General features: G+C 35.1%; 1 protein-coding gene and 1 pseudogene across 1 annotated transcript; both read right to left on the bottom strand.

The window, feature by feature from the left end:
• Nucleotides 1-18,744: 18,744 nt before the first annotated feature.
• Nucleotides 18,745-19,858, bottom strand: LOC149532098 (uncharacterized; annotated as a pseudogene).
• A 507-nt stretch (nt 19,859-20,365) lies between these two features.
• Nucleotides 20,366-47,524, bottom strand: LOC149532097 (uncharacterized). The gene is made up of 4 exons (XM_089808434.1): nt 47,329-47,524; nt 46,895-47,192; nt 39,688-40,173; nt 20,366-20,492 (listed from the first exon to the last, which is right to left on the bottom strand). The coding sequence occupies exons 1-4, from the start codon at nt 47,522-47,524 to the stop codon at nt 20,366-20,368; spliced, it is 1,107 nt and encodes a 368-aa protein (XP_089664560.1).
• Nucleotides 47,525-72,089: the final 24,565 nt, after the last annotated feature.

The following is a 72,089-nucleotide window of genomic DNA, read 5'->3' as shown; positions in this document are numbered from 1 at the left end:
GATGCAAGTCAAGAAAGATAGAATATAAGAAGAGGTATAAAGAGGAGTTAAAAAAGATCAATGAAAGAATCCATAATCATTTTCATAAGCAATATTTCAAATGTGGAAAAGAATTTTAAGTGTAGTAGGTTGGAGCATTCAAAGTTTGGGTGTAGGAGCTTCTAGTAGGTTGGAACATGGAAAGAGTGGGAGTAGGAGCTTCCAGTAGGTCACATCCCATGAAGTGCAGGAGTTGGAGCTTCTAGTGAGGAAGTACTCATAAATAAAAGGGTTGGAACCTCTATAGGCTGGAGCCTACAAATCATTGTAGAAGAATATATCATATATAAAATTTTTTTTCCGTCATTTCCTCTTGCATTAGATTTCCATGTAAAATCTTTGTGTTCTTGTGTTCATGTACATAACTGTTTATTTCAGCATTTGATGTTATTTTTTTTTATAAAAATTTCAATTGGAAAAATTATTATTATATTGAATCATTCCCCACCCCCTCTCAGTATAATCATGTCCTCTTCACTAAAATATCCTAATCAAATCTATTTTCAAAATTTTAAATATTTTTTGAAAGTAAATAAAGCCATTTCTTGACATTCTTATTGGTTTGTAAGGACTTAAAGTTTCCAAAAAATTTAACCAATACAATTTTGTATTATTTTAAAATTAACTTTGAAATCATCAAGTTGCATGTACCAAACACAATGAAGTAGTCATGATAATTTTAATGTTCTCCAAAGATAAGATACATTCCAACTAACTCACCACAAGACTCAAAATGAAGGCTATTGACTAAAAATATGCAATGTCCAATCTTAAAAATATTTTTACAAAGCTCATACTTAAATAGATAGGTTTGGAAAATGGAGTATGATCTTCTGACAATGGTCTTATTTCTAGTGCAAAAAGATAAACATTTATTTTTACGACAGGGTTTTCAAATTCACAACATGTGAGTGGCAGGGTTGAGTTGGTACCTACCCTGGCATATTGTTATATAATTATGATTTTTAAATAGGTTATTAGTTTGATAAGTACTTTAAGTACACTTCATTATGGAAAGAACATATTTGAAGTGCAAGGAGGGATATGGAGCAATCTTTTAAAATCCCAAAGGATGAGATTTTCCAACTTTTGACGGCCTATTATTCTATTGGAAATGATTGTAATGATCATAAGAAAAGTTGTTGGAATAATTTATGGAACTGATAAAGAATGTCTTCAATCATTGTTTTGTCATTGATGTCAAACTTGCTACTTGCAAGCATGACAATTGCTTTAGTGATCCAAATAATATTAATTAGTTGATTGCCAAGGTGGAGGCAATCAATAAGATGTAACTAGAACATCTAGAGAAAGGTTGAAGTTATGATGTTGTAATGAAGTACAAGGATCAGTCAAGCCATTAATGAAACAGTGTATTGGATCACATAATAAAAGATACAAAGAAGTATTGGATGACATATACAAAGAATGAGCACACTGAAACATATCAAAGGTTTTAGCTAAGTCTTTTGTAAAGCTCAAACTAAGTTCATTAGAGAGAAGGAGCTGAGAAAGCTAGTAAGAGCCGAGCAAATTCCTAGTTAAAGTGTCGAGCAAGTTCAGGTACCAAGCAGAATCAAGTGCCGAGAAAAACTAAGTGCCAAGCAGAATCAAGTGCCAAGCAAAACTAAGTGCCAAGCAGAACCAAGTGCCGAGTAGGTATAGGTGCCGAGTAACATAGAGGTGCTGAGCACCAGTAACTCAATAATGCCGAGTAACATAGAGGTATCGAGCACTAGTAACTCAATAATGCTGAGTTGTTGCATTATTTTGAAAATCAAAGATTCGTCAAATCTAAGCCGACAAAGTTGTTATCTAGAAATATGTGAATTAAAAGGAAGATAAGAATGATGAGTTGGTGGCACAAAACACCATGTAGAATGTTTTTTTTTAAAGATACAACTGGCAAATTTTCTAGAAGAGAACAAGATATAGGGTAGATACATTGTATCCTACCTAATCCATTTTGAAACCCTAAAATTGGAAAGGAAAAATTTAGCAAAAAAAGGAAAATCAGACTTCTATATAAGAAGACATAAGTTAATAATTAAAGTGTGGAAAAAGAAGGAGATAGTGTGAGAGAGAGCCGTGGTCAAGCATAAAAGCATGAAGTGCTATAGAATGTGCTAAGGAGAAGAAAGCACAAGAACTCTGCTTAAATAGATGACCACAAGAATGATTACATTGGCAGAATGAGTAATAAGACTCAAGGAGACGAAGCTTGAGAGGGAAACAAGCAGTCAGAGCTGAAGTGATTGAAGCCAAGCATAAGGATTGAACTGAAAGAGTGATTTGAAATCTGCAAAGTATGTTGTAAGTTATGTCAGATTAAAAGACCATTATCATTACTTTCTAGCAATTGTAACAATAAGATAAATCCTATGGACTTAGGTTGGTTTAACAACCATTAGATAAATCCTTTAACAGGGTGACATTCCTATCGAATGTTCTAAAGACCTTTAACCAGGCCCATTCCTAACAGTTTGGTGAAATCCTCTAACAAGGTCACATTTAACAGTGTGTTGTAAGCCTTTAATAGGGTAGGCTTTTAATAGGGCATCACTTCAGAAGAGTGAGAATCAAGTAGCATGTTACTGGTCATTTTTCCCAAATTGGGTTTCCACGTAAATCATTGTGTTATGTGTTGATCTTGAATGTTTTATCTTTGCATGTTGATTTACAGTAATTTGCTTATATGACTGATTTAAGTTTGAACAGATGAAAAGGGTATGGATTCATTAAAAAGGTATTAATAGGGCATTTTGGACCTTGAATAACTGATTCACCCCCCCTCTCAGTTATTGTAAAAGAATTCTAACAATTGGTATCAGAGCCGACTGCTGATTCAGTTTAAAGGGACTACTAGCAGAAAAGATCAAAATGCCAAAGAGAGAAGTTCCCAAGCTCAAAAAAGACAACTTTGTTGCATGGAAAAGTTTGATGAAGCTACATCTTGGATCTATAGGAGATTATGCTCAAAATTTAATTGTCACTAAACATGTAGATCCAACAGGTGTTCCTACTGCCGAAGACATGAAAAACAAGCAAGAACACAACCAGACAATGCTGGAAATTGCCTCTGCACTCGGCTATGCTGAATTTGATGATATCAAAGGATGTGACACTGCATTCAAAATGTGGAAAGCCCTATTAGACATCTATGGAGGGGATCAAAATGTACAAAGAGCAAAAAGAGAAAGTCTCAGAGAAAAATTTGATGACATGAAAATTGAAGAAAATGAGAATGCTGCTCAGTATGGTGCAAGAATAAAGGAAGTGGTAAGTGCAATAAGATGCTTGAATGGCCAATTGGATGAAGATACTATTAATATTAAGTTCGTAAGAACCTTGCTTCCTATCTATGCTATTAGAGTATCAGCAATACAAGAGCTAAGATGTATACCAGGAAATAATCTAAGCTTCAAAGGTATAATAGGTAGACTCACTGCATTTGAGTTATCTAACTTTGACAACTACAAACCTGAGAATGTTGAATCTACTTTTAAGGCCAAGTTATCACTAAAAGATGTCGAACAGGTGAAATCAAGGAAAGGAAGAAAAATGAAGTATGTATCTAGTGATAGTAGCACTGATGAGGAAGATGTGGAACAATTGGAAGCATTTCTTGCTAGAAGATTTCACAGGGGCAAAGGAAAATTCAAAGGTAAGATGCCTATCATTTGTTTCAATTGCAATGAAGTAGGTCATATTACTGCAAGATGTCCACAGAAAAAGGATTCCAAGGAAGGCAAAAAATACAAGAACAGAAGAGATGATGACAAGAGAGATTACAAAGAAAAAGGTAAGAAGTGTTATATTGTTGAAGAAAATTCTGATGACAATGATGATGAAGTTGTTTATGTAGCCATGAAGGACCAATCTAATGAAGAAGAAGCCACAACACTGGTGACATGTATAAACAAGAATGACAAATGGATCATAGACAGTGGATGCTCACATCACATGACAAGAGACAAAAGTAAGTTTGTTAACTTTACTCAGTATGATGGAAATAGTGTTAGATTTGGTAATGATGCTCCATGTCAAATCAAAGGAAAAGGTTCCATTAAGCTCACAGAACAAATTTCATGTGACAATGCATACTATGTTGAAGGATTAAACTACAATTTACTGAGTGTCTCACAATTAGGCAATGTAGGTTGCAAAGTGGAATTTGAAAAAAAAATTGCAAAAATCTATGACAATGATGGTAAACTGATAGGAAAAGGAGAACAAATAAAGAGTAATTTATTTTACCTTGATATGGATGATGTTTCTTGTCTACTTGAAAAATTTGATGACGAATGGTTATGGCATAGAAGATTATGTCATGTCAACTTTGACAATCTAGTCAACATCAGTAGAATGAAGAAAGTCAGAGGTCTACCAAAATTAAAGAAGCCTGATAATATCATGTGCAAACAATGTTAGCTAGGAAAGATGACAAAATCAAGTTTCAAAAGCAAAAACTATACATCTAAAGAGATACTTGAGTTAGTTCACACTGACTTATGTGGTCCAATGGAAATACAAAGCTATAGAGGAGATAAATACATAATGTTATTTATTGATGACTATTCCAGGATGATGACTATTATGTTCTTAAAACAAAAATTTGATGCTTTTCAAATGTTTAAGTGGTATGTGGCTAGAGTTGAAAAGGAAACTAGAAAAAGCTTGAAATGCCTAAGATTAGATAGAGGTGGTGAATTTACATCAAATGAATTCGAGATATTCTATAATGACAATGGAATCAAAAGACAAACATCAGCTCCTAGAACTCCCCCATAGAATGGAATTACTGAGAGAAGAAACAGAGCTGTAATTGACTGTGCCAGAACATTAATGATGGAAAAGAATGTTGCTCTAAAATATTGGAGAGAAGCTGTAAGCGTAGCTGTTCATACACTGAATCGAGTACAAGTTAAGAAAGGTACAAAGACAACACGTTTTGAATTATGGTATGGTTATTCACCAAATGTAAAACATTTCAAAGTGTTTGTTTGTAAATGTTTTATCCTTAAAGATGTTAGAAATGGAAAATTTGGTGCAAAAAGTGATGAAGGTATATTTCTTGGTTACTCTACTAGAAGTAAGGCATATAAGTGTTTGAATATTAACACTAACAAAATTGTGGAAAGTGCAAATGTAAATTTTGATGAGCACACAAAAGTCCAAGCTGAAATACCAAAGAAAATGGAAGAATATAGAACCTTTGTATATTCTTATGAAGGAATGACTTCTGATGAGGATGATGTCAATCAAATTGAAAATCAACAACAAGTGTCAGTTTCAGCCGATTCACAACTAGTGAATGCCGAGTTGCATTCAGAAGTCAAGTTACAAAATTAAAAAAATGCACAATCTGATTCTGAAGACAGAATACATGATGAAGAAAAACCTGACAATGAAGTACATAGTGATCCTGAATTCGAAAGATCAAACATGGAAACAAGGATAGAGCCAAGATTATCCAAATATGTGAAAAGACATCACCCTGCTGAACAGATAATTGGTGACAAAGATGCAAGACCAATGACAAGGAACAAACTAAGACATGAATCATGTCTGATTAGCCAATCTGAACCCAAGACATTACATGGTGCATTACAAGATGATGACTGGCATAAAGCTATGAAAGAAGAAATTGATCAAATAAGAAAAAATAAAACCTAGAGTTTGGTTCCTAGACCAAATGATAAAAATTTGATTAGCACCAAATGGGTATTCAGAAACAAAATAAATGAAAATGGTGAGATTACCAGAAACAAAGCCAGATTAGTATGCAAGGGTTATGCTCAAGAAGAAGGAATAGACTATGGAGAAACATTCGCTCCTGTTGCTAGAATGGAAGGAGTAAGAACTTTACTTGCATATGCTGCCTACAAAGACTTTAAAGTCTATCAGATGGATGTAAACTTTTCTTTCTTAAATGGTATACTAGAAGAAGAAGTCTACATTGAACAACCAGAAGGATTTGTTGATGAAAACAACAGGGATATGGTGTGTAAGTTACACAAAGCACTCTATGGTTTGAAACAAGCACCTAGAGCATGGTATGAGAGACTTCACAAGTATCTAGTGCAAATTGGATTTGAAAGAACCGATGATAACAACAAAATGTACATCAAAGCTAAAGAAGGTAAAGACATTATTGTATCTAAAATTTTTGTGGATGACATAATATTTGGTGGTAAGGAAGTACTTTGCAAAGGCTTTGCTGACAAAATGAAACATGAATTTGAGATGTCTATGTTTGGAGAAATCAAATTTTTTGTTGGATTGCAAGTACATCAACTCAAACATGGAATATTTATTACACAATCAAAATACATCAAAGAAATTCTTAAAAAATTTGGATTGGAGGAATCCAAACCAGTCAGCACACCAATGGCCACAAGAAATAAGCTATCCAAAAATGATGAGTCAGCTAAAGTCAATCAAACAATGTACAGATCAATGATTGGAAAACTACAATATGTTGTACATAGTAGACCAGCCATAGCATTAGCAGTTGGAATAGTGGCTAGGTTCTCTGCTAATTCTAAAGAAATTCATCTCATAGTAGTAAAAAGAATAATGAGATATCTCAAAGGGACTGATGACTTTGGTCTATACTACAAAAAGAATGGAAAATTTTAACTTAATGCATATACAGATGCAGACTGGGGAGGAAACATTAATGACAGAAAAAGCACAAGTGGAGGTGCATTATTTCTAGGCAAAAGGCTGGTTACCTGGACTAGCAAGAAACAAACATGTATATCCTAGTCCATTGCAGAATCAGAATATGTGGCAGTTGCAGTCAATTGTACAAACATTGTATGTCTCACACATCTATTGAATGGAATGACAGAAGAAGTAATGAAACCGGTGATATTGTATTGTGATAATACAAGTGCTATAAACATATCCAAAAATCCAGTAATGCATGCAAAAACCAAGCATATTGCAATCAAGTATCATTATGTCAGAGAATTGGTAGAAGACAAACAAGTGAAGTTGGAATACATTCACACAAAGGAACAAACTACAGATATCTTCACCAAACCATTGCCCAAGGATGCCTATGAATATCTTAGAGGCAAGTTAGGGGTTATGCCCCTAACTCAAGCAGTTTAAGGCAACAAGGAAGCTACCTTGCATCAACAAGAATAAATCATTGAAATATTAACAGGTTGGTGCAAAGGATGACAACAGGAACAGAAACTCCAAATCAGTCATAAGCATGGTGACAGAGGGAGAAAAACATCAAGAAGCCAAAGCTTATATTTTGCATGATAAAGATGCTACATCTTTGGCATTTATGTCAAAGAGGGAGAAACATACAGAAAAATGATCAATGCAAAGAAAGAGGGAGATATATGCAATCAGTAGTGAAAATGTAGCAAGCCAATACAATCTTGGTTTGGTTTGCCATCAATGTCAAAGAGGGAGATTGTTGAAAATGATTGAAATGACCATAAGAAAAGTTGTTGGAATAATTTATGGAATTGGTAAAGAATGTCCTCAATAATTGTTTTGTCATTGATGTCAAACTTGCTACTTGCAGGGATGACAATTGCTTTAGTGATCCAAATACTATCAATTAGTTGATTGTCAAGGTGGAGGCAATCAATAAGATGTAACTAGAACATCTAGAGAAAGGTTGAAGTTATGATGTTGTAATGAAGTACAAGGATCAGTCAAGCCATTAATGAAATAGTGTATTGGATGACATACTAAAAGATACAAAGAAGTATTGGATGACATATACAAAGAATGAGCACACTGAAACATATCAAAGGTTTTAGCTAAGTCTTTTGTAAAGCTCAAACTAAGTTCATTAGAGAGAAGGAGCCGAGCAAGCTAGTAAGAGCCGAGCAAATTCCTAGTTAAAGTGCCGAGCAAGTTTAGGTGCCGAGCATAATCAAGTGCCATGCAAAACTAAGTGCCGAGCAAAATCAAGTGCCAAGCAAAACTAAGTGCCGAGTAGAACCAAGTGCTACATAGGTATAGGTGCCGAGTAACACAGAGGTGCCGAGCACCAGTAACTCAATAATGTTGAGTAACATAGATGTACCGAGCACCAGTAACTCAATAATATTGAGTTGCTGCATTATTTTGAAAATCAAAGATTCATCAGATCTAAGCCGACAAAGTTATTATCTAGAAATCTATGAATTAAAAGGAAGATAAGAATGATGAGTTGGTGGCATAGAACACCATGTAGAACATTTTTTTTTTTAAGATACAACTGGCAAAGTTTCTAGAAGAGAACAAGATATAGGGTAGATACATTGTATCCTACCTAATCCATTTTGAAACCCTAAAATTGGAAAGGAAAAATTGAGCAGCAAAAGGCAAACCAGACTTCTATATAAGAAGACATAAGTTAATAATTAAAGTGTAGAAAAAAAAGGAGATAGTGTGAGAGAGAGTCGTGGTCAAGCATAAAAGCATGAAGTGCTGTAGAATGTGCTAAGGAGAAGAAAGCACAGGAAGTCTGCTTAAATAGACGACCACAAGAATGATTGCATTGGCAGAATGAGTAATAAGACTCAAGGAGACGAAGCTTGAGAGGGAAACAAGCAGTCAGAGCTGAAGTGATTGAAGCCAAGCATAAGGATTGAACTGAAAGAGTGATCTGAAATCTGCAAAGTATGTTGTAAGTTATGTTAGATCAAAAGAACATTATCGTTACTTTCTAGCAATTGTAACAATAAGATAAATCCTATGGACTTAGGTTGGTTTAACAGCCATTAGATAAATCCTTTAACAGGGTGACATTCCTAGTGAATGTTCTAAAGACCTTTAACTGGGCCCATTCCTAACAGTTTGGTGAAATCCTCTAACAAGGTCACATTTAACAGTGTGTTGTAAGCCTTTAACAGGGCAGGCTTTTAACAGGGCATCACTTCAGAAGAGTGAGAATCAAGTACCATGTTACTGGTGGTTTTTCCCAAATTGGGTTTCCACGTAAATCATTGTGTTATGTGTTGATCTTGAATGTTTTATCTTTGCATGTTGATTTACAGTAATTTGCTTATATGATTGATTTAAGTTTGAACAGATGAAAAGGGTATGGATTCATTAAAAAGGTATTAATAGGGCATTTTGGACCTTGAATAACTGATTCACCCCCCATCTCAATTATTCTAAAAGAATTCTAACATTATTCCTCGTTTATTAGATGGCTACATAAGGGGAATGAAGTGGAAAGAGGGGAATATAATATATTCCTCTTAAACCCATGATATAACCTTGTGTTACCATAATATTATGGCCTTAAATATTATAGTGATTAGCTTTCACTTGAGAAAAAGTGATTTTATTTATTTTCTTACCATTTCGTCTAGTTTCTCTGAAGGTTAAGTGGTTGTGCTTGGTGTTGACATAGCCATGGAGAGTAACACTACACATATTAAGCCACCAAGAATTGAGGACTCCATTTGGAAGGAAAAAGTCACTTGGAATTGTCCTCGAGAAGGGGGTTTGATTCTATTTATAGAGTACATTGAGGGCCACAACAAAAGGGTCTCAATTTAATTTGTCAATTGTTGGAAGGACCAATGGGTGACTATTAATAGTGTATCATTTGAAGTTAGTGAGGAGTTCATTATGAATGCCATGAGGATAACCATGGATGGGAATAATTAGAGGAAATTGGCTAGGATTGTAGATGAAACAAGTTAGAGATAGTTATTTTGATCAGGTGAGGAAATTGAATATTTCTAAGGTGGGTTTGCTCGTCGAAAACTTCCAGAGCCTTGGGACACAGTCTTCTATGCTATCACAAGGTAGGTTACTCTTAAAGATATGTTTAAGGTCATGTATTATTATCACCTTCTGATCCTCAATCACTTTAGAAATAGGGAAATTATATCTTTTCCTTACCTATTGTTACACTCTATTGAAGATAGGTGTGGAATGTGCATAAGGAAAGAGATGAGGGTAACAGATATACCATTTACCACCAAGCTCTTATATTTTGTCTCTATAAATTTCAATGGGCCTTTAACCCTTAGGTGTAAAATTTTCCCCCTCCCCTCTTAAAAATTATACTACTCCCTAAGCTTCTTCCCATTCTAGCCATACCTAGGATCAAAATGGTTCGTGCTCCACCCCTAAGGACATTAAGACTAAGGTCTTGGATGTGGATAGTGTTGTAGCTATGGGTATCAAGAAAATCCTTAGAACTAGTAAGAATCCCTCTACCTCTGTGAGTCAAGAGACACCTATTAGATTAGTTTCTACTAATAATATTGAGAAGAAGAGCTTCCATAAACCTTAAAGGAAGGTGACTAGGAGAAATTATGGGGAATTGAAGGATAAGGATATGACCAGTGAAGACAAGGTTCAGGATATCCTTGGTAGTTAAGACATCCCTATACCTTCCTGTGTCTTAGAAAATTTCAAAACTAAAGCTAATATCCATGAGTCTAAGGAGGGGGATAAAATTGGTGATCAGGGGATTCTCACCTCCCCTATTTGAAATTTGAACATTGATACTCAAAATCTAGAGAATGCTAAGAATGATGGGACTTAACAAAAGAATCCTATGGGAGGAGATAATCAAAAGGGTGATAGTTCCTTTCCTCATAAAACTTTTGATGGTCATCCACTGATGTGGGACACTTTATCTAGGATGGGGAAAACCATCACTACTTTAATCAAGAAGAATGAGGACTTGGAGGACAAGTTTGATAGGATGGAAAATTTCTTTGTTCGTGTCGTACATTCAATGACCACTACCCTCCATCTTATACAAATTGTTAAGGGGAACATTAGCAATGCTAAAGACATGGAGACTACTTTTTTTCTCTATGGCTTCTTGGTAGATGACTAGTTCTGACTTCTAATGGAGATTTCAGATACAGATAAGAAGTCAACTTAGCTCTTGGTTCCTTGTTTTTTTGTGTTTTTATGTTAATAAATTTCTATATATCCTATGGGGCTCCTTATGTTAAAACTTGTTGGACTTGGCCTAGGCCCAGATGGTTTATTTTGGCTTGGTCTATATGTAATTATGGTATTATGACAACTAGATACTCCAATAGCTCTAGATATAGAAATAATTTAGTTTAGGGGTTTTCGATATTAAGGAAAGGGGTAGAATAATATGATGGTAATGACTTATACTAGATCTTCAGCTGAATTTTTGTTTGTCTTTGGGTCAGTGCCTATTTTGACTACTTTTAATATTAAATAACTAATCAAATAGTGTATGTACCAAATGTTCAAATTTTGGCTAGTTAAGACTAGGGGCTATCAAGTACGTTAACTCAACTACTTAACAACTTTATGGAAAAAAATATTAATGTAGCCTTGGAAATATAAAAGAAACTAATATGCTTAAGTGGAACCAGGCATAGAGAAAATATTGATTTATTCTAACTCTTTTGAACAAAGGTATTATTTTATGTATAAAAAATCAAATTGGACCTCCAAAGGGAGATAGCATGGAAATAGCCTTCATTTGAAGAATTTTCTTGGAACAAAGGTTTAAAAAGAACCTTCATTCAAAAGTGATCACTGATATTAGTTTACGCACCTTCAATTTTTGTTCATCAACAATAGTGTAGACCTTCACTATTGTAGGTTCACCAATATGTTTTTAGTATGTTTGTATTGGCTTGGATCTTATCACTTCAATTTGATGCTTGTGTTCCTTCACCTTGGCTTGTTCCTTTTATTTTATAGATGCAATGTTGAAAGATGAGAGAAGTTCCTTTTTCAGAAGGTGAATACATTGGATACATATCTTAGACATCTTTTTGTTGTGTGAAGGAATGTTGAGCATTTATGTGATTTATGCATGGCTACAATATTGTATCTTGGTACACACTTTAAGTCTTATTGTATGTTGCAAAAAGAACATCCAAACATGTGTTACTCTCTAGTTCTGCCATAAGCTATAATTATACGTACTTGATATTTGCAATCATTATTATATAAGATTGTATGCATTATTTTTCCCATAACATTAATATGAAATGGTTTTATCAATATGATATTTATAAGTATCTAATAAAATATAATAAGACGATGATATTATATCCCTATATTTAATCTTTTTAGTTGAAGATACTAGAAAAAGGTGCTCCAACCATTCATTAATAATGTTCATGTTATTATCTAGTTTTTATGTACTCTATAATAGTATTCTATTTGCCTTTTGTGAGAGAGTTAGCATCATATTTGGACCCAATGATTGGATTTTTCCATTTAAGTGTTATATTAACTATTTGACCATGCATTGATATTTTGTAATGTGTGTAAGGTCATTTAAACATCACACACTAAGAAAGAAATTAAGTTTGGAAAAATAAGTCAACTTTAACTTTTAACACTTTGAGCTTAATAATCAAAACTTAGTATGTGATGTTTAAGCCATCCCATTGTAAATGAATCTATCTATATATATGATAAACTCTTAAATTAGTTTTAACCCATTTCCATTTATGTGAAAATATAGGAACCACTCTCCCAATAAACTTAGAAAGTCTATCTGGGAGCAAATAGGTCTTGATCTGCACAAAGTCTATCTCGAAGCATATCATTCTAAAAGCTTAGGAGCAATTATAAATAAAGGGAATATCAAATTCATACCTAAAGCTGGTGATCTTGAGGACATATGCAATTGGAGGCACATTACCCTTCTGAATGTGTCTTATAAGATCATTGCGAAGGTGCTCTCTCTCAAAGTCAGGCACATGTTGCCTTTAATTGTGTGCCCTCAGCAAACTGGCTTCATCAAGTTTAGATATATTCTTGACAACATCACTGCTATTTGGGAAGGTATGGAATGGGCTCACAAGTCCAAGCAGCAAGCTATCTTTTTAAAGATAGATTTTGCTAAAGCCTATGATAGAATTGAATGGCCCTTTATCTTGGCTATGCTTCAAGCTCTAGGTTTTGGTCCCAATTTCCTTCAGTCCATGGAGATGCTCTTTGGTGATGCTAATGCCTGCATTACCATCAATAATTTGTAATCTAAGGCTTTTGGAATTTTTTGTTCAATCAGGCAAGGTTTCCCTTTAGCTCCAGTGCTTTATGTCCTTGCTACTGAAGGTTTTGGCTATTTGCTAGCTAATTTTGTGTCTTCAGGGCTAGTTCGTGGCATCTCCTTGCTTAGATCTTCCTCCCAGTTAGTCAATGGTCATTTTGCTGATGATTCCTTTCTTACTCTTCTTGAGGATGAAGAAAACATCCAAAATGCTTTAAATTGTTTGGACACCTTTTGTCAAGCCTCTGGCTCTACCATTCAATGGCATAAAATGCTCTGCTACTGGCAGTCATTCTTGCCAGCTCCACCTTCGATCAGCCAGTTTCAATGGAAATGGGTTTCTCATGGGGAAATCTTTCGCTTTCTTGGCATTCCCTTTTGTTGTGGTCTCCACAACACACGCCCCATTCCTAGCTAGGAATGGGGACCCCTTACTTTTTTCGACTCTCGGACTCATAATTCACGAGTCGGGAGAAGAAGAGTTTTTTTTATACCTTAGGATTTTAGAGTTGAGTTCAAAAATCACAAAAAAATAAAAATTGAAAAATACAAAAAAATCAAAAATTGAAAAAAACACAAAAAAATCAAAAATTGAAAAAAAAAAACAAAAAAATTAAAAAAAAAAAATCAAACGCGCCGCTGAGGGCGCACATGCCACCAAGGGCCGCGTGCCCCAAGGGCGCACGCGAGCCACCAAGGGAACGAGCGTGCCCCAAAGGCCAGATGCGCGCCTCTAATGGTAGCGCACATGCAACACTAAAGGCTTCACGTGCGCCGCCAAGGGCCGTGCGCGCACGCCTCTAAGGTCGGGTGCGCGCGCCCCCCTGAAGGTAGTGCACGTGCCGCCAAGGAGGGCATGCGCGCACACCTCTTAAGGCAGCGCACGCCACCAAGGGGAGTGCGTGCGTGCCCAAAGGGCCACGCATCTCAAGTGTACACGTGCCACCAAGGTAGAGCACACACGGCACAAAAGGGCAGCACCGCGCATGCCACCAAAGGCTCGTGTGCGTTCGGGTCACCGTGCTCCCAAGGGCTTTGTGTGCTTGTCAAGCTATTTTTTCACCTTCAGTTTTGTCTGAATAGCCATAAAAGGGGTTTAAAATATATCATTTAAGTATAAGTTGACGTAAAATTAAGATATATTTTAATATATGTGATGAATCTTTTGAGATAGGTTTCAGACCTCCTGGAGATAAGGTAAAGATTCTTGGAAATTTCAGGGCTTCAGAAATCCAGACTTAGCCAAATTTCAAGGCTTCAGGAATCCAGACTTAGCCAAATTTCAAGGCTTCAGAATTTCAAACTTAGCCAGATTTCAGGATTCACCTCCAGTTTTGTTTGAATGGCTAGTGTGTCTTTACTATGCATTGTTAACTCTACGGACTAATGTTTGCTTCTTTTGTAGGTAAAAATAGCATTCTCAACTTGTCTAGATCATAACTTTTGACTCAGGCCTCAGAATTCAGAACCGCTTACACCGTTGGAAAGAAGAATTGAAGATCTAATTTCAAATCCATAAAACAATGAGCCTTTATCTGCCTAGTTTTAGGGACCGAAAAAGGTTTCGACTTGAAATTTTGAGCAAAAGACCTCCGAAAAGGTCATTTAAAAATGCTTAAAAAATTTGTGAAAAAATATGAAAAGTTGCAAACATTTGATCGTCTTGGATAATCTGGATCACATGGTTTCTCGCCAAGAAGGATTGGATAGGTGGAGAGAAGACAAAGGTCAAAGATATAGAGGTTGGACACATAAAGAAAATTAGGTTCCTCATCTTATGCAACTTTTTGGGACAAGATTCAATGCAGGTGCCTTGAGATTTTCGATTGAAGAAGCAGAGGGAGTGCAAGTTTATGAAATTAATTGGCTATAAAGAGGGTGTAAATCATCAGAAAGGGGCATGGAGCGTATACAAAAAGTGATCTAAAACCTCATTTGAGAAAAACCCAGAAACTATTTTCAAAATTGAGAACTTTGATTTTTTGGCGAATTGAGCTCCACAGGTCCGTAGCTCCACAGATCCGCAGGTCCGCAATTTAGAGGTGCACCGACAGTTGACTGCCAGTTCCAAAAATAGCACTTTCCATGCATTGGAAATGAATTTTGATGGCAAGTTAACTCCGACATACATCAAGTGAAGGGCCAGCTTCTATTTTTGGTGTCTCCATGCACTTCTACTTCAACTGATGGCTTCCTCCTACTTTCTCTCTCATGCTTTCATTGTTTTTGACATGTAAAGGGCTCATGCATCCAATTAATGAATAACATATGGATGGAGTCCCTCTAAGCACCAGTTAGATTATTAGTTTGTATATATTTAGTTTGTTTTAATGTTTTAAAAGCATTTTATTACATCAAGATATCTCTCACTCTCAACACAAATTGAGGAGATGATTTCTTATAAATACCCCATTGTAAAATGTAAAAAAGGCCGCCGTTATTATGCAATAAAATTATGCTTTTGGTGCTAGCATTTGGAGTGTAGTTATTCTTGCCTAAATGTGTCATTGTTTTGTGGATTTATTCATGAGATTGTGATTGAGCCAAAGGTTTATTGTGTTGTTTCTGGTTGTGCGATCTTTTAGTTATGATGTTTGCTATAGATATATGAATTCTGTTGACATAACGAGCTTGAGAAGAGATCACCCGATTGTGTCTGCATAGCTTTTTGTCTCGCATGAGCGCACTTTTCATGGCCTTGTGATTTGATAAAGAGTGAAACATCATTCGATTTGTTAAAGATTCTCACCGACGATTGCATCAATGGATTCTAGGAAGCACTGCTCCTGTTTTCATTAGTTTCCTACCGATTTTTTCAAAGGTTTAACTCGTAGCGTGTTGTGTTCTGTAGCTTATGTCTATTTAGGAATTTCAATTTCAAGTTATTTGATTTCATATTATTTGTTTTTAGTTTAGTTATTTGCTTTGTTAACCCCCCTGTTAGAATAGGACCTCATAGTAGTTGCATTGTTAGAGTTGCATTCATTAAAAAATAGGAAATACAAAAAATATTGTTCTTTTGGTGTGATATTTTTGAGACAGCAAACAGATTTTACTTGATTCCAAGGTAAAAGAGTTTTTGGAACTAGCAAAGGCCTCCTCGTGAACATTCACATTTATCTTCTATTGAGTGGATTTTGGTACATCGCAAGACAAACACTGAACCTTGGAGTGAGTTCTTAAAAAGATCTATTTTTCAAGAGAGGAATTACACTATGGATTCCTGCCGTTGACCTCGTGCAAAATGAATGCCCAACACCTTTGCCTTCCAGGCTTCTCCTGTGGAGCTTTGGAATGCTGTGCTTGCCAAGATTAACAAAAAGCTCGAATATAGGATCACCAAGCCGCTTTCTCTTGCTGGTAAATTTTAGATTTGTTCAAAGATTCTGGCAGCCACTCATGTGTACTATTCTTCCTATTGGGCTCCCTCCAAAGCTTCTTATCTTAAGCTGGAACATTTGCTCCGAGACTTTCTTTGGGCTTCTGGTTTTGATCATCATGGTTTTCATAAAGTTGCTTGGGATTTTTGTTGTCTCCCAAGAGAGTTTGGTGGTCTTGGCCTGCTCTCCACTCAGAAATAGGGCCTTGCTCTTTGTGCTAAATGGATTTTCTGAGCTATTTCTGGAGATGAAGCCTAGAAGATTCTGGTTCGACATTGCATTTCTTCCGGCTTCCCTATTAATAGGCCTGTGTGGAAGGGGATTGGTTTTCAAACCCCTCTCATCATGCATGAACCTATGGCCATATAGGGCTCATTTATTATTAAGAGCATTTGAAAAGCCTAGGAAGCTATTAAGCCTTGGCTTTGTTGGGCTGGAGATGAGTTTCACAATGGGCTTTACTTGAATCAACATAACATTTGGTGGTCTCCCCTATTTTCCGTTTAGGGTACTCCTCTCGCCAAGACTCAAGGAGTCAATGCTTTGCATTTTTTTAAACATGGCATCCAAACTCCTAAGGATCTGTTCTCAAGAGTCACCATGAGTTTCAGGTCATGGGAAGATTTGCAAGTCCAATACTGCCTTGTCTATACAGATTGATCAAATTTTGACCTCCTGCTATCTTCCATCCCTGTGCACTTAGTTCATAAAGTGGAGATTCAGACTGTCCATCCTTGGTGGCATGATTGGAAGTGGTATCTTGCCACTCCATTTTCCAATTACAAGCCCAATATGGGGTACAGATGGCTTTCACCCCATCTTTCAATGGTGGACATGCTTAACCAACATTGGCATTTGTAATCTTTGCTTTCTCAATCAAACAAATGTTTTGACACCATTTGGAGTGCTATTATAGCACCCAAGATTGCCCACTTTGCTTGGTGCCTTGCCTTCCAAGATCTTCCTCTAGGGCCTCAGCTCAAGCACATTGGGGTTCCTGGTCCCAGATTCCCTTTTTGTGGTCAACCAACATCCTTTTTGCATATATTCTAGTTTTATAAGCGTGCTCAAAATTATTGGCACTAGATTCATGATTTTTTCAAGCCTTTTAGGCCCGAACCATTTTCATAGCACATGATCCTGCTGGGTAATTTCCCTAGAATTCTTTGGAAGTTCACCCAGAATTGGCATACCTTCAGGATGGAAATTTTGTTTTCTCTGTGGGAAGATAGAAATGTCGTTTTGTTCACTCACAATTTTTTGGATGTTAACATTGCTATGTACAGTAAGGCATGCATTTGTAACAATGTTATTATGTAGATCAAGGTGCAAGCTAACAAAGTTTCCCTAGAAGTTTCTCACCTGCAGGAGTTGTTAAATCATTGGGGCAATGCTCCCTACACTATTGCTAGAGTGCCTCTTGATGCTTCAGTTGATGTCTCGATGCCTTGTGGCTACCGTTCTCGGTGCCAGTCCTCAGGCTGCCACTCACACACGCCACGCTCCCAAGATTCTTGCCACTGTTCTCCCAGTGATGGTGATAGCGGATGGAGGCATCGCTCTACTTCCCCACCCTTTGGGGGATCTGGCTGGTCCACGGCTCCTCATGGTCCTCGGCAGGTGCATTCTAGAAAGTATCCTCGCCTGGCCTTGGCGATTTCTCCTCCGCAGCTCGAGGTTAAAGATGTGGAGACTGCCACTGATCTTGTTGCTGTTGATGATGGCTGGTCTATTCCCAGCCCGCCCCACAATCCCATTGATGCATGGTGTTTTCTTGACAAAGATGATCCTCCTCCCTCGGCTGGCACTACTTTGGCAGCTTGAGGATGCTTATTATGTTTTTTTTTGATGAATAGTTGCTGTTTCCGGCTGAGGCCATGTTTTTAAATCTGGCTTTGGCCGTGTGAACTCTTTCGTGGGGTGATCTTGTATCCCCCGGCCCCTTTTTTGTGAATTGTATTCTTAGTATATTTTTATTAATAGAAAAAGACTATTCATAAAAAAAAAAAACTTAGAAAATTTATAAAACCTCGATAGTATAATTATTCTAGATAAAACCTCAATAGTATAATTATTCTAGATTTATGAATGAAAAAATGAGGCCAAACGATTTCCATACTGTACGATCATTCAAAGCAACTTAGATGTCAAAATATGGCATCCACTGTATCGTAAACTTAGAAAGAATTGTTATAAATAAACGTAGTTGGTGTAGATACTAGTGGAATGGAACACGAGACCTATCATATCAGTTAAAACTGGAGATGTCGTTGAGAGTTTTATTTAGCTGCCAGAGTACTAGCTAGAAATTATTATTTGTTGATGATGAAGAGATCTCTATCTACGGCAAACCATGTTGCGGCCAGTGGGTCTCCCTGCACAGTTGAGGTTGACGATGGAGAAACGGTTGATGTCTTTATCGTTGTTGTTACTGGGCGAGCCAAATCAGGCAACTTTGCAGTCGGTGGCGAAGAGATCGGTGGTGGCGTAGTCGGCCTCGCCTCCCACCATGTGCATGGCGGCTCCCAAGTTCATGGGGCTCCTGTACTCCTCTCCCTACGTCTGCCCAAGCACGTCGCTCACTTTGGGGCTCAATGAGTAGAACTTGAAGCTCAGCTCTAGATGCGCGAAGCAGTCCTCCGACTCCGCCGTGATTCCGTACTTATGGAATCAAGACTCCTCGAGAGTGATGGGCACCACGCACGCTGTGATCGTGAACTTGTTCTCCACTTGGACGGTCACGACGTTAGCCTTGTCAGATCGGACGATAGTGATGAGGTTGGAGGCTGAAGAGAGGGGGAGAGTGGCAGTGGCTCCCTCCTCGGTGGGAAGCTGGATGGAGTTGCCATCCAAGGCAATGGAGAGCTGGTCGAGGGAATCATCCCAGGAAGGGGAGGAGACTCTGTTGGCTCCGAGGAAGAGCTTGCATTTCTTGTTGTTGTTGCTACTGCCGAAGAGGACTCTGATGGACTGCACCCACGTGAAGTCTCTTCTCATTCCGTCGCCTCTCTTCCTGATGAAGTGAGTGTTGATGTGGAGCTCCGAGTCAGACACGAGACAGAAGTTGGAGTCTCTCTTGCCGTGGAAGTAGAACATGATGCCGTCCCCCCTGATGAATCGAGGGTCCTGGCACACCCCTCCGGTCTTGTTGCAAACTGCAACATAATATCAAGGTCCATCCAATGTTAATAGTTAGGGTTTTATCATTTCAGCCACACAATCCCTACAAATATAAGTGAAATAATCGATACTTAGGGAAAACAGGCTTGCAAGTCTGGCAGTCCATCATGCAAGTATCCTGAAACTCGTATGGGCAGTATTGGTGGCCAGGGCAGGTCTTCTTGTAGATCTTGTCATGGCACTTCGCCTTCTTCGGTTTCTTTGCAAGCGCATTGTTTGCACTCAGCAGTGCAACCATGTAAAGTGCAGCAATTACCATCTTAGGCGCCATCGAATATAATTATGATTTGCTTATATTCGAGCCTCTCCGCTTCAATGAAAATTATCATCAAATCGTATGCTTTTGTAGTGTGCACATAAGCTATTCCATCCAGTTGCTTCGTATGGGGATGATAATCACCACAATCTATGCAGCTTCGATGCAATGGATGGCTTTATCTTAGATGGTACTACTTGTATTATTATGGTTTAATATATGCTTAATACTTAGGAGGCAATTTTCGAATTACTTCGAGATGCAGCCTGGGCGACTTCCAAATCGTGCAACGTGCAATCTAAAGCTCAAATGCTTTTAACATATATCCCTTTTCAACTTGGTTAAATGCATCTAACTCATTATTTTATAATTCATCCCTTCACAGCTCTTATTATTTGCAAACTCGTATGGTGGAAACTTAATTCTCGAGTTATGTGACTGTACTTTTATAATTCACGGATTACGATCCATACACTTCACTGTCGTGCTAGTTTTATTTCTCTACTTTGAATCTTTAAATTATTACTCTCTTAACCCTCGACAATATTTCCGTTTCCCCTCCATCTCCACGAATTCAGACTCAAAGGCCGAGTTTGTGGTTTTTTTAAGGTTCCCAACCTGTCCACTGAATTCAATGCCACCATCTAGGCTGACACCAACTTATATCATCAAACAATAGTTTCTTAGGCCCATTCTTCTTTAGAATGGGCATTATTGTTTAGGTTTGTAATGAATCACAAATTAGGGTTTATTCAATGAATGTCATACCTTTCTCTTTCTTTCTTGGGATCATAGGCCATCATAGAATGAGAGTTTACTATTTGATCTACAATGCTTCTTTCGTAGGTGAAGATCAATTGTAGTATACATCATAATTAATATTTTTATCGAGTTTTAGGATTATATGACATTCTTAAAGAATAACAGAAGGAACAATCTAATGAAGAAGGTGATGTTGCTTGCATTGAAGATGAGGATATTTCAAATAATGGAAAAATCATTACTAATTATCCTATTAATCATAATTTGGACCTCTATTTCTAGAGGTTGGTAGTATCAGAGGATGGAGCAACTTCTATCATCTCAAGTCAAATTCTTAGTTTGAGATGGTGCTCTGCATGAGAAGCATTTTTGGTGTGTTTTTTTTCTTGTTTTTTGATCCTCACAAATTTAAACAATACATATTGTGTGCAACCTAATTTTAGAGATAGGTTTGGGACTTGATATTTTTCTCAATATGGATTACTGTCAAGTGAGCTTTAGAGTACATGATTGAGAATTATACCCTTTCGTGGTCATGAGATATGGTAGAGCTTTGTCACATCTCTTAGGTATCATTGTTGAATTATTCAATCCTTTTGTGTTCAAGAATGAGAGGGTAAAAACATAGCTCAAAACTACACCTTTCCAAGAGTCACAAGACAACTTAATGGAACCTTGCTTGGTTCAAGGTTTGCTTTCGTAGAAATATTTTCTCAAAATATGTATTCAACATGTTTTTCTTTGCAAATGTGAAGGGCGGGGGGAAGGGGGTGAGGTTCCTAAAGTAAGATGCTATGATGTCTTTAGGATTAATAGATTATGGGGGCAGGGGGCAGGGGGAATGTTAATAAAATACATTATTACTGAACTATCAGTTATGAAATTGTGTAGTTTCCAAACTGGAAACATGTTCAATTTAATGTACCCATATTCACAAAATAATACATCAAATTTCTACTATTCTACAAAAAGGGGAGTGAATCCATTGTAATCAAATATAATTAAAACCAAATCTATAAATATGATCTCCAAAAGTTAAACAAATGATGCACAACAAAAAGATACCATACACCATAACACAATGATTTATCAAATATAGAAACCTTGTTAAAAGGGAAAACCATTATGAGGATGTCACCCACAATATACTTTACTAATATATAAGTTCCTTGTGAAAGGAAGTGACCCTTTTAGGATTCAAATAACTGCATTTGGTACAATAGTCTTTATTATGAGACCTTTTAACCCTTGTTAGAAGGTTCAAACCCTATTAGTGGCTGAAATAAAATAAGTACATCCACTATATAAATACTCTAGTAAGTGTGAAAGAAAATCTTTAAGGATGACATATCCAAAATCAAGATCTGACTGATCTGCAACTTACTTTCCAAAGTAGTTTCTTTGAAGATCATTATAATCAAACAAAATCATCTCTCTCTTCTCTAATAATCTAGCATAGAAGATCACATCAACATCAACTAATCTAAAATACATGCATACTCAACTAATGAAAACATCTTTATAGTATACTCTTTAGAAATGATTAATTAGGTCAGCATATTAGAGCTTTCCCAATGCATATTTAATTACACAAGTCTATGCTAGGGCATACATGCCTTCATAAGTATTATTACACTCATTACAATAAGGTTTCCACATATTACAATAAAGATATTACATTTTAGAATAATGAATTACACATTTCCTCAACATAGTTGGCTACTAGTAAAATATAACACATTCTAATCATTAGCGACCTTGTTAGAATAATCCAAACACTTCTCAATCACAAATGTATGCACATGAACATTGTTTTTTCTTAAAAAAACCTCTTTTCTTTAAAGAATGGACTATATGTTAGAAACAATAGTCCACCAAGATAACTGAGGGCAGGGGGTATTATCTTCTTTAAACAAACTTAACCATTCAACCAAAGTAAACAACAATCATAATAAGATGACATAGACAATTACACCAGATATGTTAACTAGGGAAAATCCCAATGGGAATGATGCCCACAGGATGATGTACTAATATAAATATTCCTTGCTAGAGGATGGACTTTGTTAGGAGTTTATTACAATATTTAGTACATAGAGTCCCTATTAAGAGACTTTGAATCCCTACATACGATTAACTTTTCTTTGACAAGTACGCTTGCTAATCTTGTCAGGCATTGATTTCAAAATGTTAGTATCAATATCAATCAAATATTTTGGTCTTCTAAAATGAATTCCAGAAGGTGTTATAATCTCTTCCATTCCCTCAATATTTTGAACATGAACATAAGGTTGAGTGTATTGCGTACCTTGAACTAAAGATGATGTACCTTGATAATAAGATGCAAAAGATAGAATATCACCTACTTGATGTATTGATGTTGTGCCTTCAACATGACATGATGGAGTGTGTATATCATTGGATCTACAAATCAGTGTCTCTTCAACATGAGAGGATGATATGACTTCAACATTGGAAGATGGTGTAGCAGAAAATATGACTCCAACATTGGAAGATGGTGTAGCGGACAATATGACTCCAACATTGGAAGATGGTGTAGCAGACAATATGACTCCAACATTGGAAGATGGTGTAGCGGACAATATGACTCCAACATTGGAAGATGGTGTTGGAAATGATTGAAAAGATCATACATAAAACGTAATGGAAATAGTAAAGAATGTTTTCAATCATTGTTTTGTCATTGATGTCAAACTTGCTACTTGCAGGAATGAAAATTGCTTTAGTGATCCAAATACTATCAATTGGTTGATTGACAAGGAGGAGGCAATCAATAAGATGTAACTAGAACACCTAGAGAAAGGTTGAAGTTATGATGTTGTAATGAAGTATAAGGATCGGCTAAGCCATTGATGAAAAAGTGTATTGATGACATACTCTAAGACACAGAGAATGGGCACATTGAAACATATCAAAGATGTAAGATTTTAGCTAAGTCATTTGTGAAGCCTAACTAAGTCTATTAGAGAGGGAGCCGAGCAAGCTAGTCAGTGCCGAATAGATTCCTAGTTGAAGCCGAGCAAGTTCAACCTAAGTAAGTGCTGAGTGATCTTCAAGTGTCGAGCAGATACAAGTGCCGAGTCAAGAAACAAGTGCCGAGCAAATACAAGTGCCGAGTCAAGAAACAAGTGCCGAGCAAATACAAGTGCCGAGTAGGATACAAGTACCGAGTAACATACAGGTGCCGAGCATCAGTAAACCAATAATTCTGAGTTGCTGCATTATTTCAAAGATCCAAGATTTGCCAAATCTGAGTCGACAAGGTTGTTATCTAGAATTCTATGAATTAAATAGAAGATAACAGTGATGAGCTGGTGGCACGAAACATCATGTAAAACATTTTTGGAGAATACAATTGGACTTTAGACGAAGTTTCTAGATAAGAGCAAGATATGGGGTAGATACATTGTACCCTACCTAATCCACCTGAAACCCTAAAATTGGAGAGGAAGAATCAAGCAGGAAAGGGACTCCAGATTTCTATTTAAGGAGTCATAAGGTCACAAAGAAAAGTGTGAGAGGAGGTCAAGCATGAAAACATAAAGTGTTGAAGGAGGTGCTAAGGAGTAAGAGAGCACAGTTACTCTGCTTCAACAAATGACCACAGATATGGTTGCATTGGTATGATGAGTAAGAAGACTCAAGGAGATGAAGCTTGAGATGACAAGCTGTCAAAGCTGAAGTGATGAAAAGCCAAGCAAAAGGACTGAATTGAAGTGTGATAAGAAATCTGCAAAATATGTTGTAAGTTGTATCAGATCAGAAAGCCATTATTGTTACTCTCTAGCAATTGTAATAGATAGTTTAAATCCTATGAACTTAGGTTGGTTTAATAGTCATGTTATAAATCCTTTAACAGGGTGACATTCCAAGTGAATGTTCTAAAGTCCTTTGACCAGGTCCATTCCTAACAGTATGGTGAAATCCTCTAACAAGGTCACATTTAACAATGTGTTGTAAGCCTTTAGTAGGGCAGGCTTTTAACAGGGCATCACTTTAGAAGAGTGAGAATTAAGTAGCATGTTACTAGTGGTTTTTTCCAAATTGGATTTCCATGTAAATCACCGTGTCATGTGTTGATCTTGCATGTTTTATTCCTGCATATTGATTTACTGTAATTTGCTAATATGATTGATTTAAGTTTGAATGGATGAAAAGTTTATGGGCTCACTATAATTTGAGAAAAAGTATTATTAAGGCATTTAGACCTTGAATAACTGATTCACCCTCCCCCCCAAGTTATTCTAAAGAATTCTAACAGATGGTGTAGCTTCACAATTCAATTGTCTTCTTGAGTGTAACAGTCTCATTTGTTCTCTTTGTCTTTCCAATTTTTCCTCTTTGTTTCTTTGTACCGGTGGTTCTTGATCCTCTTGGAAAGTCAATTCTTCATTATTTCTTTGCAATTTTCTTTTCTCATTTAGTAATTTCATTTTATCTCTTTTAATTGTCAAATCTCTCTCTCTCTCTCTCTCTCTCTCTCTTCATTTGTTTGAATTTTTGGTTTCTTCCTTGGCATGATGATGATTTCTACATGTCAAATTATTCAAACATCTGAATTACTTAAAATGTGTAAATTACAAATTATTCAAATACATATAAAAATTATAATTATTTGAATGAATACACAATATATATCAAACAACTTGTTAAATTTTTAACCATTTCAAAATAACATTTCATTCAAACATACAAATTTCAATGAATTCACTATATATTAAACAACATGTCAAATTATAATCAAATTTGTATCTATATATCAACAAACAATATTTAAAATAGATTGCACTAAACTTTTCTATACAAGGAATATTCAAAAAGTCTTCAAATCACGTATCCAATGATTGAATTTGGTGTTTGCTAACTTTCAAAAGTGTTGAAATAGTGTTTGCTATGTTGAAACCCATGATTTCTATTAGAATAACAGAGTGCATAATAGACCAAAAGCAGAGAATGGATGAAATGGGCCCCAAAAGTTGCTTTTTGTCCATTTTTAGGTGATTTCACATAGTGCGTACGCACTATGTGGAAACACATCACTCTCAATCTTCCCTACTCTCAATCTTCCCTACTCTCTATCCTCCCTACTCTCTCTCCCATCCCCTACCCTCTCTTATCCCCCCACTCTCTTCTCTCCGATCCCCTACTCTCTATATCTGTCACACACACTCCCATCCCCCCATCTCTTTCCCTCTCCCTCTCCTACTGCCTACTATCTCTCTCTCTCTCTCATTCTCTCTCTCCCTCTCTACTCTCTCTCTCCCATCCCTTACTCTCACTCTCTCTCTCCCATCCCCTACTCTCTCTCAAACTTTCCCATCCCCTAATGTCACTCTCTCTCTCCCATCCCATACGAGCTCTCTCTGCCACCATCTACTCACTCTCACACACTCTCTCCCATCCCCTACTCTGTCTCTCTTACACACATGCTCCCATCCTCCCCCTCTCTCCCTCTTCCACCGCCTACTTTCTCTCCCCCATCCCCTACTCTCTCTCTCCTCTCCCATCCCCTAATCTCACACTCTCATACTCTCTCCCATCCCCTACTTTGTCTCTCTTACACACATTCCCATTCCCCCCCTCTCTCTCCCTCTTCCACTGCCTACTTTCTCTCCCCCATCACCGTACTCTCTCTCTACCACCCCCTACTCTCTATCACACTCTCACACCCTCTCCCATCACCTACTCTCTCTCTTTCAAAGACACACACACTCTTATCCCCCCACTCTCTTCTCTCTCATCCCCCTATCTCTCTCCCTCTCCTCTCCCACTCCCTCTCCTACTACATACTATCTCTCTCTCTCTCTCTCAAGTTCTCTCTCTCCCTCTCTACTCTCTCTCTATCTCCCATCATGTATGAGCTCTCTCTGCCACCACCTACTCACTCTCACACTCTCCCCCATCCCCTACTCTGTCTCTCTTACACACACACACTCCCATCCCCCCTCTCTCTCTCTGTCTCCCTTTTCCTCTCCCACCACCTACTTTCTCTCCCCCATCCCCTACTCTCTCTCTCTCCTCTCCCATCCCCTACTCTCTCTCTCTCCTCTCCCATCCCCTACTCTCTCAAACTCTCACACTCTCTCCCATCCCCTACTCTATCTGTCTTACACACACTCCCATCCCCACTCTCTCTCTCCCTCTCCCATTTCCTACTTTCTCTCCCCCATCGTTGTACTCTCTCTTTGCCACCCCCTACTCTCTCTCACACTCTCACACTCTCTCCCATCACCTACTCTCTCACACACTCTCACACTCTCTCTCCCATCCCCTACTCTATCTCTTTCATAGACACACACACTCTTATTCCCCTCACTCTTCTTCTCTCCCATCCCCTACTCTCTGCATCTATCACACACACTCCCATCCCCCCTATCTCTCTCCCTCTCCCTCTCCCACTCCCTCTCCTACTGCGTACTATCTCTCTCTCAAGTTCTCTCTCTTCCTCTCTACTCTCTCTCTCTCTCTCTCTCTCTCTCTCCCATCCTATACGAGCTCTCTTTGCCACCACCTACTCTCTCTCACACTCTCACACTCTCTCCCATCCCCTACTCTATCTCTCTTACACATGCACTCCCATCCCCCCCCTCTCTCTCCTCTCCCATACCCTACTCTCTAGATTTGTCACACACACTCCCATCCCCCCTCTTTCTCCCTCTCCCACTCCCTCTTGCACTGCCTAAGTTATCTCTCTTTCTCTCTCAAGTACTCTCTCTCCCTCTCTACTTTCTCTCTCCCATCCCCTACTCTCACTCTCTCTCTTCCATCCCCTACTCTCTCCCATCCCCTAATCTCTCTCTCTTGCCCCCATCCTATATGAGCTCTCTCTACCACTTCCTACTCTCTCTCAAATTCTCACACTCTCTCCCATCCCCTACTTTATCTCTCTTATAAATAAATACACATTCCCATTCCCTCTCTCTCTCTCTCTCACACAGTCCCTCTCCTACTGCCTACTTCTCCCATCCCCTACTCTATCTCTCTTACGCATCTTACACACTTCCATTCCACCTCTCTCTCCCTCCCACTCCCTCTCCCACCGCCTACTCTCTCTCTCTCTCTCTCTCACACACACACACACACACACACACACACTCTCCCTCTATCTCCCATCCCCATGCCATTGCCTACTCTCTCTATCTCTCTCTCCCCTCTCTCATTCCCCACTCTCTCTCTTTCACACACACACACACCTATCCCCCCTCTCTCCTCTCCCATCCCTTACTTTTTCTATCACTTTCTCTCCCTCTCCCACTCCCTCTCCCATTGCCTACTCTCTCTCTCTCTCTCTCTCTCTCTCTCTCTCTCTCTCTCTCTCTCTCTCTCTCCCTGCCTCCCTCCCTCCCTCCCTCCCTCTCTACTCTCTCTGTCTCTACTACCCCATACTCTTTGTTACATTCTCACACTCTCTCCTATCCCCTACTCTCTCTCTTTCTCTCTTACACACATTTCTATCCCCACTCTCTCTCTCCCTCTCCCATCGCCTACCCTCTCTTCCATCCCCTACTCTCTCTCGAGTTACTTTGTCTTCCCCCTCTCAAATTCCATACTCTCTCTTTCACACACATGCACTCCCATCCTCCTCTCTCTTGCTCTTCCTCTCCCACTTTGTCTCCCATTGCCTACTCTCTCTATCTCTTTGTCTCTCTCTCACACACACATAGCCATTCCCCTACCCCACTACCCCCCCACTCAGCTCTCTTTTGGTCTTGGTTTGCAATTTCGGCCTCAATAGTGCGTGCGCCCTATAGTGGGCATGCACTACTAAGAATTCAATGCTTCCAATAGCGCATGCACGCTATAGGGCGCATGCGCTAGTAAAAGCTTTGCATTAAGCCCAAGCCTAAGGCTTGGTTTTTCCTTGGAGATCCAACCCAAAGGTTTGGAGTTTATAAACAGGTCTGAGATGTGTTTTCCAACAAACATACCAAAAATGATTGATTTTCTTGTATGCTCCCCTTCAAGATTCCTCGTGGTTGGGTATCGATAAGATCAGGTTACATAGCATTATAGGTCTCTATGTTAGCTATCTAACCATATAATTTATTTTTAATTTGAACTATTTCAAGCCTTTCATGTATAATTTCTTTTGAATATATGTTCATTTTTTGTCAAAAACTACCATGTACTAATTGGGCTATAGATTTTAGCTCGTTCATCAAAATATGCAAACCTTAGTTTTTTAGAAACTAGACTCCATTCTACACACTTTGAAAAAAAAAGTTTTGATTTTAGATTAGTTTTCAATTATTTCTAGGGGGAGCACATAGATATTTCACGTTTTTGGGATGTGTCTAGTTAAAAAATTCATTAAAAAAAATACATGTTATAAAATTACCCAAAAAATCTGGGATAAACTACATAGTGTTAAGTAACTTTTGACCAGAGTGATTAAAGAATTTCATAAAAAAAGTTAAAATTTTAGTGGGGCCACACTTTGTACTATGTTATATTTTTTTGGAATAAATAGTACCACTTTTTGTGGTCCCCTTTTTTGAGGACCTAAAACTAAACCATTTTGAAAAAATTAGTAGTTTAGAAACTAGATTCAAAGGACTACAACTTTTGTTTTTGTCATATCTTAAAATTTTGAGTGTAACTATCTTCAAATTCTTGTTGAAGTTCAAAATTTGCAGATTTCAGGAAAAAGGTGTCCACTTATACCCCCCTTTTGGCACCACAACTTGGTGCACTTACCCACTAATGGCTTCAACTTCTAATGTAGGATAAGGAGACTTGGATTTTATCATGCAACTTGCCATGGATTTGAGAGTCCTAATCCTCAGTGCTGCAACATCTATCTTGTGCAAACTAAATGCTGGTGGATTCTGAAGATCAATTCCCTCATGTTTGCAAAAGTTTTGAAGTCTTTTGTCTGCATATCTATTCTCATTGTCCCCCCATAAAACCTTGATGGCTTTCCTGGATTTGTGTTGAACATGAGTCTTAAAGTCTTGAAGCTTATGAACCACTTCATTCTTGTGATGAAGGAAGTAGAGCCAAGTGAATCATGAAAAGTCATCAACAAAAGTAAGGATGCAGCGGCCTTGGCTGATTGAAGTCATTGCAGAGGGTCCTGCTAAAACCATGTGAGCTAACTAGAGAAAAACTAGTGCTCTAGAAGACTTGCCTTTATCATACTTCTCCTCAAGATGCATATCCATGGAACATGATGAAAAATATCCCTTAGAAAAGTTGATGTTAGGTAGACCTTGGACCATGTGTTTAAACAAAAGTTGCTGAAGATGGCGGAAGGTGAGATGACCAAACCGCTCATGCCATAGGTTGATTTGTAAATTAGAGTGAGTCAACAAGGCTTGTAAAGGAGACTTAGGCACAAAGTGAGAGAAGGAATATATCCTCTTATCATCATTGAATTTCCTCACTGCAACCAATGAATCATCTTTAAGACTTCGGACCATCACTAAATCTGGAAGGAAATCAACTTTGTGACTATCTCCAAGGTGAGTGATTTGGTAAACTAATAGGAGATTAGAGCTAAGGTTTGGAATGTAGAGAACATCTTTGAATTCCCTATTTTCCATTTCCACATGTCCTTTCCCTTCAACTTCCATTTTGGTATCATCTCCCATGAAGATGTGTGGTACCTGTGACTACTTCAATGAAGAAAAGTCTCCCTTTGAAGAACCCATATGATAGGAGGTACCTGAGTCAAGTATCCATTTCGAATAAAAACTTGAATTTTCCATAAGTGCTTGCCATTTTCCGTTTGAAGAGGTTGGAGTTGAATCCTTGGAAGTACCTAGCACTTGAATCTTGTTTTTCCTAAGTAGGGTTTCCAACTCATCAATTCTTTTAGTTTTGCAATGATGCTCAAAATGATTTGGCTTTTTGCAATATGGACAAAATAGTTTGTCCTTCTTTACATTACTTCCCTTCTTGTTGGAAGAAGAATTGCCTTGCTGTGAGGAGGATTGTTGTATCTCAGATTGTGATTTCTACTTCCACTGCTTCTTCTTGTTGTTGCTAGAACTTTTCCTTCCTTGACTTGATTGGTGCTCATCACAAGCCACCAAGACTTTGGTCTTTAATGTCTTGAGAAGTCCTAAATCCATCAAGTGAGATTGTTCAATAATCAAAATCTTTGCAAATGCATCAAATGAAGGCTTCTAGTAAGTATTTCCCATGGTCAACCTATGGGTATTGAACTCAAAACAAAGGAAGCATACTTTGAAGGTAGTCTCTTTAGGATGTGATGAATCAACTTGCCATCCTTCATGAGATTTCCACAATCATTAAGAAGTGCCCTATACTCATTGGATTTGTTGATGTAATCTTGAATTTTGTCAAAGTTCTTTGGATCCAAGAGAAGTAGATCATCCTCAATCTGAAATCCCTTTTGCTCATCCACCTTATCATACAATGATTCAAGTTTGTCCCATGTAGGTTTGGATTCTATACAACTGGCAATGTGAAAGAAGAGATCTCTATGTACACAACTCCTGATAATTCCTAAAGTCTATTGGCCTTATTTTTTCCATTCAATGAGTTCTTTAGCATTAGTAGGTTTGGTAATTGTACCATCAACATAAAGACTATTTTCCATTAATTTACTCCATGAAATATCTTTCCATGTAGAATAATTGCGTGAAGTTAGAGGTGGACATTTAAATGAACCCATGATACAAAAAATTTAAAAAAAAACAAAAGAGAGACATAAGAACACATTAAACACCCTCCCTTTCACTCAATCAAAAGACCCCCCCAAAAAAGATGCTTTTGACACTTTATAAGTAGTGCATGTACAATGGGCCACTTGCCAAAATGAACAAAGTGGACTTTCTAAATTTTCTTTTACAACTACCTTTTGAGGCCCAAATCTATCACTAAGCATTATAGCTCAGATGTATAACAATTCTAAAAAGTAATCAAAGCTTTACAATGCAAAAAAAATCCTAGTTCTAAAAATGAGATTTTTGTCCACACAACCCTAGAATCTGACTACAAATGTAGAAAGTAGATGAAAAATAATGCACTTTCAAAAAAATAGAACCTGAAAAAGTGACTAGATGTGTCCATATGGAGTGTTTAAAGTTGCAAAATGCAAGATTATGCAGGTATAGTCACCAAAAAATCCAATTTCTAAAAAATCCTTACACCAAAATTAGAAAAGAATATGACCACTAGAAAGTTTAAGAAATTCTACCCAATTTCAAAAAAAAATTGCACTTGAATCAGAGTCCAGATGTCCAAATTATGGGCTCACAAAGTCAGGCTACCAAAGAAAAAAGCAATTTGGAGAGGGGTCTGGAAAAAAAATTGCATGCTTAAATTTGATGGTCAAATGGTCATTGCAATAGATCAAAATTGGCTGGGAATGACGGTTAAATGACCGTCATTTTTCCCCCATAAATGATGACATCAACAGAAAATCAGTGCTTGAGCTGACATGGTAGGGTGACTATGCTGTCCATATTGTATGGATGTGACATGTGTCCTATATGGTAGCTAACAAGGACTATACAACCTTGATGATAGGATGACATGTGGCAGGTGACATTTCATAACACGTGGCACAGGCTAACATGGCAGCTTGCCTGCATGTCAGTCTGCATGACAGGGTTGGTTCCATGTGTGTAGTCTTCATAGGCACCTACATGGAAAAAGCTGACTGTACTACTTAAGTTATAGACGTGTTGATGACTATGCACAGGAAATTCTATGGCTAACAGCTATTGCTAAAGGAGTATTGCTACTTGTCTACACTGGCTATGTGTTATGTGCTGCCAAAATATCCACTACCTATCGGAATAAGTGAAACCCTCACCAAAAATTCATTGTAGCATGCATGGGGGAGGCCAAAGTATTAAATGTGCTAGATTTTGAAATGTGATGGCTAGATTTATGGTTGGAAGGTAGAGTTGTGATCACTAGTGGATAGACTTTAGTCGGTTAGAAAACAACAACTCGCTAAGAGTTTAAAAAATGGTCACCGACTTTGTTGGGATTAATCTCACATTGCTGTGGTGAGGGTCTGTGCTATGTTTTAAAAGAAAACACTTGCAACTATTTGATAAAAACAACCACCAGTTGAGTGTGTGGGGCTTTGGCCAGTCTAGTGGACTTGGACGCTGGTGAAGTTGAGCAGTTATCGGATTATTTAGTGCGATGGCAAAAAATGTATAATAGTCCACTATAAAAAATGCTATCCATACTAATGGAATATTTTCTACAACAAAACAAAATATACCAATGCGTAGGGCCAGGATCTGGTAGCTTGGTTTTGCAAAAAAAATTTCTCTGCTGGCAAAATAAATAAAATTGCAGAGAATAAATTATAGACCCAAATTAATTAAATTGATCTGCAAATGACCATACTCGAATTGCAAATCAGGGCCTCTGAGTGCCAATTTGCAATTTTTTTCCTCACGATCAAATTTGAGCTAAGGTAGCCAAATTTATAGTTGATCTTCACCAAATCAGTGTTCTAGATGCAATGACAAGGTCAGATCTGGCTCTAGACAATCCCAATTTCTATAGTACTTTGGATTCGGGCCAAGGTGCTAAAGTAACAATGGTCTCGAATGGCTATGTGATGAGAAAATCTCCAAGCTCTGATACCATGTAAGAATTTTTGTTAGGGTGGAATTGACCCAAGAACTAAGAACTCAAACACAAACACAAGCACAACTATAGACTAGAAAGAGAGAGTATGATCAAAATGAAGATATATTCATTCAATATGCCATGTAAAAGTACACTAGGAGTGCCTGAATATAAAGGCCTCTAAGATACATCTAGAATGCCTCAGAATCAGCTACATGATAAGTCATACAACCAGGCACATGTCCACCAGATATGGGTTATCCTTCATTAAGCACAGATGTAAGTGCGATGATGAGAGGATAAGCCTACAAGGGTGTAGCATGCAAATCAGTGTTGTAGACAACATGTGCTAAAAGTTAGTGCGAATAACTGTATTGTCAACATGAAAACTCAGTGAATGATGCAAACTCCAATGTTGTAGAGACCGTGTGTTGAAATAGAGTTGTGTACTTCTATGTTGTCAACATGACAACTCAAAAAGGTACACAAACTCCTAAGTATCTCACAAAATAAAATAATAAAATAATGCATTAACCTAAGTAAAATTAAGTAAGCGTAAATAATAAATATGTATTTACACCAACAGAAATGCTTTTAGATGTTTTCATACTCTACTTTTTTCACATCACCACTTTTCGGCACACCATGATCCTACACATACCCATGTATAAATGACTTAATTATGGAATAAATTTTACTTTTTACTTGTTGTTGATGTTGACTTTTTGATTTGATCTCTTGTAATTAATGTGATTTTATTATATTTCATGATTGAGTAAAATGTGGTCTCAACACATTTACATGGTATTATTGGTTTTTTCCAAACATTGAGTTAAAAAAATTGGATTACATAGGGAATGATATAAACAAAATATATACCTATTTTCTAAATTCCTCATTAAACTCAAAAATATAAATTCATCTACAAAACAAGTAATCGTTGTTCCAAGAATTTTTTGTTTGTTTGATGACATCGATGCCTTGTGTCTATCTTGAGAACAAGATATTGTTCTTCCAAGATATTTTAGTCTATTTCATAATGTCTGATTCCTGAGGCCATTTCAAAAACAAGAGAGTGTTCTTTCAATATATATAGCTCATTTCGTAATGTTGTTATCAAGAAAAATCCAATGCTCCTGCAAAAAGATATGACAATATTCCTAAGGAGATTTTGACTCTCAAGTGATAAGTTATTGCAACTTCTTTATTCGCAACTTATAAAAACTCCACATTGAGTATTGTCATAAAGGGAACCAATTCAACTCCTTCAAAGGAAAACATTAGCTATAGAGTTGGAACTGTTAGAGAATATTTTAGTATGGATATTGTTGGCCAACACAAAATAAATTAGGGAGGGGAAACATGTGCAATGTCCCCATTATTAGAGTTAGTTCGAGACAAGTAATTCCTACAAAATAATGGTTAGAATCAAAACAATGACAAAACTAACTACATTATTCTATCCTCTAAGTTAACCCCAATCTTAAGGATGTCTCCAAGTTGGGCTTCCTAGCTCATAGCTACCTCGTCGTCTTCCCAAAAGTGCATCCCTTAAGATTATTTTTGGGCAGGAATCCTCTATCCATAGCTACTCACATATGCATATGTTGAAAATATCAAAATATTTTAGCACATAAATTATTGGCTAGACAGACAATGGAGATGTTAATATCTCCATGCTCCATGCTTCAATATTGATTCTCGAACATGACAGACAATGGAGATCTTAATATCTCACATGCTCCATGCTTTGAGTCTCATTAATATCCATGGTGCTAACCCCATAGGTTAACACAATATTATCTACAACTATGATTCATTAATATAAATAAATTCATAAATATAATTAAACAAATATAATCCATAAACATACCTTTCTTACTTTCTTCTTTTCTTGGTCCATGTGGCTCTATCTTTAGTTAGCCCTTCAATGAATTATTCCTTTTAGAATTATCTCAACTCTATATTTACTTTCTAGAATTCTTCCTTATCTAATTATAAGGAAAGGAAAAAATATACTTTTTTGTTTCTCCTTTTCCAAGAGTCACAACCTTTCATAATACAAATCCTTTGAAAAGTCACAACACTTCATAGTTATAATCCTTTTGAAAAGTGACAACACTTTATAACTAAAATCCTTTCGAAAAGTCCCAATACTTTATAATCAAAATATTTTTGAAGTCACAACTATTTATAATTATGACCCTTTCAAAAGTTTTCCTCCTTTCAATATTATTGATACCTTTTGAGAAAGTCACTTCTTTATTTTTTTCATATTACTTTCCTCTTTGAACTCCTCCCTTCTTCTCTTCTTTTATCTTCTCTCTAGAATAAACTCTCCTCTCTTTAATATCTTAATTTTAAGGCGTCATCTCTATTTGTTAAACATCTCTTGACTTTTCATTAGATTTAGTTAATTTATATTATTCCATCTTGTACTATTTATTTACTTACTTATTTTTGTTTATTATTATTTATTATCAAATTTTATTTAGAAAGTTAAGAGACCTTCTACAATACTGTCTCTTATATTTAATTTTAATTCTTTATTTACTCATTAAAATTTTATTAATTTTTAATTATTTAAAATATCATACTAAATATTATTTTGTTAATAATATACATCAAATAATTATTATTTCCTAGTTTTATATTTTAGTATTAGTTTTAATATAACTTTAAATTATTATTATTTATTTAATAACATGTATTATCTAACATTATTAAAATTCTATCTTAAAATGGGGAAATGAAAATATGTAACCTATTTGATGGAAAATGCGACTTTGATACTTCATATCCTCTCCATAGAACTAGAGATTTCTCCTTTGTAGATGAGGCATTTGACTACAAAGGCAATAGTTGTATGTTTCAACTATTTCCCCTTGAAATTATTGAATGTAATATGATGGAAATACATAATTAGAGGAAATGTGAAAAAATTAGTGTACAATGTGTATTTTATTATTACTAGGTGTTGTAGTTTGAATGGATTTCGATAGACTCCTCTTCATTTTTTTCATTTTATATTTGGATTTTATTTTTTGGTTAATCATTATTTTGCACATATAATTTCTCTGGGTTTATAATTAATTTGCACATTTTGGGTTTATCTATGATCTAGTGGATATTTTTTGTGAAAATTGAAGTGTCTCATTTCTCTCCAGAATCTGTACCATCAGAAAGATCATGACGTCCTGATTCCAATGCAACTTGAATGGACAAAAATAGAGTTCAAATGTAGAATTTATGCTCAGTCAAAGTTTTGGTCAATAGATAGACTAGAGGGCTAGATAAGAGGTGAAATCAAACGATCTCAAAAGTGGTCAATAATGGATTTCAAATTAAAGATCTCATCACAAGCTTTCCAACAGTGTTAGTTTCGTCAGAAATAGAGCTCGTATGAAGAAGTTATGACAATTTGAATTTTTGGAAGCAAAATGTAATAGTGATGATGTCGGCATGCACAGTCACCATTTTGATCCAATCTAAGAATGAGACGTGGCATAAGTAGACAAATTAATTTGGGTTTGAAAAATTATTGTTATGGGTTTTGAACCCATAACCTCCCATTTCTTATTTTTCCTCTTTGCGACTAGACCACGTAGAGTCCTTAACAAACATTTAAGAAACATTCTATTTAAAGTTATTCAAGCTGCCAATTGTGCTTTAAGAGGCCACCGACAAGGGTTGAACCTGTAACCGACAACCGGATAAAACAATTTGTGGCCGTTGTGCCACACTATGGCTTTAATACTAATGGGGTATAATATCTATTTAACTTTAACAAACATTCGAGCCATTCTTTAAAAAGGGTTTTGTTATATGGTTATAACTTTTTATCCCTAAATATTGATAAAAATCTAAAATTATAAAGGCCAAAGGGGTTATTCGAAGGGGGTATTTTGTTTCAAGCCCTATTATTGTAATAATTGGTTTTGGCCTATTTTAGGCAGATTTGATGTATAAAAGGGGGTGTGAGGTGAGAGTGGGAAGGGAGTTTTTCTTTAGGTGATGAAGTATTGAAACAAGTGATACAAAAGAGAGTTCTTGTAAGGATATATATATATATATATATATATATATATATATATATATATATTTGAGCCATTCTTGTATGTCGAAGTTTTGTTGCTACTGAAGTGCTCGAAGGAATGGTCTTGGTGCTTTGTACTTGATTTGGAGATTAATCAGATCGGTCATACTCTATTGGAGCCGACCTAGAGACGTAGTCATGTTTGTGATGAACTCCATAATCAAATTTTGTTTGCACTGTCTACCTTCTCTCTCTCAATTCTATTTATTTCACCTTAAGTTTTGAGTTTGATGCTTAAGTTCATTTATGTAAAAATATATTAGGACTTCCACTAATTTGATTTTATTTAAGCATTCAATATTGCAATTTAGTCTAGATCCATTCATCAGATCAATCTAGAATTTAAATATAGGATTTTCTATGGGCTTCTCTTGGTATTTTTTAAATTTTAAATATGGGGTTTCTCTTTCTTTTTTAATAATGTATTAAATAAATAAATGTACTAGTCACTATGGTTACAAGTCTTTCAAATATAAGTTTTTTTTGATGTCTTAAATAGTAGCCAAAAGAAGGGGGCTGATCTCATAGTACAAAAGACTAGAGAACAACCAGTAGTTACCCCTACTATCTAACTAATACCTTTTTTGGATATCAAAATCATGTTAATGATTATCAACATAACAAGGCACTTTTTAATATCGGTATCAACCAAAGTACCCCTAACATACATACGATACCAAAATGTAACCCAACAACATAAATTACAAGTGCTGATGTTAAAACATTTAATATCTACTATAACAAAAAATGCCACAAAGGGCATGAAGTTCACAGTTAACCATAACATAAAAAAAACTAAAAGAAAGAAAGGGATAGGGGATAGTTCCCCTCTTTGTCCTCCATGTTCTCCCCCTTCTTCTCATCAGGATCCTCCATGGACGGTTTCTTCACCTCCTCCTTGACGAATTTTTCTAGTAGAGTCTTAAGCCAATAGTCCATCAGAAAGCTGTAGAGGGAGCAAGTGGTCTCACTCTCTTTTCCCACACATTTCTCCTCCTTGTTAACCTATAGAAAGTACCAACATTTTGTATTCTCATATAAGTTATTTTTAATGCATGGACGCTTTGTATTCTCATATTTCATCTGTTTATATATGCTTGAGGCTATTGTCCATATTTTTCATTTTGTTGGTATCATTATGGTAGACTAGTTCTCACAATCTTCTTAGTATTATGATAGATTGCTACAATTATCACATACCATCTTTTTGAATGTTTGAATGAAGATAAATTGTTGCTGAAATTTCAGTGTTCAAGTGTGAAAGCTTAACTAATTGTAACTTGTGTAAGGAAGATATCAATATATAGCCAATATGACAAAAACTAAGGGAATTGGTGGAATTGCAATCAATGGATTTCAACACCATAACTTTACTAATATACGTGTTCTCTTAAACCATGCATGATTTCTTGTTTTTAGTCAATCTATTTATTAATGCTTGGTATTTTAGTTTGTATGGTTCATTTTACATGTATGACTATATCACTACACTTACTCTAGATTTGTATGTTAGTATTACTCGATAGAAAGACTTGCTTTAGCATATTGTACACTACATTACTTTACATTGTGATCTATTTTATGTTCATATACATTTCTACTTTTATAATTTACAATACTTAAATAAGTTTCAAAAGTGATTCTTATATATATATATATATATACTTAGATTATTTTTTAACCCACTTCACCTTATCTAGGCGTACAGAGGCGTATATATATATATATATATATATATATATATATATATATATATATATATATATATATATATATATATATATATATATATATATATATATATATATACACTTAGATTAGAGGCGTACAACCTAAGTTGGCCTAGTGGTGGAGAACTTGTACTCTTGAAAGAGAGGTCACAAGTTTAAATCCCACTGAGGGGTAGGGTATGTACGCCTCGTTTGTAGCGCCAAGCGCCTCTCAAAAAAGAGTATGAGGTAGTCCCATATCACTGTCACCATATGTAAACCCAAAAACTATTGCATAGTGTCGTGGACTATAAAACCACCTTTCCTTACCTTTCCTTTCCTTTCTATGGAAATATGGGATCCACCATCCAATAACCTTAGAAAGTCCATAAAAACTGTCTAGTTTAATTATTCTAGATTCATAAATGAAAAAGTGAGGCCAAACGATTTCCAGACTGTAGGATCCTCAAAGTAACTTATCTGTGGAAATATGGTATCTACCTTACAGTAAACCTAGAAAGAATTGTTATCAATGAACGTAGCTTGCATAAATAGTAATGGAATGGAACTCAGGAGCTATCAGATTGATTATTAAAGCTGGAGATGGTATCAAGAGTTTTATTTAGTGGCCATAATACATGAGAAATTATTATTTGTTGATGATGAGGAGATCTCTACTTGTGGCAAACCATGCCGCGACCTCGGGTCTCCCTGTGCAGTTGAGGTCGACGATGGAGAAATCGTTGATGTCTCTATTGTTGTTGTTGTTGGGCGAGCTGAATCGGGTGACTTTGCAGTCGGTGGCAGAGTCGGCCTCGCCTCCCACCACGGGCATGGCGGCTCCCAAGTTGATAGGGCTCCTGTACTCCTCTCCGTATGTCTTCCCGAGCACACCATTCACTTTGGGGCTGAGTGAGTAGAACTTGAAGCTTAGCTCCAGATGCACGAAGCAGTCCTCTGACTCCGCCATGATTCCATACTTGTGGACTCGAGACTCATTGGGAGTGATGGGCACCGCGCACGCTATGATCGTGAACTTGTTCCCCACTTGGATGGTTATGGTGTTAGCCTTGTCAGATCGGATGATAGTGATGAGGTTGGAGGGTGAAGAGAGGGCGAGAGTGGCAGTGGCTCCCTCCTCTCTGGGAAGCTGGATGGAGTTGCCATCCAAAGAGGGCACTGGCTAAATAGCCACAAAAATGCACCCGGCTATTAGCCAATGTCGTGACTTACTCTATCTCCATCTACGTTTGTCAGCCCCTCTCTATCTCTGTGCATGGATATGAGGTCACGGGTACATACGGGTACTTGCATGCAACGATGGAGATGGATTTGTTTTGGGTTGTCATAGCTTACACGGTCTTTACATGCACCGTCAGTGGATTAATACTCTCGCGTGCCTACACCGTGACAGTTTAAATAGAGATAATAGTGTGAGGTAGTTTGTACCAAGACCTTGGTTGGGTGAAGTTTATTAGAGTGGGAGTTCCTGAGCGTGTAAACAGATCGCTGAAGTTGAGGCAGTTTGCACTAGTACCTTGGGAGGACATGCAGATTAATCGATTGATGCAGAGATGGAAGATTGAACTTGTTGAGGCATGATTGTGGAGAGCTGGTGGATTGAAAATCCATTGTCCTAGACTTGTGATGTGGTTCTTGATTGTTCATGTGAGGTGGAAGGTTACGATCTGACTTGCAAACAGTTTGGTGGTCATAAGGAGCATGGGAAGGATTTGTTGCAGAGGGTTTATGAAGATCTTGGGAGATGGCTCCAAGAGGATTGGACCCTAAGATGATTGCAAAAATCCATGATATAGTGGAGAGGAATTTTTCTAAGATGTTTTCTCGGTTGGATGCTAGATTGGCTGATCAAGCTAAGAAGGTCAAGGTGGAAGAGGATGGTTTTGCTGATCAGTTTGTGGAGCCTGATGCAGAACCTGTAGAGAAAATAGAGGTTGTTGCTAAGGATATTCCTAACCTTGCTGATGTTGGGATGGAGATTAGTTTTTATGATCAGTTGGTTGAGTCTGACATGGAGACTACAGAGCATTTGGTTGTGGATGATGTAGTTGATGTTGGTGGTGACTTGTATGTTGTAGAGCACTTGGTCGTGGATGATCTGGTTGTTGTTGGAGGTGAGTTATGTATTGCAGAGCATCTTGCTGTGAGCAATGAGGTTACTGGTGTTGAGAGTTTGGCATGTGTTGATGGAGATCTACATGTGGCTATTGATGTGAGCTTTGTTGCTACGGGTGTGGATTCACTAGTTGTTGATGTAGATGAGAGTTTTCTGTTGAAGCATTATGTTCAGTTTGTTCTTGGGAGTGAGCATGCTGATTGAATGGTTGAGATTCTAGTGTTTGATAGAGTGATGCAGATGTGGAAGATTTGTATGTTGGTTTTGTTGTTCCTGTTGAGGTGGAAACCTTTGGTGAAGATGAAGATGGTTGTAGACCTTTCTTTTTGGCGTCAAAGTGTGGGACACACTTTTCTATCTATCGGGGGAGTCTGATGCAGGAGCATCTTGCATGGAAAAATTATTGAAAAAAAAATCTAGAGAGAGAAAGTGATGAAAATTAGAGGAGAAATAATAAAATAAAAATAAAAAGGAGAAAAGAAAGGAAAAGGGGATTTCTATTTTCGAGGTGCATAGGTGGCATAGTAGAAAAAATAAAAAATAAATGGTTGTCATTCCATTTATCGAGGTGTGTGGGAAGAATTCTAGAAAGTTATGAATATTGTAGAAGGTTATGGAAGTTGTAGAAGGTTGTGGATATTGTGTAGGTGGAATTCTAGAAGGTTGTGGATAAGTCATGCATTGGGTGGTAAGTGCCTATTTAAGCAAGGCTTATGAGAATTTCTAATCAAGCTCAAGAAGTGGAAGCTTGAGAAGGAGAAGCTCGAGAAAAAGAAGCTTAGGAAGTAGAAGCTTTGGAAGGTGAAAGCTTCAAAGTGTGAAAGCTAGAAGGTGTGAAGGCTTCAAGGTGTGAAAGAGAAGGAGGAAGTGAAGAGTGAGTTTTCCTGAGTTTGTGAACAGAGCGCCGAATGTGAGGCAGCTTATAGCAGGATTGTGGTGGACTTGTGAGTGTGTAGATAGAGTGCCGAATGTGAGGCAGTTTATGCTTGGATCTTGGATAAAGTTGGAGAAGAGCTAGTGACTGCGGTTTAGAAACAAGGAGGTTGCTTGGTGGCTTGCGAGCACAAGTTGAGATCTTGGAGGTTTCTACCAGAGTGTGGATCTGGACTACCTTAGGTTTGAATTGGATCTTGAGAGATCTTGCAAAAAGGTTATTGTAATTGCTAAGGATTTTCAAGTTTAATAAAATTTCTTGGGAAGAATTTTATCTCTCTTTGTCTTCATATTGTTGCATTCTTGGTTATGAGTTGGTAGGGTGGTGTGGCCCTTCATCAGTGGTATCAGAGTAGCCCTTCATCAGTGGTATCAGAGTAGGAGTTCTTGAGTGTACAAGAAGATCATCAAAGTGTGAGGTAGTTTGTACCAAGACCTTGGTTGGGTGAAGTTTATTAGAGTGGGAGTTCCTGAGCATGTAAACAGATCGCCAAAGTTGAGGCAGTTTGCACTAGTACCTTGGGAGGACATGCAGATTAATCGATTGATGCAAAGATGGAAGATTAGACTTGTTGAGGAATGATTGTGGAGAGCTGGTGGATTGCAAATCCATTGTCCTAGACTTGTGATGTGGTTCTTGATTGTTCATGCAAGGTGGAAGGTTGCGATCTGACTTGCAAACAATTTGGTGGTCGTAAGGAGCATGGGAAGGATTTGTTGTAGAGGGTTTATGAAGATCTTGGGAGATGGCTCCAAGAGGATTGGACCCTAAAATGATTGCAAAAATCCATGATATAGTGGAGAGGAATTTTTCTAAGATGTTTGCTCGGTTGGATGCTAGATTGGCTGATCAAGCTAAGAAGGTCAAGGTGGAAGAGGATGGTTTTGCTGATCAGTTTGTGGAGCCTGATGTAGAACCTGTAGAGAAAATAGAGGTTGTTGCTGAGGATATTCCTAACCTTGCTGATGTTGGGATGGAGATTGGTTTTTATGATCAGTTGGTTGAGTTTGACATGGAGACTACAGAGCATTTGGTTGTGGATGATCTAGTTGATGTTGGTGGTGACTTGTATGTTGCAGAGCACTTGGTCATGGATGATCTGGTTGTTGTTGGAGGTGAGTTATGTATTGTAGAGCATCTTGTTGTGAGAAATGAGATTACTGGTGTTGAGAGTTTGGCATGTGTTGATGGAGATCTACATGTGGCTATTGATGTGAGCTTTGTTGCTATGGGTGTGGATTCACTAGTTGCTGATGTAGATGAGAGTTTTCTATTGAAGCATTATGTTCAGTTTGTTCTTGGGAGTGAGCATGCTGATTGAATGGTTGAGATTCTAGTGTTTGATAGAGTGATGCAGATGTGGAAGATTTCTATGTTGGTTTTGTTGTTCCTGTTGAGGTGGAAACCTTTGGTGAAGATGAAGATGGTTGTAGACCTTTCTTTTTGGCGTCAAAGTGTGGGACACACTTTTTTATCTACCGGGGGAGTCTGATGCAGGAGCATCTTGCATGGGAAAATTATTGAAAAAAAATTGAAAAAAAAAATCTAGAGAGAGAAAGTGATGAAAATTAGAGGAGAAATAATAAAATAAAAATAAAAAGGAGAAAAGAAAGGAAAATGGGATTTCTATTTTCGAGGTGCATAGGTGGCATAATAGAAAAAATAAAAAATAAATGGTTGTCATTCCATTTATCGAGGTGTGTGGGAAGAATTATAGAAAGTTATGAATATTGTAGAAGGTTATGGAAGTTGTAGAAGGTTGTGGATATTGTGTAGGTGGAATTCTAGAAGGTTGTGGATAAGTCATGCATTGGGTGGTAAGTGCCTATTTAAGCAAGGCATATGAGCATTTCTAATCAAGCTCGAGAAGTGGAAGCTCGAGAAGGACAAGCTCGAGATGAAGAAGCTCAGGAAGTAGAAGCTTTGGAAGGTGAAAGCTAGAAGGTGTGAAGGCTTCAAGGTGTGAAAGAGAAGGAGGAAGTGAAGAGTGATTTTTCTTGAGTCTGTGGACAGAGTGCCGAATGTGAGGCAGTTTACAGTAGGATTGTGGTGGACTTGTGAGTGTGTAGACAGAGCGCTGAATGTGAGGTAGTTTACGCTTGGATCTTGGATAAAGTTGGAGAAGAGCTAGTGACTGCGGTTTAGAAACAAGGAGATTTCTTGGTGGCTTGTGAGCACAAGTTGAGATCTCAGAGGTTTCTACCAGAGTGTGGATCTGGACTAGCTTGGGTTTGGATTGGATCTTGAGAGATCTTGCAGAAAGGTTATTGTAATTGCTAAGGATTTTCAAGTTTAATAAAATTTCTTGGGAAGCATTTTATCTCTCTTTGTCTTCATATTGTTGCATTCTTGTTTATGAGTTGGTAGGGTGGTGTGGCCCTTCATCAGTTACATTCTAGATAATGTCCCAACATATTAGATAACATCAATCTCCAATGTTAAACTTATATCCAACCCCTTTAGTTTGACCATAACTATCTTTTGCTTGATAAAGTCATGAAATGCCCAATATAACAATTAAAAAATTCTTTGAAATCACTTTCAAAATCACTAATGTCATCATGAAGTTATACCACAATGAATACATTATTCCTACCCACTAATGATTCCTAATCCCCTTACTTGAATAATCATCCACTTCCTTGGCAATTTCATGAATTTGGGTTCCCTATTTTATTCTCCAAGAAAACAAATAAACCTTTATGACATCTTCTTAATACTTTGACTTTCCATCTACACATGCTCGATAAAGCCATCAAATTCCTAATATAACAATTTAAAAATTCTTTGAACTCATTTTCAAAACTACTAATGCCATCATGAAGTTGTACTACATTGAATACATTATTCCTACCCACTAATGATTCTTAATCCCCCTACTTGAATAATCATCCACTTCCTTTGCAATTTCATGAATTTGGGTTCCCTATTTTGTTCTCCAAGAAAGAAAATAAACCTTTATGACATCTTCTTAATACTTTGACTTTCCATCTACACTTCTTCCCAAGCCTACCACTCTCCTCTATATTAACATTCTTTTTCCCTTCCCAAACTTCATAAACATGATGGTACCACTAAAATTACACCAATTTGAATGTAAGTATGCCAATTTGAATCAATGCTTAATGCAATGAGCATGGAAAATCACATTCCAAATCCAACCTTTATGTTTCCTTTATGGCTTTCATTCTTCACATCCACTTAGATGCTCAATCAACTTCTTATTATAACATATCCACTCTCCTTATCAACAACATATATCAATAAAGAAAGCTAAAACTATTTTTAAAATGTGATAGATATAACATTTAGTAAACTTCTAAAAACAATTATCAAAATAAAAAAGAATATTACAAATAAAATAAAATAAATCATATACATAAGGCAAATTCAAATTAATTATATACATTAGACAAATAATTTTAAAGTGAAATAAAAGAAAATATATAAGACTAAAATAAATAATTAAGTAAAATAAAATATGATATTTTTCAATTGCTTTAAACCTAAAACAAAAATTAAAATAGTAACTACTAGTTGAAAGTATTGTTTTAAATATTTATAACACTATAAATTTTATTAACTTATAGATTAATTTAAGATTTTGAAACAATATTAAAGCTTTAATTTATGACATTCATAATATTTTTTATTTATAATAAATTTAATCAAAATAACTAAAATCAATATATTTATTTATTCTATGCAAGAACATAATGCTTAATATCTTATGTCTTATGAAATTTAGATGTGCTTATTTTTAAATTTTTAATAAAACATGAGTTTCAATTTTATTATTGTCATTTGTTTAGATGACACTTAATATGATTATTGAATTTGTAATTTTTAAGTTCAAAAGAAAAATTCTTGATTTGAATATTTTATTAATCAATTTTTATTTAATATTTTATATATATCTACATTTACAATAATAAAATAAATAATAATATAATTTTTATTTTAAATATTTAAGTTAAACATTATTTTATAATAGTTTTTTATATTTTCACTTCAAACTATGTTTTTATATTGCTTTGTAAAACTTGATTTTAAAATTATTACGACTTAATTAAAGAAATTGAAACCACATAATATTTACTTTTGAAATTTTAAATTTTTTAGAACTTAGATAAAATTTAAATGAATACTTATTGTTCAAGTGATCTCTATTTCAAATTTTAAAAGGAGAAAAAAAATGGCTTTCACACAATAAACATTCACCTTCCTAATAGACCAGAAATGTATATGTTATAGTTCAAACTCACTCTCTTTCCTTATCTTGCAAAACAACAGTTTGAAATCTCAACAAGCACGCATATATTGCTTTTGGTTTTTGCAAAACAACAGTTTGAAATCTCAACAAGCACGCATATATTGCTTTTGGTTTTATAAATTATTAATGTTCTTTGTATCTTCACAAGTATAATTTTATGTTTCTTCAAAATTATTTTATTATAAAATTTTATGCTAGAGTCGAAACTTCTCATATTTTTGCTTATAGCATATTCAGTTTTATTATGGCAAGCTATACAAAGATTTTGTATAAGAAAATTCGATTTAAACTATTATCTCTATTTAAACTGTCACAGTGCAGGCACACGGGACTCTTAATCCACTGACGGTGCATGTAAAGACCGTGCGAGCTGTGACAACCCAAAACAAATCCATCCCCATCGCTGCGTGCAGGTAACCGTACGTATCCGCGACCTCATATCCGTGCACGGAGATAGAGAGGGGCTGACAGACGTAGACGGAGACAGAGTAAGTCACGGCACTGGCTGATAGCCGGGTGCATTTTCGTGGCTATTTAGCCAGTGCCAAGGGGATGGAGAGCTGGTCGAGGGAATCGTCCCAGGAAGAGGAGGACACTCTGTTGGCTCCGAGGAAGAGCTTGCGTTTGTTGTTGTTGTTGCTGCCACCGAAGAGGACTCCGATGGACTGCACCCACGTGAAGTCTCTTTCCATTCCGTCGCCTCTCTTCCCGATGAAGTGAGCGTTGATGTGGAGCTCCGAGTCGGACACGAGACAGAAGTTGGAGTCTCTCTTGCCGTGGAAGTAGAACATGATGCCATCCCCCACGATGAACCGAGGGTCCTGGCACACCCCTCCGGGCTTGTTGCATGCTGCACACCACACACACACCCAAATTTATTATATCAATCTCCACTTTCCACTATAAACTATAAAAACAAACAAATGAGAATTATGATAATGCAGGATTAGACATGACAGATATATAAGATAGGGCTAGCTACTTACGGCAAACAGCCTTGCAACTCTTGCAGTCCATGACGCAGCCATAGGCACAGTCGTCGGGACAGTAGTGGGCGTATCCATAGCAGGTCTTCCTGTACGCCCACTCATTACATGAAACTCTCTTGTTTCCCTTTCCCTGTGCAACCATGCCGTTTGCACTCACCATGACCACCACCACACAAAGTGCAGCGATCGACATCTTCGCAACCAGTTCCACTCAATTACTATTGTGATACGAGTCTTTGCGGCTGCGCTTCCCTCAAATGAATCGGACCATCCTCTGCTTTTATGGCCACTCCATTCCATTGCTTCTTCATCACGGGGCCGCCATCCCTGCAATATTCCACGCTTCTTCTGTGAAAAATCAAACTATTGCAGTCACTGATTATTAATCTCCTATCACAAATGATTATTAAACTGCTAAAAATAAATTCCCAGCTAATATCGAAAAATAACACAACTGCAACTTCACTTAAAATATGGAAAGAAATGCGCAACACAATGAACACAATATTTTCGGACAAATTGTCCCTGGAAAAACCCCTAAGGGAAAACCAGTTCTACAGATGAGAAATTATATTAAACTTTAGCAAATCAAGAGATACAAAATTCCTTGCCTCACACTGGCAGAACTCCGACAACCTCCTAATTTCTCCCGCTGATATTTCTCACTTCTATCCCTGCACTAACACTGCGCCCTTGCTAACACTGCAAGACTATTTGCTAACATTGCAAACTGCTTCACAAAAGCTTCTCTCTTTTCACTGTGCCCTTGCTAACACTGCAAGACTGTTTGCTAACACTGCAAACTGCTTCACAAAAGCTTCTCTCTTTTCACTGTGCCCTTGCTAACACTGCAAGACTGTTTGCTAACACTGCAAACAGCTTCAGCAAAGCTTCTCTCTATGCCCTTGCTAACACTGCAAGACTATTTGCTAACACTGCAAACTGCTTCACCAAAGCTCTTGCTAACACTGCAAGACTGTTTGCTAACACTGCAAACTGCTTCACCAAAGCTTCTTCACTATGCCCTTGTTAACACTGCAAGACTGTTTGCTAACACTGCAAATTGCTTCACCAAAGCTTCCCACTGTGCCCTTGCTAACACTGCAAGACTGTTTGCTAACACTGCAAACTGCTTCACCAAAGCTTCTCACTGTGCCCTTGCTAACACTGCAAGACTGTTTGTGTAGTGCCTGCCCCTAGTTCACATTCTATTATCATTGTCAAATTCTTTTAAGCTAATTTTATGCATTGATTAGTTTTAGAGATACTAGATTTATATTATTATGATATTATTTCATGACTTTGATTACAAATGCATCGGTTATTATTGCTTAGTTGATTTCATTCATGTGTTGTTAATGGTATTTTGATGATCCTAGTTAGTAAATGTGGTTTCTTTCATAAAAATGTTAACATGATGTCTTTAATGATGATTATGTTGTATTGATAGAGATGCATTATTATATGTACTCATTTGATGTTAGACTTGTGATTTTTACGATACTTACCCCATACTTGCATGTGTATGGTGTGTGTGTTTATTTTATCTTTCTGTCTGACGTGTTTGATGTGGTTAAGGGAGGGAGTCGTAGTCACTTGCTAGTCGGGATCTACACTATGAACCACTCCCCGCCATTGTCTGTTTAGTTTAGATATATTATATACATGTACATGCTTGTCTTTTATGCAGGATGTAGGTACCGGGCATCGACTTCCCTGAATTGCCAGGATGAGCGTGCCCTATTACAAATGCTCAAATGGTGAGAATGGGAAGATAATGATCAAGTCCAATCCTAGCCATAAGCCTATAATACTTGTCTTGCAAGGAGGACTCGTAACAGACTGTCTACCCTTTTTAAAACCCGTGAGTATTTTTGTGTGTATGTTGTTTTGTGAGTGTTTGATGTATTTTCTATTAATTAAGTCTAATTAATAGATTAAATTAATAATTTAATTTAATGAAAAATTATTATGATATTATGAATATTTAATTATATTTAATTAATTGAGAAATTAATTAAATATAAAGAATTAAATTGAAGATAAAAGATTTAAGATTAAATTTAGAATGTAATAATATTTATTAATTTAATAATAATATATTTAGAGTTCATTTTTAAATAAATGCTAAATATTATTGTTATTTAAGTTAATAAATATTTATCAAATTAAAACATTCAAAAATATATTAAAAAGGAAAAAAGATATTAATTTATGGAAAAGATTTAAGTTTGCATGAATGAGTTTTAAATATAAGAGATTAATTTAAAAGATAAAAACATGTGAACTTGAATAAAAGTATTTTAATAAAGTACGCATGAGATTAAAATTATAAATTAACTTTAAAAGCATAGTCAAAGTGGAAAGTTAAATAAAGTAATTTAACAATTCACTTAAAGTGCATGAAGGATTAATAAAAGAATATCTTAATTAAAAAGAAAATTAATTGTGCATGAATGAATGAATTAAATAAGAGAGAATTAAATATTGGAGATAAAAGTTAAAGTTTAAATTTAGAACGTGATTATATTTATTTAATTTAATAATAATATATTTAGAGTGCATTTTTAAATAAATGCTAAATATTATTGTTATTTAAGTTAATAAATATTTTATCAATTAAGTTTCTAAAAATGAAATTAAAAGTGAAAAGATATTTAATTATCATAAAGATTATAGTTCGCATGAATTATGCATGAGTTAAAAATAAAATTAATTAAAAGATAAAAATGTGAACTTGAATAAAGATATTTTAATAATGTGCACATGAGATTTAAAAAGTTATAAATTTATTAAAGTAAAGTGGAAAGTTAAATAAAGTAATTTAACAATTCACTTAACGTGCATGAAAGGAATGATAAAATAATAATTTTAATTAAAAGGGAAATTAATTGTGCATGAATGAATTAATTAAATAAAGTAATTATTATTTTAGAGTTGTGGGGACAGAAGCCCTAAAAGGTAATTAGATTCTATATTAGAGGGTTTTGGGTCATTATTGCACACACAGGTTTTCGGGGAACACACTTTTGGAAAGGGGAGCAAAGAAATCTTTGGAAGCTTGGAAGGGTTCGGATTAGCAAGGGTTTCACCAGATTGTTAGCATCAGATCAAGGTAGGGTTTGTGAACCATTCTAGAAACACTTTCGGATCTTTGTCTTCTTCGTGCTTGTTGGAAATTGCTTTCTCAAATTTTATTGAATGAATCTTGCTACCTTTCTTCTAAATCTTTTGCGATTTGATTTCTTCTGGGAATCGGGATTGAAAAACTATTTAGAAAACCTTGTTTTACTTCTGAAAGCAATTTAGTATTAAATTGAAATTTGGGTTTTGAATTAAAATGGAATTAAGAAATTTAAATTTGGAAGGGGTTTGTTTTTGGAAATGAAAATCTTAGGATTGAAAATTCGAAGCGTTCAATTTATTTTTCCTATCAGATTAATATCGTAAATGTTATTAAAATATGTATATATTAAAATAATATTGTTATGAAGTTCGTTGAGAAAAATATTATAAAATAAAGAATATAGAATTATAATACAATTCTTAAAATTTTCATATATAATAATTTATCTAAATTTATTAGAAGGGTTGTTCTTCTAATAAACAAAATTATTGAAATTTGACTTAGTTAAAAAAAAAAAAAAAAAAAAAAAAAAAAAGAAGAAAAAAAAAAAAAATAATAATAATAATAATAAAATTAAATAAATAATTTTTTTTTTTTTAAAAAAATTAATTTAAAAAAAAAAAAGAAATTAAAAAAAAAAAGAAAAAAAAAAGAAAAAAACGAATTTTTTTTATAACCCCTGCCGGCGCCGTACGCTGCTGACGCAGGCTACGACAGCAGTGGTATGGTTAATAATATTTACTATTTAACCATTTGAATTATTAATGGAATTGAGAAATATTTGTATTTAGTAATCGAATAATTTAATAAATGATTAATATTACTTCTAAGTCTTGATATGTTATTATATGAACAAGAATGAGTTTAATTGCAAGGGTTAATTATGAAGGTTAACTGAAAAACTTACTTACTTGAAAACATGTATTAAACTGGAAATTTAAAACCTTAATTCAAACAAATACACGGGTGTATTGTATGAGTAATATTGAGAATCGTATACACTTGAACATACATTGAAACGCAAATTGAAACTTATATTGAAAACGAAAATTGAAACCTTACATTAATTCAACAATATATTATCAATCAAATCCAACTGTGAGACTATGATGTTTTCTATATACTGTCTATATTTCTTTTTGGATTTTGGTGTTGTTTAGATGTCGACCAGTCTAGGATGTACACCAGAGGTTTTGTGAGATTTCTTGGCTACTATTATGTGGCTAGATGTTATGATGATTCTTGTGATTCAAATTGGAGTTTATACTTATGAGATTTGTTTTGTGAGCATTTATGTATATTTGGATTTAGTTTGATCCATCTTGTTATCAGGTTGCCTGTTAAGGAACCAAGTTTGATCTTTATGGGTGTTGTGGTATGGGACACAACTATGTTTTTATGTGCTTAGGAGAGGTTGTCTAGGTATGTGACTTGGGAGTGGCTTGCATAGGGGTCCGGGACCCAAAGTGGTCAGTACCAGGGTAACCTAATGCAAGTTATGTAATAAGTGATAACCTAGTAATTAAAATTTATGGTGGGGAAAACACACTAAAAAGATAAGTTAGAGATTTTTGATTTACCCATGCCTTGAGTGCTTGTATAGACTAAGGATGGGAATGAGATGAGTGCCTCGTCTTCTTGAGAGGGCTTTCTAGTTTCCATATGTGTGATGTTGAGGGTCTGGGGTTCATAGTAACCAGTCCAGGGTAACTCAACGCTTGAGGGTCCGGGGTCTCTTAAGAGATCAGTCCAGGGTAACTCAAGCAGCCATGTGATGACACTCCCTAGTATGTAGCCTAAGTCTCCTCTGTAGTTTTTGTGTATCTCTGGTGGTGTACTTATTGTTAGATGTGGTGTACTTATTGTTAGATGTGGTGTACTTATTGTTGGTGGTGTATCTATTGTTGGATGTGTTTATTGTGGTTACTTACTTTCATTGATGATGATTGGTGTTTCATTATGTTGTACTTTGACATGTGGTTTTTGACTTGAGGAGGATTATCTTTTGTTGACTTTATCTTGTGATCTTGGTATTTGGTTTATACTTGGTTTGTGTATGATGTTTGGTTATGCGATGTCAGTATTGGATTGAGTGTTCTTTCTTTCTGGTTTATTTTATCTTCTTGAGTAGTATGTGTTACCTTTGAGATAGTTTTGGCTAGTAGGTATTCCATGCCTAGGAGTGTTTTATGTTTGATAGCCGTTTGTGGATCGTTCATTATCTTCCCTGCACGGTGGGAGTGGAAGCCTGACTAGGTAACCACGCAGTCGGGAGGTAGTGCCTTCTTACCATTTGGGTTCCCCTTCACATTGCCAGCTGTTGGATGTTCGTTGTAGAAGATGTACCTTTATCATTCTTACTTCTTATCTCAGAGACTTCTTTTCAGATGAAGTATATATGTTATCATGTATTCTGTTGTATAGTATCTATTTTCACATACCCTACGACATGTGCAGTGGATGTTATTTAGTGGATGTGCTTTCATTGTATGGTTTATACTTATGCATTTGCTTATGCGATTTATGTATCTGTTATTTCTTTATGATCTTGAGACATTATACTTGGAACTTAAACTAATTAATTTAAAATCATTAAATGTGACTCAACGTAAAGGAACTCTTGAGGAATTTGAAACTGTATCTATATTTGCATATGTGTATTTGATGTATATGTTCATATTGCTTCCGCATTAATGTTATCTTGATGTTGTTTAAACTTTAAAAAAAAAAATAGTTCAGTAAACATTGTAACATGTTAGGTTTATTTCTCTTGGGTTCCCGAGCGGGGCGTTACAGTTTGCTAACACTGCAAACTGCTTCACCAAAGCTTCACATTGTGCCCTTGCTAACACTGCAAGACTGTTTGCTAACACTGCAAACAGCTTCACCAAAGCTTCTTTCCTGTGCCCTTGCTAACACTGCAAGACTATTTCACAAAAGCTTCTTATTCCTCTCCAAATGCCCCCTAGACCCCTTTTTATACTACTCTCGTTGGTAAACCAACGACCGAGATTAAATCAAACCAACGGCTGAGATTAAGACAACTCAACAGCCAATAATAGAATTGGTTGCAAGGTGTCCAAAAGGGAATCTCTAAAATTAGTAAATAATAACCATTTACTAATTTTTGGCAAGTGGACAAACAGCTGTCCAAACCACCCATAAATACAACCGCTATTCATAGATAAGGACGAACAGCTGTCCAAGCTACCCATAAATAGTGCTGCTATTTCTGGGTCAGAAATAACAGCTGTCCAACTAACAATAATTAACACTCCCTCTTAGCGAGGAAGCTGTTCTGCATGACACCCATCTTATCTCTGAAGAAGATAAATTTGGCCTTTCCCAAAGCCTTCGTCAGAATGTCTGCTACCTGCTCATCTGTAGGTATGTATTGTAGTCGAACAACTCCCCTTTGTACACAATCTCTAATGAAGTGATATCTGATATCTATATGTTTAGACCTATCATGAAACACTGGATTTTCAGACAACTTGATGCAACTCTGATTGTCACAATGTATCATAGTAGTCTCAACCTTCTGACCAAACAAGGCTACTAACAACTTTTGAAGCCATATAGCTTCACATGTCACCATGCTAGCTGCTATGTATTATGCTTCTGCTGAACTTAGAGCCACAGGCTTCTGCTTCCTGCTGAACCAAGATACAACTCCTGATCCCAAGCTGAAACAACACCCTGAAGTGCTCCTTTTGTCTGTTGTACTTCCTGCCCAATCTGCGTCAATATAGCCTATCAACCTGATACCTTCACCTCGAACATATATGATCCCATACTCGACTGTACCATGCAAGTAACATAGCACATGCTTAGCCGCTATCCAATGCATTCTCTTTGGTTCAACCATGAACTGACTAAGAGAGTTTACTGCAAATGCTATATCTGGTCTAGTGTTGACCAAATACATAAGCGAACCAATCACCTGTCTATATAAAGTGGGATCTACATCCTTCTCCTTAGATACATCGTCATGCTCTGTGCTCACCTCCGAAACACCTGTCACTGTCTCACGAAGCAATCTAAGTGCTCCATGATGAATATGGCCCAACCTCCTATGCCATAGCTCTCCAAGATCTCTAGGATTATTGTTGCTCATAAGTGCCTTAGGAGTATCAAACTGCAATCTATAAAGGTGACCACTCCTAACTCCAATAGTTATGGGTGATTTCCAATCCTTGTGCATGGGTGATATTCCATTGGATGCATTCCATGTCCTTTTGAGAAGGCCTCATTAGTATGCCAAGAAAGTTACTTATAATGAAGAGAAAAATACATGCACATTATGGGAGGATGAATATAGTGTAATTTTGTTTTCTCTCAAGGATGATGAAAAGATTGATAATATGCTATCTAAAAAAGGACTTTCCAAAGAATTAATGATGAGAGGGTAATGTTATGTATTCATAGTGCAAAGGGGAGAAGATGAAGTTATATTTAAACCAATGGAAGAAGCTGAGATATTGGAAGAATTTATTTATATTATTTGAGAAAAATTACTTAATGGTCTTCCACTAAAGATGGATATTCAACATCATTTGATCTTATTCTAGAAGAAAGTCTTTTCAATCAAGTAGCTTATAGAATCATTTAGAAACAATGTGAGAAAAAGTGATTGAGATTGTATGAAAGGTGTGGTACAAGAAATCATATGCCTATGTATTGTACCAACACTCTTAACCAAAAAAGGATGGTACATAAATGATGTGCATAGATAATAGAGAAATCAATCAAATAACTATTAGGTATCACTTTCATATACCTCATCTAAATGACCTATTATGCCTACTTAAAGGAATAGTTCATATTTTACCTAGATTGATCTACAAAGTAGATACTACCATATCTATATCTGTGAAGAGGATGAATGATTCTTTATTTCAAAATTAGAGATGGATTTTGTATGAATGAATGATTATTCTATTTGGCTTATCAAATGCCACTAGAATGATGTAAGCTTAATTGTAATTGTAGATCTCATAATGTGGTATGGGGTTCCATATGTAATGAAATAAAATTTGATACATCTACAACTTAAATTTATGGCTATTATTTATATCAATAGATTCTCCAATCTACATGCAACATCTTACTTTCTAAGTTCTTTCATTTTTAACCATTTCAAAAGATAGCTTGAATTGCATACATCAACATACTATCTAAGTAATAATATATTATTAGATGAGTATTATTTTTATTATATTAAGATACAACCTAATATACATAGATATTAAACAAAATATTAATCCAAAAAGTGTATATACATACATACACATGTATGTATGCTTATATGTGTGTGTGAGTGTATTATATACCTATGCATGAGTATCCTATCATTGCTAGAGAATTATAGAGATTGATAGCATGACTGTGTGTTACATTCATGACTATATTTGTCATTGATGTCGACATGCTAAGAAGATTGGCAGAGTAGCACATAGTGATTCAGACCACATTGGTCAGGGATTAAATATGAGATCAAGATAGTTAGGGACATTTTCTACAAAGTGTCTTGACAATGTTACTAATATTGCATGCAAAAATTCAAATATTGGTAGTATTTATTCAAGATTTGCATACACAATTCCTGAGAAGTGGTTTCTAGTAATTGGGTTATATCTCCTAACAGGAATATGATCTAGTTGAGTGTAGTTAGATAGAGGTAGAAGACATCTTGATGATGACATCAATGAGTGCACAAAGTCCAAAGTTGCATGTGTGAAAGTTTGGTGAAGATTGTGAGCCGATGGTGTTATGTAATTATGAAAAGATGTAATGTGGCATGTTATCTTAATGAGGTCCTATTGTAATTCATTGGGAAAGCCTCAAGGCCAACTCAATGAATTATTTTGAGGACTTGGTATAAATGAAATATTTTTTCCTTGATTTTAAGATGTTTCAAGTGGATTAAGTGTATTTTGATGCAAAGTATAATGTGAGTAAGCAATCAAAGAGATTATTATTATGCAAGTTTGAAAATATGGTATTGAAATTTGAGAAGTGTTTGGTGTAAAAAAGGAATAGTAAGAGGAAAGTTTGCAAATCTAGTATTGAAATTTGAGAAGTGTTTGGTGTCAAAAAGGGATAGTAAGAGGAAAAATAAAGAGTGGGTAAAAGTACAAATCTGTGTCACCTTTTATAAAGAAACGTGATATCAGAATGTGATAGTTCAACATTAGTGACAAAAAAAATGGTATTTGTGTTTAAAATATGAAGATGATGTAAACTGATGAAATGTGTAGAATTGGATAAATTTTATGCCTATAATTTTTTATAAATTTTTTGAGTAGGAATTTATTCATTTTATTTTATTTTGAAGTCCCTTTTTTAACTATAAAAAATATAGGGTGTAGTTCCCATCAAACAAGTATATGCAAATCATCTTTTTTTGTTTTGATTTGAAAATATCTTATAGATGACATGTATAGCTAGTGCAAAAAAAAGAAATAATTATTTTTGATGTATATTTTCTTTGTTATAAGTACTCAAGTTTGACCTTATCAGAATCCAATAGTTTTTTCCTCCCGTCAAATCTTTCCTATCAAATATATACCTTCTTGAAAAAAAATTACATATTCATGAAGAGGATTCTCTCCTCTAGAGATAGATATAATTTTTAAATTTTTTTATATGATTTACTATTTTTTTCCCTTTTTTGAGGGAGCATCTTCTGAAATGTTGAACTATCGACTTATAATACTTTGAGATTATAATATATTATAACTAATCAAAACAATCAAAAATTTATATAATGATGATATTGAATCTGAGATCTATAAACGAGTATTTTTAGTTTTTGAAAAAAATTGAGTTTTGATAGAGAAATGAGATTTGACCAAAACAGGTTTTGGTATCACAAATGGTGACATAGATCTATGCCTTTACCCGAGTATGAGTTATCGAGATTACTTATATTTTATTATTCTAACAAGAATAATACAAAGGTTAGTTGGATAGTGAGTTCAATGGTCTTTCCCCTTTCCCCTAAAGCTGTTTGGAAAAAGAGTCCTTCTACCTTCTACAACTCCTAAAAGGGTTAGAATCTCCTCATAGGGATTTAGAGTCTCCTAACAGGGACTGGTATGTATTGAATTTATTTTATTGGCTCCTAATAGAGTCCATCCTCTTACAAGAAACTTGTATATTAGTACATCATTTTGTGGGTACCTTCCCCACTGGGGTTTTCCCTCTAATCAAGGGTTTCCCTAATTAACATATCTAGTGTTATTGTGTATGTGTGCCCTCTTATGGTTTTTGTTTATATTGATCACATGTTTAAATATTAATGAGGATAATAAAATTTTTATTGATCAAATAATTGATCCCCCCCCTCTCAATTATCTTGGTGGACTTTACATTCTAACAATCGGTATTAGAGCATCAGGTCCTTCGAGAAAAGATTAGAAGTTTAAGGAGACCAATGGGAGGTCATTTTAGAAAAGGATATCCTAATTGATGGAGTTAACTATGATAGCTAGAAAGAGAAGATGAAGACACATTTTTTATGCATGGGTTTGGGATATTAGCTAATAAAAAAGAATCTAGAAAGACCATAATTGAAGAAAGAAAACTTGAAGAGTATACTAAAACTGAAAGAGATTTGTTCATGTATAACATTCTTTCTAAAGAAGCACTTTTTTCATCCCTTCTTGAAAATGAGCATAGTCCAAATATCTGAAATTGTTGCAAGAATCAAGGCTTGTAAAGGAACAAAAGAAGAAGATGAGATCATATGGAAAATCTTGAAAATTTTGACACCACCATTAAAGCAAACAACATAGATGATTAAGAAAGTAATACCTTGTATAGAGAAGTTCTGTAGAGAGACTCTTCTTGAAAGATTAGAATAAATAGAAATAAGTTTGAAACATGATGGAGATTTTCATAGAGTGGATGTTTCCTTTAGCATGCTAAGTGCTCATCCTACCCTATCAAGGAGTGCAAGGACTAGTAGAGATTCTGCTAGAAGCAGTAGATCAAGATCTAAAGAAGACAAAAAAATTGAAGAAGGAATTGTCCTGCTTGTGAGAAGAGAACCGGATGGTAAGAAAATATTTAAATGTTGGACTTGTGATGAATTTGGTCATTATGCTTCTAAATTCCCTGAAATAGTAAAGAAGTACAAAATGAATTTCAAGTATAGAAAACCTAGAGAATGTTTTTATGCAAAGGATGATTATGAATTAGATGATAATTTTTTGAGTGAAATTGGTCCTGAGTTAGGATTTCTTTCTATAAAAGAGGAAATTCCTAAAATATAGGTTAGAGAAGAAAAATCCCCACTGTCACAAGTTGAGAAGAAAGCTAACTAAATCACAAATAGTGGTTGTTCACATCATATGATTGGAGATATGACTAATTTTTTAAAGTTCAACAATTGTGATGAAGGAATTGTTAGAGTTGGTAACAATGTAGCTTGTCATATTAAGGGAATGAGTTCTATTACTGTCGATGGTAAAACTAGCATAGATGATGTTTATTTTGTTGATGGACTGAAACATAATCTTCTAAGTGTTGGATAGTTGGTTGAAAAGGGATATCAATTATAGTTCACAGAGAAGATGTGTATTATCAAGGATAATATGTTGGAATTCTTATTGGGAAACAAGATACTGAGAGGAGGGGGATGAATCAAGATCTATAAAAACTATTCACTATTTAAGCAATATATCAAATTAATTGTATTCAATCCTAATCTATCTCATATCTTAGATCTCATACCATATTATCATAAAATGTAATGCTGAAATGAAATTTATCTAAGAATAACATCCATGAAAATATAAACACATAACACAAAGATTTTTGTAACCTAGAAACCCTCTAAGGTGAAGGTAAAACAATGGTGGGGATGAAACTAAAAAATATTTACTACTGCGACAACAACGGTTTCCTATTAGGGCTACAATTTGATCACTTATGTTGATCTACCCTGTGAGGGGTATGCTCAATTAAAAGCTTTATAAGACTATTAGGTCTCACCTTGATTAAAGGATTTTACACTTACAATGAAGTAAGGACTCTGTTAGGAGATTTAAATAAGGTCAATTAAAAGAGCATTGTTAAGATATTTAACTTGATTCATTTGTTAGAATTTATCAGTACTTTATCCTTCAGTTTTATCTAAAATTTGTTTACGGATCTCCTTATTTCATATGCTCTATTTTGTCCTTCACTACTAGGTTGCTCTGTTTGATCTTCTTATCTAACTTAGCCTTCCTTGCTCTATTCTAAGCTTGTTTTCTCCTTCACACTTTCATCTCTATTCCATTCACATCATACTCATTTTAGAGTTAGAACCCTTGTTAAATAGATAATCATAGAATCAATGATCCATAATTAATCCTTTTGTCATTTTACCCTTCTAATTTTTTGATAGTTAGTCTTCTTTCCTTAGGATTGGTACCTTTTGAAAAAATGTGTAATATTATCCTTAACTATCTCTACAATATTTAAATATCATGTAGAAATCAACTAAAATCATTTATATAAGTTTTTATGTGATTCATATGTCAAAACTGATTTACTTGGCAATTGAATGTTTTGACACTTAGTTATAACTAACATTTATATTATCTCTTGGCTTCTATAGGCTTGGCATATACTGACTCACTTGAAATTAATTAACTTTATATTACTTGGTCTCCACTTTTTTACTTTCCATGTATGCTTTCTTAGGCTCTATTGGGGTGCTTGATAAGCTTTGACTTGTTTTCCAATTGATGAAATATAAACAAGTCCTTTGTAGCTTGGCTTACTTTGGATGGCTTAGCTGCAATGATGACCGACCAAGGCTGCCTTGGAAATGACTAAGTGTCAGACACTAATAGGAAACTTGGGCTTAGAGATCAACATAAGAATGGTAAGATGATTGGTACTAGAATAAGATCCCGAGGTAATGTGTTTCAGTTGAATCCTACATAGATGATATGTTTGGTTGCTAAAGTTGATAACATTTGGTTTTGGCATAAAAGGTTTTATTATATACATTTTTTTAATATTGTGAAAGAAAGAAATACATTTATTGTTAAGTGTTTACCTAAAATTGTGAAGCCTACTAATGTTGCATGCAAGGAATGTGTTATTACCAAACATAAAAAAGACTTTTTTCCTAGCAAGAAGTTCACTACAATAGAAAAGTTGGATATTGTGTGCATAGATTTGAGTGGTCCTACACATACAAGAGAATTGTATGGTGAAAGGTACTTTATGATTCTTGTTGATGATTTTACTAGGATGGTGTGGGTAGAATTTCTTAAGGAAAATTTTAAAGAATTTGAGAAGTTAAGTTTAATAACATAGTTGAAAATGAATCTACATTAAAGATTAAGTGTTTAAGATATGATAGAGGTGGAGAGTGTACCTCGAATGAATTTAATATTTTTTGTGAAGTGAATGCTATTAAAAGATGACTTTAAGCTCCTAAAACACCTAAGAAAATAAGTATATAGTTGAAAGAAGAAATAGGTATGTAACAGAAGTAGCAAGAGCTATGATGTTTGCAAATGATGTATCAAAGACATTATGAAGAAGAGTATTTAATTAAATATTGTATACAATGAATAGAGCACAGATCAAAAAAGGTACAAACAAGACTCCTTATGAATTATGGTTTGGACATGCACCATCAATGAAGTATTTTAGAATTTTTGGAAAAAAATGTTATGTCAAGAGAGAGGATGACATTGGTAAATTTGATTTGAGAAGTGATGAAGGTATGTTCCTTGGATATTCATAGAAAAGAAAAGATTATAGATGTTTTAATAAAAGGACCAAGACTATTATTGAGAGCGCAAATGTGAAAGTGGATGAGAAGTTTGGAGTTCAAGAAAGAATAATTGATTACAATTTTGATGGAGAACATAATCCTAAGGTTAACCAAGAAAATGTTGAATTATTTTATGAAACTAACAATGATTTTCAAAATGACATCCAAGTTGTGGAATAGAGAGAGGAACCAAGATTTGAACCTAAATCAGAAGTATGAATTGAGATAGTGACACTAAATTAGAATTTGAAAAAGAACTACCCTTTTGATTAGATTATTGTAAGAAAAGATAGAGGAGTTATGACAAGAAACATAGTACATGAAGAGTTATGATTTTTTTCTCAAGTAGAGCTTAAAATTATAGATGAAGCTAGAAAAGATGACTTTTGGAATCAAGCGATGAAGCAAGAACTCAATTTGATTGTGAAGAATGAGACATGGGAATTAGCTCCTAGACCTAAAGAAAAAAATGTTGTAGAAACTAAGTGGGTTTTCAAAAACAAGATGAATGAACAAGGAGAAATTGTGAGAAACAAAGCTAGACTGGTATGCAAAGAATATTCATAGCAAGAAGGTATAGATTATGAAGAGACATTTGCACCTATTGCGAGAATTGAAGAAGTAACAATTTTTAATCTTATACGGCTAACGAGAAATTCAAATTTTCTCAAATGGATGTGAGGTTGGCATTTCTAAATCAAGAACTTGAAGAATAATTCTATATTGAGAAGGCTTAGGGATTTCCTTTGATAAAAGAAGGAGATATGGTTTGCAACTTGAAGACATCATTTTATGGTTTAAAGCAAGCACCTAGAGCTTGGTATGTGAGGTTGAATAAATATTCTATAAAATTGGGATTTGCTAAAGGTATTGTAGATAGTAAATTGTATTTGAATGTAATAGAGAATGGTTTTCATATTATTGAAGTATTCATGGATGATAAAATCTTTGGAGGAAATTATGAAGTAAGTGAAGCATTTTCTAATGGGATGAAGAAAGAATTTGAGATGAGCTTGATTTGTGAGATGATGAACTTCTTGGGTTTGTAGATTGTGTAGAAAAGTGAGGGTAGTTTTATTTCCCAAGCTAAGTATTTGAAAGAATTATTGAAGAGATTTGGTTTAGAGAGTTGTAATCCTATTGGTACACCTATAGTAATGGGTCATACGTTATCTAGAAAAGATGAGACACCTACTATTGAGTAGAAGAAGTACAGATCCATGATTGGAGGTTTGTAATATTTTCCTCATACAAGACCAAACATAGCTAATGTAGTTGGTATTGTTGCAAGATTTCAATTTGATCCTAAGGAAGCACATAATGTGGTAGTAAGAGGATTTTGAGATATTTGAAGGATTCACTTGATTTCAGGTTGTGGTATGATGAATCAAATGACTTTACTCTCTATTCCTATAGTGATATAGACTAGGCAAGTAATATGGATGAAAAAAAGAGTACAAGTGGTGGAGTATTATTCTTAGAAGGAAGGTTAGTTTCTTAGCTAAGAAAGAAACAATATTGTATCTCATAGAGCATAGCAGAAGTAGAATATGTAGTTGAGTTTACCAAACTTGTTGTCATACATTGTGATAACACAAGTACATTAAGTATGTCTATGTATCTTGTATTAAATTCTAAGATGAAGCATATATCTATTAAGTATCATATTTTAAGAGAGAAAGTTATAGAGGAAGAGACCAGACTAGAATATGTTTGTATGAAGGAGAAGATTGCATATATTTTTACAAAGCCTTCATCTAAGGATATACTTGAGTACTTGTGAGGTATGCTTGGGGTATGCCCTTGCCTACTTCATAGTAGATGATGTAGAGATAACATCAATCTAGTGGTACATAGTACTATTATTTATTTGGACTGAATGTTGATACTTCTTTTACATGGGGGAGTATATGTAGTTGAGAAGAGTCATGAAGGAAACTTTGTAACTGGTATTGAATAGTGTCTAAAAGAAATCATCGTGAGTAGAGGAGCACAGATTCTCATTGGTGAATATTGGTCAAATCAAATTTGACAAGCCAAGCTCAAGCTGCCAATATTGTTACTGAAAGGGGAACCTAAAAATTATAAGCATTATGAAAAATCCATGATGTTGTGAATGAACAATGGATTCTTGTGATAGGCACCAACATGAAAGATTAAAAAAACACATATTAGAATAACATCAAACAAGTTAGCATGTTGTATAGAACATCAGTGTTGATAAATGGTACAATAAATATCCATCATATTATTTTTGAAGGGCTTAGAATAAATTAAGAATTACACAAGAATTATTTTGTAGAGATGAGCATGTGCAATATACAGGTAGACATGTCGAGAAGTTTGGTGAGAATATATGTAGTGATTATATTATGAAAAAATAATTTGTTAAATAAAAGATGAGTCATGTTAAAGAATTTAGAAACAATGACAAGAAGTTATATAATAGAATACGATTAAAGACATGCAAAAATACAAGTAGTGACAAGGATAAGAGAAATGGGAGTAACAAATATCACATGAAGTAAAAATAAATAAGATTAATCAACATATGGAATAAGATAAAAGTATTGTGTCATTACAACAATCAAGTTGATTAAATAATAGTAGTTATATCTATGAACAACATACTCACATTACTAAATTATTATTACATCAAGGAAAAATAGTGCTATAATATTAAGTTTAATAAGATTTGAGATACTAAATAATTAAACTCATAAATAAAAGGATGTCATTAACAAAGGATTTGGTTATAAAGAAAATAGTGTTTAGAGAAAAAAAAAGTCATAATTTTTCAATGAAAAGACACCCTATTTGATTTATCAAGATATAAATATGTAAACATATTATTTTTTAAAAAGGAAGAAGAGAGATAGGAATATAAAGAAGATATCTTAGAATAATGAGAAGAATATTTATGACTAACGAATAGAGAGTAAAGCTAGAGACAGAAGAAGTGTGTTGTGAGTATAAGTAACATCATGTGTATTGAGGTAGATATAAATGAGATGTACATATTGATAGGAGAATATGCAGATACAAATCAAGAAAGTTAGAGTATAAGCCGATGTATAATGAGTAGTACAAAAAAGTTGATCAATTTAAGTGCCCAGGTTGGAGCCTGCAAAGTGTGGTAGTAGGAGCTTCTAGTAGGTGGGAACCTACAAAGAGTGGGAGTTGGAGCTTCGAGTAGGTTAGAGCCTGCAAAGTGTGGGAGTTGGAGCTTCTAGTACATCGCTACTCATAAACAAAGGGGTTGGAGTCTCTAGTAGGATGCATCCTACAAATCATTGTAAAAGAATAATTTATATATTAAAAAAATTATTTTTTGTGGTATTCTCATGCATTGGGTTTCCATGTAAAATCTTTGTGTCCTTGTGTTCATGTGCATAGTTATTTATTTCAGCATTTGATTGTCTAGATAAAAGTTAAATTTCTTGAAGGTAGATCAATTCTATAAATTCTAATAAATTCTATAAGTTAAGTTCCTTCTATAAATTCTAATAGCTTGAAGGTAGATCAAAGAGCATAATTGGTGAAATCCTTCAAAAAAAAATGCCAATGTCTGATGGGACAAACTATTCTTATAAGAGCATAAAAATGGAAACCTATCAAAGTGTCATTGGGTAAGATGTTTGGAAATCAATGTTAGATGGTTATACACAACTAAAAAAGCCACCATTAGATATAGATGGAAAGAAAAAATGTGAAAATAATGCCAAAGAAAAATATGCAATTCTATGCAATCTTACTGAATCATAATTTACAAAAGTTATGCACGATAAATACGCTGAGAAAATTTGGGATAATTTGAAAATTATTGACAAAGGACCTAATAATGTAAAGAAAGTGAAACTACAAACCCATTGAAGTGTATTTGAAAGCCTCAAAATAATGGAGGATGAGAACGTTGCCACTTTTCTTGATTGTAGATGTGAAGGAACGACTAGTAGTAGAAAAAATCTTAAGATCATTACCTATAAAATTTAATTCTAACATATTTGCAGTTGAAGAAAGGATGGATTTAGACACATTGACAAAAGATGAATTACATGGGATCCTTATTGCTTATGAAATGTGAGTTGGAGGAAATGAATCAAAAAAGGAAATAGCATTCAAGGTATCTAAAAATGATAAAAGTAAAAATAAAAATTGAAGTGAAAGATCAAATAGAGAATCAAACGAATCAGATACTTATTCCAAAAGAAAGTTAGAAAAGAGTAATAGAAAGAACAAAGGAAAATTTAGATGTTTCAATTATGGAAGACCAAGAATTTATGCATCAAAATTCCCTCTAAATAGTAATGAATCTATTGACAATGAAGAAGGAAAATACTCAAAGAGAAAAGGAAAGAAGCATGCTAAGTACAATCATCAGAAGAAGAAATTTCATAGAAGCAAAAGGAGTTTTTACTTGAAGAGAGGAAAAAAATCATTAGAAGAGAACATTGATGAAAACCAAAGTGATGAAAGGAAAGGTGAGATACTCTTTTTGGCTATGACTAGTGAGAAAGGAAGAAGAAGAAGAAGATACAAATTAGGTTTGTAGCAAAGATGAAGGTGTTGATGAGGCAAGTAGTGAAGATGAAGAAAATTTTGAGTCATCTAGTGAGGAAGAAGATGTAGATGCCATGAAAGTGTTATACTATGCATACAAATAGAATAAGAAATTGAAAGAGAAAGTCAATAAGTACAAGATGCAAATTTAAGAATTAAATACTAAACTAGTAGAATCCAAAAAAGTTGAGAATGATGAAGTGGGGTGTACCAAATTAAGATAAAAAATTGAAATATTGAGAAAGGGTCTAGAAGAGAGTAACACCAAACTAAATAATAGTATCCAATTTGAAAAGAGCTCATAAACTCTATCTGACATCATTGATAATTGAAGATCATCCACTAGAAAAACAAGAGTAGGCTATGAAGTGGATTCGAATAATTAAGAACATGCATTCAAAAGCTTTGTCAAGGAAGGAAGCAATATGGAAGATCCATTCAAAAAAATTAAAAGAGTAGAAAATAGAAAGGATTATGGAAAGAAAGGATATAAACATAGCTTTTATGGATATTTATAATCATGAAACTATTTTTGGTCACGAGGTGAAAGAATGCAGGAGATAAATGAACAATCCTCATAAATGGAGAAGAATGAACTATAAATTTTATATGAACTTTATATGCTATTAGTAAAATAACTATGGGCACATAGAAAAATATTGCAGACTTGTTATTGGAGAAACACATAGAGAGGATGAGGGACATGATGCCAAAATCAATAAACAGGGACTACTAAAGTTTGGAGAAAGAAGAAGAACGAATCATTGCAAGTGTAAATTGTAGTTCACACACTTCCTAATCATGAAAATAAACATAAATGAAGGGGGATATGCATATGAGATATCCATTAAACCCTTGGAGAAAAGAGAAAGATTGTTGATGTCTTGAAGCTAGAAAGTTGATTGCATTGATGCCAAAGAAAACATTGAAAGAGAAAGATATAGCAAGGGTAGAAATAGAACATGTAGAAACATTGAATAATCCTTCTAAGGGGGAGCACGAAAGAACTTTCATAGGGGGAGCATTTAATGACAAATGTGTAGATGGAAGCTTTATAGTCATCCCTTTTTCATTGATGTCAAAAAGGGAGAACAATTGAAAGGAGAAGATTCATAAGATTTGGTATTGCCATCAATGACAAAGGGGGAGATTGATGGAAGTATTATCATTGATGTCAAATCCAATCAGGGAGATTGATGAATGTTATCACTGATGTGAAAGGACTTCACAAGTGCGAATAAATTTATAAACATCATCAGTGTCAAAGAGACAAAAAGACAGAAAAGTCTGAAAATGATAGAAGACTATATATTGATCTGTAATAAAGATAGAAGCATAATAGAGGCTGCAATCATGTCCATAAAAAATTAATCAAGACAAATATCATTTGAAATTGATTTTTGAAATACAGTGACAAAGTAATCGATTATAGGCAGAAATAACAATTAAAATAAAGCAACAATCTAAGCGTAATAGTTGTAAAATAATATAAGAAATAATTGGAATTGAACATTCATAAAAGACGAGGACCAGTCGGGGATACTAAAGGCATTGAATTGAATGAAGTGTCTTCTAGCATTGAAGTTTACATATGATATCACAAATATATTTCATTCACAACTACAGAGGAGTTTAATATCACTGAGATGGTAAATGTTGGTTAGAACATATGGATCGATGGTTGCTACAAAAAAACAGGATGACATCATATATAAAATGGATTGGAAATGAAATAGAAACTACTATTGAAGGTAATATCCAAGGTCAACACTGGTGCCAAAAATTAATAAGCAATAAAAATTGGATTCAAAGACAAATAACACACTGAACCAAAACAAACCATGGCTATCATCAAGGCCAATAATTGAGGTGGCAGTGATAACATACATATCGTGACTGTGAGTATATGCATCCAAACTTAAGAAATAAAACCTATAGAGATGATCCATCTGGAATATGCGATTAAGGAATAATATTATCAAGGGAGAAAAAAATACGTTGTGAAGGGAGCAATATATGTTCAAAATGATCTACATGAAAGTCAGAGTTGGAAGATGATATGTCTGAAGGAAATCATCATGAGTAGAGGAGCCCAAATTTTCATTGGTGAATGTTTGTCAAATCGAATCTGACAAGCCAAGCTAGAGCTGCCAATGTTGTTACTAGAAGGAGAACCTAACAAATGCGAACATGGTTAAAAAGCCATGACGCTGCAAATGAACAATGGATTCTAACCATTGGCACCTGCATGAAAGATCAAAACAACACATATTAGAGCAGTATCGAACAATTCAGCCTGTTGTATAACATGTCAGCATTGATGAATGGTGGAATAACTATCCCTCATATTATTTTCGAAGGGCTTAGAATCATTTTCCAGATATGAGCATGTGCAGTATGTTGGAATGTTGGAATGTTGGAATGTGTAATTTTCCCTCAAATGAAATGTAAAGTCGCAATACAAGATTCTAGAAATTGTTGGATAGGGTTAGGTAAAGTTCTGAAAGTCGTAGATAGTTCTAGAGAAGTCTATTTGTCCTATGTCGGCTAATATAGATGTTTCTAGAAATAATCTAAGACCTCTATAAATAGAGGCGTCATGTAATGTAATTGACATGGGCAAAACAGTGAATGAAGTATAATATATTTTATTGTTCGTCAGCACATTGTGTTGTTTTGTGTAACATCTATCAAAATGGTATCAGAGCTATCCTATGTTTTATCACAGTATACAAATAGAGGTGTCAAACAGTTTGATGAGAATATATGCAGCGATTATATTTTACAAAAATGATTTGTTAAATTAGATATGAGTCATGTTAAAGAATATAGAAATGGTGATAAGAAGTTCTATAAAGCAATATGTTCAAAGACAAACAAATACAAGAAGTGACAAGGATAAGAGAAGTGGCGGTAACACATATCAGGTGAAGTAAAAATAAATGAGATTAATCAATATATGGAATAAGATGAAACAATTGTGTCAATACAATAATCAAGTTGATTAAATAATAGTGGTCATATCTATGCACAACATAATTAGAGTATTGAATTTTATTATTACATTAAGGAAAAATAACGCTACAATATTATGTTTAATAAGATTTGACATACTAAATAATTAAGATGTGGTTAACACAAGATTTGGTTATAAAGTAAATAGTGCTTAGAGAAATAAAAGTCACATTATTTCCATGAGAAGACATCCTATTTGATTTACGAAGATATAAATATGTAAATATATTATTTAAAAAAAAAGGAAGAATAGAGATAAGAATATAAAGAAGATATCTCATAATAATGAGAAGAATATTTGTGATTGGAGAATAGAGGATAAAGCTGTAGTGCAGGTACAAGAAACCTCATGTAAATTGGGTTAGACATAAAGGATAAACTTGTGGATATATAAATGAGATGTAAACGTTGATAGGAGAAAATGTAGATGCAAGTTAGGAAATATAGAATATAAGCAAAGGTATAAAGAGGAGTTAAAAAAGATTGATCAAAGCATCCATCATCATTTATGTAAGCAATATTTCAAATGCGAAGAAGAATTTTAAGTGTAGTAGGTTGGAGCTTGCGAAGTTTGGGAGTAGGATCTTCTAGCAGGTTGGACCATGGAAAGAGTGGGAGTAGGAGCTTCTAGTAGGTCAGAGCTTGCAAAGTGTGGGAGTTGGAGCTTCTAGTGAGTTAGTGCTCATAAAGAAGAGGGTTAGAGCCTCTAGTAGGTTGGAGCCTACAAATCATTGTAGAAGAATATATGATATATAAAGAATTTTTTTTTTTCATCATTTTCTCTCGCATTGAATTTCCATTTAAAATCTTCATGTCCTTGTGTTCATGTGCATAACTATTTATTTCAGAATTTGAAGTTAATTTTTTTGATAAAAGTTACAATTGAAAAAAATATTATTATATTGAATCACCCCCCGCCTCCTCTCAATATAATTCTATCTTCACTAAAATATCCTAATCAAATCCATTTTGGTAATTTTAATTTTTTTTGAAAGTAAATGAAACCTTTTTGTGACATTCTTATTGGCTTGTAAGGACTTAAAGTTTCCAAAAAAATTAACCAATACATTTTTTTGTGTTATTTTAAAATTAACTTTGAAATCATCAAGTTGCATGTACCAAACACAATGAAGTATTCATGATAATTTTAATGGTCTCCAAAGATGAGATACATGCCAACTAACTCACCACAAGACTCAAAATGAAGGCTATTGACTAAAAATATACAATTTCCAATCTTAAACATATTTTTACAAAGCTCATACTTAAATCAATATGTTTGGGAAATGGAGTATGATCTTCTGAGAATGGTCTTATTGCTAGTGCAAAAAGATAAACATTTATTGTTACAATGGGGTTTTCAAAATCATGGCATGTGAGTGGTAGGGTTGAGTTGGCACCTACCCTAGTATATGGTTATACAATTATGATTTTAAAATGGGATATCATTTCAATAAGTACTTTAAGTACACTTAATTATGGCAAGGACATGTTTGAAGTGTAAGTTGGGATATGGAGTGATCTTTTCTTAAACCCATGATATAACTAAGTGTTACCATAGTATAATAGCCTTAAATATTATAGCTATTACCTTTCACTTGAGAAAAGGTGATTTTATTGATTTTCTTACCATTTCTTGTGGTTTCTTGGGTCTCTTAGCTATGGATATGTTGGAAATATTTGAAGATTTGGTGGTTGAGCTTGGTGTCGACATAGCCATGGAGAGTAACATTGTACATATTAAGCAACCTAGGATTGAGAGCCTCATTTGGAAGGAAAAAGTCACTTGGACTTATCTATGGGAAGGGGGTTTAATTCCATTTATGGAGTACATTGAGGGCCATGACAAAAGGGTCTCAATTTAAATTGTGAATTGTTGGAAGGACTAATGGGTGACTATTAACAGTGTATCATTTGAAGTTAGTGAGGAGTTCATTATGAATGTCATGAGGGTAATCATGGAAGGGAAGAATTAGAGGAAATGAGCTAAGGTTGTAGATGAAACAAGTTAGAGATAGTTATTTTCATTAAGTGAGGAGCTTGAATGTTTCTAAGGTGGGTTTTGTCGTCAAAAAATTCTAGAGCCTTGGGACATAGTCTTTTATGCTATCACAAGGTAGATTACTCTTGAAGATAGGTTTAAGGTCATGTATTATTATCACTTTCCCATCCTCAATAAATTTAGGAATAGGGAAATTACATCCCTTACCTATTGTTATACTCTATTGAAGATAGGTGTGGAATGTGTTGGAAATATAACATAGGCTAGGTTACTGAGAGGGAAGGGGTGAATAGGAACCAATAAAACTTATTTTAACTCACCAATTAATCCTTTATATGTATTTTGATCTAATTGCATGCATGAAAAATTGAAAGCATTAGAACATTCATAACACTTTGACACAAGATATGGTGACTCAGAAACTTTCCAAATATAAAGTAATACTAGGGTGGGGATGATACCCACAAGCTTTAGTACTGTAGTATAAGGTTGGATGATTAAGGCTTACAATGATCACTTCTGATGATCTTCTCTATTAGGAGCAATAAGAACTGCTAGGTTCACCTTGTAAAAGGATTTACAAAGCATACAATGAAGTACCCACTTGGTAAAGAGATTTACAAAAGACTGTTAAGTCTACCTTGTGAAAGGATTCAACTGTTCCACTTGTTAGGATAAACCAATGGCTGATCTTTGATCTATAACTCTGATTCACTGGTTGAGATTCCTTTGAAGTGTAATGATCACCTTGTCATGATAGATAAATCTTTGTTGTTCCTTATACTACTTGTAGCCTTCTTACTTCACACTTCTCCTCTTAGTGTGTCTCATATTCATACCATCCTTATTATTTTTTAGATGTGATACAATACATTACATATATACCAATTCAAAATACAATTAACCAAAGTCATCTACAATACAAGTTCTACCAAAATACAAAAAATCAGCCCAACTTGGAATTCAAGTTTTGAAGACTAACTTGGTGAGGTTCTAATGCTCGACAACCATTGTCAACACTTGGCATTGTCATGCTCTCGGTAGATGTAGAAGCTTAGTTCATACCAATCACTTCCAAGTAGTCTAAACTTGGTCAACACTGGTGACTCGGTGAACACTATGAAACTCGATATATAAATTGAATCACATGGTTGACACTGCATAGCTTAGTCAACATTATCACTACGAGCTTGATATAAATTAAATCATTTGGTTGAAATATCCTAGCTTTGTCAACACTAGATTCACATCCCTGATGTTGTAAACTC

The sequence above is a fragment of the Cupressus sempervirens genome, chromosome 11, assembly GCF_028749045.1.
Source record: "Cupressus sempervirens isolate cs-2001-9-10 chromosome 11, ASM2874904v1, whole genome shotgun sequence".
Taxonomy (NCBI): Eukaryota; Viridiplantae; Streptophyta; class Pinopsida; order Cupressales; family Cupressaceae; genus Cupressus; species Cupressus sempervirens.
Note: the sequence above shows the minus strand (reverse complement) of the source record. Positions and strands in the feature narration are given on the sequence as shown.

Bases quoted from the DNA above. Each gene is read 5' to 3' on its own strand.
- LOC149532097 (XM_089808434.1), bottom strand. From the start codon at position 47,524: ATGTCGATCGCTGCACTTTGTGTGGTGGTGGTCATGGTGAGTGCAAAC. The intron at 40,174-46,894 runs CCCCTTGGCACT...TTAGCCAGTGCC, and splicing joins TCCCTCGACCAGCTCTCCAT to CTCTTTGGATGGCAACTCCA. The intron at 20,493-39,687 runs GTTTGCCACAAG...AGTTGGTGTCAG, and splicing joins AGACCCGAGGTCGCGGCATG to CCTAGATGGTGGCATTGAAT.